The sequence below is a fragment of the Dysidea avara genome, chromosome 6 (genome assembly GCF_963678975.1).
Source record: "Dysidea avara chromosome 6, odDysAvar1.4, whole genome shotgun sequence".
Classification (NCBI taxonomy): domain Eukaryota; kingdom Metazoa; phylum Porifera; class Demospongiae; order Dictyoceratida; family Dysideidae; genus Dysidea; species Dysidea avara.
In genome coordinates, this window is record NC_089277.1 from 27,586,667 (window position 1) to 27,658,755 (window position 72,089).

Below are 72,089 nucleotides of genomic sequence, written 5' to 3' on the forward strand. Positions count from 1 at the left end.
AGGACATTACCACCTCCCACATCATATCCACACCACACACCATTATACACATACATATCTCCTTCCCCCAACATAACTCTTCAATGGAGTTGTGCCACCACAGAGGTTGGCTAACAATACACATAGAGCCAAAAAGAAGGCTGTAACAGTCAGTAAAAGATACAATCCAATATTCTTTGACACCACAAGTCGACTCTCCAGACTGTCCTTGACATAGCCATCCTTGGCATTTTCACTCTTCCAATGCCCATGCCTCTTAAAAATCCGGTCCAGTACTTTTGCGTTGGCCGCAGCAGTGGCACCCCCTGACCTCATGCTGTGCAGGCCAAACTCCTGGGCTGAGAAACCCAGAGCTGCTATCTTCTTGATGAACAGACCACGTAAACAGTTGTAGCTTATATGTCTGGAGTCTCAAAGCTGTTCGCCATTCTTTGTTTTTAAGATTGGTCAAAATAGACATCTTTCATCTGTTGTGGTCATTTCAACTCTACACAAGTAGCATTCCAGCCTAGATACTGGGCAGGTTTTAGATTTGGTTCGAGCAAGCACCACTTCATCACCATTCCTCGATTGGTCATTCTTGCTATGACAGATTCAGATGGTCACCATATCTTCATTGATAGAAAAGTCACACGGCCGAAGCTCCACCAACTCACTGAACCGCAAAAATGCAGCATAGCCCTGCAGGCATGCAGTTGCAAGCCTCATATCAGAAAGCAACCCAGAGTGATCAACATCTAATAACATTGCCTCAATCATGTCTTTTGTTATAGTTGGTACACGTTCACCTGAGCCCCAAATATAGTAATGTCAAAGAGGTGTAGGCGGACACCTTGTATAGGCTTTGCCTTTTGTGTATGCCTTCCTTTTTGGTAAATTGATAATAATTATAATAATAATAGTAGGTGAACATGTGTTCACTCCCAATGGTTTTGTACTGGAACAAGCATGTTTTTGTGTTATAAACATGTTTGTGCACCTGAATCATCCATACTAAATGTATGGGATATTTTTAAAGCCTCATAACTCGTTTGTTCTTGCCCACATCAAAGCACTTTTTTGATTAGCAATTCTGGTGTTTAAAGGCCTTCACAATGCTACTAAATGTTTGGGCAGCTGGCCCATGTAACAAGAGTTATTAACAAGAAACAAGGGCTCGGGTGGAGTGGCTATAGTGGCTCCTTCTTCGCCACAGGTTTTGCTAAGATACGCTGTAAGCCTTCTAACATTGCCTTCACCGATGGATGGGCTGATAGTGAGTCTAAACCAGAAATAGAGTGGGCCCAGGCCAATGCATTGCAGGCCTCCTCGGCTGCCGATTTGGATGTCCTCTCTTCTCCAATATACTATAAGTACAGGACAAAATCTTGTGGTCTGGCTGGGATAGGTTGCAGCTTCTGAGCCAACGCCCAGGTTTTCCATCTTTTAAAGGCACCCATGTATTTCTTAACAGCACTGTCCACTTAACTATGCAGAACTGTATGCGGCAGCCTGCTAGCAAGATATTTTAACTCCGGGTCTTTTATATCATGGAACAATTTCCAGCTCCCATATACTAACATACCTACAAAACAAATTCATGCACGCATTGTGACAAGATCACGTGCTTGTCACAGATTACATACCACCCTTCGCTTATATATTCAAAAGTGATCACTAAGCTATAGCTATATCGGTTTTGATTTGCATGTGGTTTGAACTTAAGTTGTGACCACATATCATTATACATCTGCAGTATTCTGCACTATGACCAACACAACCTGTGACCAACACAGCATTGCAGCCCACTCCATTGTGACCAACACGGTCTGAGTGTGACCAGCACAGCATAACATTGCACTGCCTGTGATCAACACAGTACTGAACTCTGAGCTGTGACCAACACAGCATTACAATATACTGGTATGGGAGAAGTATATAAACTATAGAAGAATTTAACACAAACAAGCACACAGTACTACCCCATATACTCCACATCACTACTGGTAATTAAGGACGTTGTCCATAGCTGGTCTTGATAGCCTGTTGTAATCCTTGATCATCCTCTAGGTCCTAAGCACAGCAACAGAATAAAGCTACACAGACACACCATTAAACCAGCCTACTAGCTAAGACAAAACAATACCTGAGCAAATGCTGAAGTAAAGCCTTAGGGTAGTGTAGTGTTTGTAATGTAGTGTTTGTAATGTAGTGTTTGTAATGTAGTGTTTGTAATGTAGTGTAGTGTGTGCATATGTGTGTAGTGTAGTGCGTGCGTATGTGTAGTGTAGTGCACATGTGTGTAGTGTGTGTGTTTGTCCATGAATTTCCGCTGAAGGGTTAGTAGGAAAGGCACACAACTATTCATGTAATTGAAGTGTTATGCAGATACCCTGGGTTGGTATTTGACCATAAATGTGGTAGCTATTTCACATTGTGTTTGCTGTGCTCATTTTAATTACAGTGTGGCTACAAGGAACTACGAGCATGATATCAGTGATGTGTGATGTGTGATGGTCTGGTGTCACCAGCATGATGCAAACTCTGTAAGGTGGGTGTGTTAGAAATATTGTTGCTATAGTAACCATTGATGATTGTCAAATGTTTATGATGTACATAGCCAGTAACAGCTGTGTGACATATAACCAACCTACGATGACTTCTCCAGGTATGCAAATCTAGCAAATCCAGCAATTGTTCAGTGAGTTGAGTGTTTTGGCTGTGCAGTACATAGCACGTCTACCTGTATGTAAATCAACAGTTTGTTTCTGTTTCCTGTTCTACCAATGTTTGGTTTACATACTTAATAAATACTTAGGTTTAAAGGAAGAGTATTCATCCCTCCTGGAGGAAACTAAGTGTTGCGCTCAACTAGACATTGGGTGGCCTGCAGTTCAAATCCTGGGGTAGGAGGAATTTTTTCCTTTCTTTGGCCCTTCTCTGTTACACGTTATTGTTAGCTAGGTAATCATTTAAAGTCTCCAGTTCCTGTTAGGTTAGGCAATCCAAAGGTTGCAGCACATGTTACTGTCAGACCTTCAGTGCTGGTCACTGTAAAGCTCTAATAACAATAATGTACCTCTACACACATTGCATACTTCTGTGTTTTCAAAAGAAATTGTGCGTAACTAATGGTTTCCTTGCAGTTGAGCTACGTGGTTAGTTGAGACTCAGTCAACACCTGCTCACAGAAATGATTTATTTGTGTAGGTGAGCTGTACTAGTGCAAGACAAATTAAATGCATGGTTTTTCCCCATATAGCTGTTGAGGATTAGCAATGTGACAGACGGTAATAGCTGCTATGAACAACCTATTGTACTTACTTACGCACATATTTTTATTTTTTGCTTGATGTGATATTTACTATATTTTGACTTTTTAATTATGTCAGGTTAACTGGTAATATATAAAAGTCAGTGGTACAGGGGTTGAGTCACTAACAACTGTCACCTGGGAATATATTGTTTATGGCAATTTACATTGTATTTACTGTACATTCAACAAACAGAAATCACACGCACATGACCATTGCAAGTGTCTGAGCTTATTCACTCATATATATGTATCATATAGCATGGGGAAAAATTAATATTGGTAATGTGATATCAGTGTATAAATTGTATATGCACAGAGTGGAGTTTTTGATCTGGCAACAGTGAAATTCACTTAACAATGTTAAAAGGCTATGATGTATACAGAACAATCAGTTAAGAATGAAATATAAAATAAACTATACTTTAATGAGTAGTCATGATCAGTGCATGGTATTGGTAAGCAGAATTGATGGCTACTCTATAATTGTATATGCCTGAACGGTGTAGATCTGATACATTATGCACTAATGTACAAGTGTATGTATTATTAGATAATATTACAGACCTGTGCATTGTGTAGGATTGAAATACGTCATAGCTTGAACTTAGTTTCCCAGAACATGTACATGCTTTATTGATCATGTGATAGTGTTCAAATTTCCATATTGATTATTTAGAAACAGTAAAGCAAACAAATGTAATAACAGTGTAATAGTGTATCAGTTCCTAGTACTTTCTACTGTGACAATTTAGTAGATTCTTACAATTGTTATTATCCTTCAAAACATTTAATCATGGTACATATACTGTCTAGTTATAATTATATATTCAAACAAGCTGACCAAGGTGAATGGATCACATTTGGCCAACAATTATAAGTTGCAAGTATTATAGTTACGAAGACACACTATGTAGATAGAAAATGTATATATAATAGCATAAGGACCATGCATGCATATGATACATGGCTTTTTTTTTTGCTTTTTTTCTTTACATACAAACATAATTATGACATGAAATCTAGGTATATAGCAGTAAGCAGTCATGTGTTGTTTTGTCATGAATCATGATCAATTATCACATTTTTAATTGCATCATGATTTATGGTGGTACATTACAGTAGCTATTACTTGGTCTATACACTTTTGTCCTCCAAAAGGATTAATCCAGCTGGTATGAATACATAACCAGACTGTATGATAACACAATTATTTTGAATAACAATTCTCATATCCATTAAACACCAAAATTGTGCAATGTTGGTGTCAGTATAACAAGTTACTGCAAGCTGCATACAAGCCAGCAGCTATATACTCTAGTTATAGTTATTGACACTTATCCTCTGCTTTGCTTCATATCATTATTATGCAGCCACCACTGCTTGAAGGTTCTTAGTTTACTAATTTGTTAAGATGCCTTACTGTAGTTATACTGATAGTAAAGTGTCAGTAAACTTAAGTATATGGAACATACCTGTAATTATTTTACTAAGTTTTAAACTCTCAGTAAAACATCAGTGAATGCGGGTTTACTGAAAAACTACTAAAATAACAGACAATTAACTGTTCCATATACTGGGGATATACCACTCTAGTAAACTAAGATACTTCAAGCAGTGCACACGCATACGCAGTTGTGAGTATCTCCTAAGTTGTGTGAACAACCTGTATACTATTATATTACCACATAAGCTATATAGTCATGTTAACCTTGTGTTTCAATGCATATCTCTATAATACTATCTAATAATACATACACATGTACATTAGCCTACATATAGCTGCATGAATGTATCACAATTCAGACGTATGCCATTACAAATTAGCCATCAGTCCTTAGTGATACTACGTGCCAACACTATGCACTGATTATAATATGACTCCTCCTTGGAGTATTCAGTTGAACCTGTCTTAATGGCTACCTGTATAGAAAGACCACTGGTATCTTTCTAAAAAGACTAATTAACTTTAAAAATTTCAACTGAAGAAGTTGTACTCCAGGCCAATTAATCCACCTGTTTAAAGCAGCCACCTGCCTAGTGAGGCCAACAATTTTGGCTTGAAATTAGACATGTATATACAGGTTATACAGGTTATACAGGTTACACATTGATTGATTGTTCTGTGTACAAATTGTAAAGTGAAGTCATGTTTCACCATTTCCAAACTCAGATTATTTACAAACTCCACTCTGTGTACATACATATTTATACACTGTATATTATGTGAACATATCAGTTTTGACTGTCAATATCATCACAATCCCCTTCTAATTTCCTAGAAAGAGCCCAGGAATCTAGATGTTATGCATAGGCGTGTATGAGCTCAGACACTTGCCATTATGGTCTGTGTGCGTGCGTGCGTGATTTCCTTTAGTTGAATGTAAGTATAGTGCATAAAAGTAAACTCCCACGATAGATGTGGTGACTTAACCCCTGCACCACTCACTTTACTACCAATTAACCCAACAAAATTATGAAGTCAAAGTATAGTAAATATCAAATCAAACAAAAACACATAATTAGGTAGCAGCTATTACTGTTTGTCACATTGCTAATCCTCAACAGCTATATGGGGAAAAACCATGCATTTAATATGTCTTGCACTAGTACAGCTCACCTACACAAATAAATCATTTCTGTGAGCAGGTGTTGACTGAGTCTCAACTAATCACATAGCTCAACTACAAGGAAAACATTAGTTATGCACAATTTCTTTTGACAACACAGAAGTATGCAATGTGTGCAGAGGTACGTTATTGTTATTAGAGCTTTACAGTGACCAGCACTGAAGGTCTGACAGTAACATGTGCTGCAACCTTTGGATTGCCTAACCTAACAGGAACTGGAGACTTTAAATGATTACCTAGCTAACAATAACGTGTAACAGAAAAGGGCCAAAGAAAGGAAAAAATTCCTCCTACCCCAGGATTTGAACTGCAGGCCACCCAATGTCTAGTCGAGCACAACACTGAATCTCCTCCAGGAGGGATAATTTAAACCTAAGTATTTATTAAATATGTAAGCCAAACATTGGTAGAACAGGAAACAGAAACAAACTGTTGATTTACACACAGGTAGATGTGCTATGTACTGCACAGCCAAAAAACTCAACTCACTGAACAATTGCTGGATTTGCTCCCCTCTTCACTTTTCTTGAAAAACTGTACCTAGGAGTGAATGATATGGTCATTGTAGGCACACCTTTTTGCATGCCTGGAGAAGTTATCGTAGGTTGGTCATATGTCACACAGCTATTACCGGCTATGTAAATCATAAACATTTGACAATCATCAATGGTTACTATAGCAACAATACTTCTAACACACCCACCTTACAAAGTTTACATCATGCTGGTGACACCAGGCCATCACACATCACTGATATCATGCTCGTAGTTCCTTATAGCCACACTGTGATAAAAATGAGCACAGCAAACACAACGTGAAATAGCTACCATATTAATGGTCAAATACCAACCCAGGGTATCTGCATAACACTTCAATTACATGAACAGTTGTGTGCCTTTCCTACTAACCCTTCAATGAATATGCAGAAATTCACACACACACACACACACACTACACACACACACTACACACATGCACGCACACTGAACACTACACACATACACACACACGCTGCACAATACACATATACACTGCACAATACACATATACACTGCACAATACACACACAGTGCACACCACACACACATACACACGCAAACACACACACACACACACACACACTACACCACATTATGCACATTGCGCACTACACTACTCACACACACGCACTACACTGCACACATACGCACTACACTACATTACACACACTACACTACACTACACACATACACTGTATTACAATACACACACACACACGCACTACACTACACACACATACACAATCCTTGCTAATATGCAAGGACAAACACTAATTTTGGCCGGAAAATGTCAGATGTCCTACAAGCACTACATACATACTACACGCATACACTACACACACTGCGCACACCTACACACACACACACACACACACACATACACACACAACACACACACAACACACTACACACGCACTACACACACACACGTACAATGAACACCACACACACACACACCACACACACACACTACACACACATGCTGCACAATACTCACACATACACACTACACAATACACACACAGTGCACACTACACACACACACGCACACGCATGCATGCACATACATACATACATACATACACACACACACACACACATACTACACACTACACCACATTATGCACACTACACTACATTAGGCACACTACACACACGCGCACTACACTACTCACATGTGCGCACTACACTACTCACACGTGTGCACTACACTACACTACACCACACTACACTACACTACACACACATGCACTATAGTACAACACACACACACACGCACTGCACTATACTACGCACATACACTACATTACAATACACACACATACTACACTACAATCCTTGCTAATATGCTCAGACAAACACCAATTTTGGCCAAATGTCCTACAAGCATTGCATACATACTACACACATACACTAAGCACACACAACACACACAAACACACACAGCACACAAACGCACACACACACACACACACACCTACACAGTGCTGGTTCACTAGGTAGGCTCGAATATCCCAGTAGCTATGCACTAGTAACCCACAGGAGGCTGCACCATGTCACACAGGTGAAGGTGTGGGCACCTAAAGTCCCACCTGGACTATCACCTGCAATGGGAGATAAGGACAGACATAGATACACAACACACGCACACACATACGCATGTTACACACGTATGCAGTACACACGCATGCAGTACACATGCATGGATCTATTGTATGCAATACGTATTCACTAGTACTAGTATTCACATGCCTGTGTTTTTTCACACCTATAATTAATAATTACTGTAGCAAGTGAGAAAATTGTAGTGCAGTGTGAATGTTGAAATAAAATTAGAATGCATCACATAAATTACGACTAGCCCATTTTTAGTTGATGGCTTGTGACAAAATTATGTTCACACATCAGTATTTATAGGATTACTGTCCCTAACTGTATATAGACAAAAGTCTATGCAAACTGGCTGGCAGTACAGTACCCAATATAATTCGGATGGAAAATTTTACCAGCTTATTATGTTAGCAGCATGAGATATTGGTTGAAAATCAAGTGTAGCAACACGCGGTATCTTTGGTAGATTGTAAATGTAATTTTTTTAACAGGGGATCCACTCAGTAACCGAATACTGATTTTCAGTGCAGCCCTGTAAACATTAAAAGATTACTGTAGTATAGTTGAAAATTTTTGAGAAAGTGAAACGTCATCACAAAGGATTAAAGCATGAAGATAGACTCACCAAAGCTGCACAAAAAAAAACAGCACAAAGTAAAAGTACTAAGCCATAGGCAGGAGGATAGTTCAATCATAGCTCCTACGTTAGGACAGCTTTGGACTTAACAGGCCTGTGTGGGGGTAGGGGTAAGTGGTAGGGGGCTGAACATTCGTTGGTGCAAATTAAAACATGTAGAAACGCTCCAGCACCACTGATGCTGGTGGGAAATAATACCAAATAAGTACATAAATGGCACAGTGTAGTCCCAGCTTGATACTAGCATAGATCCTTTATACCCCATATGATACTAGTCAGTGACTGGAGGGACAGAAGGCAAAGTCTGTACTACATTTTAAGAACTTCACTTATAAAGGCAGAAATAAGCACAAAGTGTATAAAACTGAAATTATTACTTTCCCCTACCAATCAGTAATCCCATAATCAATCACATTGTGAAACATTTTGTATGCATGTTTCATATGTGCGTTAATCCTCAAACTGAGGCTGCACATTTCTTGGAAAATAATTTTTTCAAAAAAAACTAAACACGTACCTGCACAAGCATCGTCAATCGACTCCGAGGTGGACTCACTCGCTGAGTATTCAGCACAGAACACTGTGGCACGATTGATTGTGGGAAGCCTAAAGCAGCGTAGCTAGTATACTGCTAATCACCCCGTATTCCAATACCGTACACTACTCTAGTGCTCGTATGGACCGATAGTCCAAACTAACGCACCATGTACCTTTGGACTATTTATACATATACTTTAAGATAATGGCATAGTGAGACTAGTTGGCTGGCAAGGGCGCGCTTCGTATAGCACTAATCACGAGACATCAGCGCTTCGTTCGCCAGTGATTTAACCAAAGTTTTGACAAACTGAAACCTTCTAGACGTGAATATCAACAGCAGTAGCCCAGAAGTCTGATGGAGTTAGTTCTTTCCAGCGCTATAATCAGGTTTGAAACGGTTTACAGTTTTCCGGGTTTGTTCGCGCATGACCACCAACATCCTGTTCAATTAACCTTGTAAGGCTTCACATAATTACTTCAACGCGGGGCACCGCTGATGTGTCGCTAAGTTATGGAACTGTCAAGGGAAATTTGTCCAGAATACAACGCTTTATTGGATGTGCATAAGGAATTGTGTAGAGCACTACCGATCAATGATTTGTTCCCTAGTTTGATTACTCTTCGAGTAATTAATATCGATGACAAGGAGAGATTGTGCCTTGGCAAGATAGAACGAGACAGAACTGAAGAGTTTATCGAAAAGCATCTTTTACGTCAGCTAGCAGTGGGAGAAACTGAGAAATTCTATAATTTTATGACCGCTCTGGAAGAATCAGAAAAGGGCAAATTTCTGATTCCAAGAGTGCGAGAAAGAATTGCCCATCATCAGAATAAAGTCACAGGTATGGTAGCTAGGCCAGGATAAGTTGTTAAATACTCACTGGTTGCATGATTCAAGGCTACCTGGAATTTGGCTCGGCTCAGCTAGAGTACCAATTGTTTTCGGTGGAACTACTTATAGTACAAGGACACCAGTATATTTTGCTAACATACCTATGTTCCACTTATGCTGTACTCAACGTTTTTTTCGTCATTACTATCATCTGTGACTGACTGCCAATTCTCCATTTTATGAGTACGTGGATGTCCTTAAGTGGCACTGTGACTCACTCCTTTGATAACATTAATATGATTGTAACTATATGTATGTTTTTTGTTTGTGTGTGTGTGTGTGTGTGTGTGTGTGTGTGTGTGTGTGTGTGTGTGTGTGTGTGTGTGTGTGTGTGTGTGTGTGTGTGTGTGTGTGTGTGTGTGTGTGTGTGTGTGTGTGTGTGTGTGTGTGTGTGTGTGTGTGTGTGTGTGTTGTAAGTTGTTTTCCTTGGTTGTCTTTGTATCGGTTATACCTTGCTTTGTTTAGTTTTGTGTGTATTATTTATGTATTTATTAATGCTTTATAGTACACACATACAAGCATGAGCTTAGGTACACACACAGATACAAGAATTGACAATACACATGGTGTACTAAAGGTCTGTAGGCTTGTTCCTACAGCCAAAAGTAGTAATTATAAAATAATAATAAAAGAACACATGACAAATTGTCTAAAACAGTGTGTAGTTAATCGAGAAATGATCAGTAACCCACCGACAACAGGGACAGTGGTAGTGCAGTGTATGAGGGTTGAGGGGGTCAAAGTTATGAATGAAATGATTCCAGAAGTGGGACTTGACTCTGTTCCTGATAGTGTCAATAGACAGATTAACGTCAATTAATGGAAGCGCATTCCATAAGCGACAGATCCTTACAAAGTAAAAGTGTCGTTGCTTGTTTTGTAATGTGTCCCTCCGGGCAAGGAAGAACGGCTGTAGCCGATTGCTCAGAGATTAAATATTAAATATATAAATCAAATCAGTACCAGGGGGATGGGGATGGGAGGCTCTTGTCCCAAAAAGTTTTAGCATACCAAGATCAAGGTACTCAAATAGAGCAGTCATAAGTTATCAATCCCACTGTGCTCTAATAAAGCAGTCACAGTATTCAGGGCAGTGTGTAGTGATCATGAGTTATGTAAGGATATTTTTATATACTTCATCAGTGATAAATGCATAGTTGGTGGGGTAGGCAGCTATTGCAAGCATGCAGGCTGTACCTTTTTTCTTTTTTTTTGTCTCACCTTACCAAACCAGACAGTATAGTGCCTTCACCCCCCCCCCCCTCCCTCCCCCACTTTCCACAAGTCTAGATCTGCCCCTGTGGCTATCCAAGTACATAAAGCAAAACTCCTGAAATGTTTGTGTAAAACCACAAATAAACACCTCTGTCATTTATTTATTTATGTTTTACAGCACGTAAGTACTGAAAGCCATTGGCAAGTCCTGCCAAGGGTTAAATTACACTAATATGAAATTAAATTAATTATAGAACTGCCGGATTGGTTACTACTTTCCTCTTATTCTGAATCCCAAATTTTACTGCAATGTCACGGTACTGTTTCTACCTTTTCTCTCACTATACTTGTGTATCTATACCTTCATTATCCTACTGTATCTGTTTCAAAATGCCAAAATTTTCTCTTTGTAGTTCAGTGTTTTGTATTTAAAATCATAAAGTGTATTGTAGTAGCTTGCTGTACTGAAGCTTTAAGGACACTGATGACAATAGATACCCTGTACAGCTGTAGAGCAATACAGCTCAGCTCCAAGGTAGCATTTGCCTGCACCATAGACATGTTTTCTCTTCCTTTTGCCTGCATTCTGTGTGTGTCTCATGCATCAATATAATATAGCTACGTAGAGTTCAAGTACATGTTGCAATACATGCTTGGTCACAGTATGAATTGTCAGAGGACACAACTTAATTACCCTTGATATGCAAGTGTCTTGTCCACGTCACGTTTTTCCCACATTTCAATTGCATTTTAGACATGGGCAATTGGGCAAATGTTACCTTGGAGTTGAGGTGTACCATAGTATAGGGAATGTGTAGGTACACTTTGCTTTAGTAAATTAACTGTATATAGCCTAACATTAGTGCTGTACATTACTTTAATTATGATAGTAGAAAACCTTAATTATACCCTCTACTTAACTTTTTACTTAGTTAAGCATGTGCGTGTGTGTATATATATTCTGTATACTGAAATATTTCAATTGTGCAACTGTGTAATAATGCAGTAAAATCTTCCAAAACACTCAGCCCTTGTAAACTGCTGTCAGTGTACCTTAAATAGCATGCAATTTCTATAAACTGTCCCACATGCAAGATATACAGGGATTTATATACTGTGAACAGGTGCATATATGGGTAGTGTGATAAAGTTATTTACGTGTATTTAGTTACAGTTGTCATTGTCAAATCCAGGATTGGTGCATTGATAACAATGTCCTTGTTGCTGTACATTTTAAAAATTAGCTGAGCCTTAGTGCCAGTATATACAGCATATATTGTGTGAAGATTATTGTTTGCAATGTTCACTGTATAGATGAAGATAGATGCACAGTGTATTCTGATGGCAGTACTCAAAAATCTTGTGTGAATAAGAGATCTACTAAAGAAAATAATTATGCTGCAATGATAGTTTGTTTTTCATTTCTCTCTACTTTTGTGTGTATTGCATTTACTATAATTTGGTGTCATCCACTGGTGAAAGAAAATGAACAATTACGCAATCAAGTGATAATGTTGCAGAGTCATATCAGCAGCAATTTTACACAACAAATTTTGTATCCCACACCACCAGCGTATGATATTAAAGATCATGATCATTTGTTACCCGGTACAGCACAATACAACAATACAGAGATACTATTACAAAATTATTCGGTAGCACCAGCACTCATAGTCATGTTTGACTTAACTGAAAAGATAGCCAATGAAGAAAAATGGAAGAGTGAACCTTTCTTTGCTTTCGAGAAAGGCTATCTAATGTACCTATCAGTTTATCCTGGTGGTCATGATGATGGCAAAGGTAGTCATGTGTCTGTCTACCTACATCTCATGAAGGGTCCATATGATGATGAACTGGAACAGTCTGGTTACTGGCCAATGAGGGGAACATTCAGTATAGGTCTCCTTGATGTTGATAATCATGGTTATTATTTTACGATCAATTATTTTGTCTGCGAACTTTGTACTTTTAGAGTGAAAGAAGGCAGTGAGGCTCCTTCTGGATTGGGCTTTCCAGAATACATATCCCATAAATCCTTGCCAATATATAACAAGTATGATTCTTTGGGTTTCCTGATTTCCTACAGGAATCGCCCTGAGGAAGCTATTACTAGTATGATACCAATCTTTCAGAACAGGCTGCGTTTACTGATCGATAATTTTATCAAATGCTTGTCTCACCTCTGGCCTGTAATTGTAATACCTGTTGCTATGGATCTCCTCTTCAAGTATGATGTTGTTTACTGTCTACAGACCATAATATTTCCTTTGGTAAAGGATCAAATAATGACTGTAATGGCAATGGAAATATTACTGGGTGCTGATTTAATGCTTGCAATGCTCGCAAAATATACCAATGTTGATGACAGTGTGTATGCTCCACTGCATTGTGTATTTGTGCGACTAGTAATAATTTCTGCTGGTACTTATTTGGCTAGCATTATTAATTTTGTTGTATCATTGCTTTTGCTTCTGTCTGAATACCTCTAATTTTTTTTCTTTCTGTAGCTTTAGTTGTTTCAATGATAATGTAGTGTTTTGCATTTTATGTACTGTGTTATATATATTATATGCATGTTTGTAATATTTTATCACAAACTGTGAGCCAGGTATAACAACTGTTGATTGTATGCAAGGACATTTTCACTGTAACAAAAGAAGCGTATTAATAATGTGGTTTCAGCAAACTATCTTATAGCTAATTGAATTGCTCTTTTGTGGTTCTGTATGTTTTAATAAAAGGTGATTGTTCATAATTATTTCCCCAAAAGTATGCATTAATTTTGCTCACGGTTTTAAAGTTAAAACTTCTAAATTCACATTTGTGACCGGATTTGCGAAAAGGGGTCTTCCACACACGTCCAATTCTATGAACTCGGAAGACCATAACTACAAAACATATTACCCTGAAACTTTCTCCATCCACTAAGCTATGTTGGTGTTCAATACGGACCAAATTTCAAATCAATAGCCGTTTCTAATCTGAAGTTATGAGTTGTCAAAGTTGGTAAATTGGATGTGTGTGGAAGACCCCTTTTTGCAAATCCAGTCACATTTTAATATTGCAGGCAGTGTAACATTATAATTAATAGTGTTCATTGTACTGATATGTTTTCACACGTGATAGTATTTTAGTAGTGGTACACCTGTATAATATATAGCACACTGGTTCAGAGTGTCATGATTCAATACAATGGTCTTGTTAATAGTTACCAGCTATACGTGCAGTATATTGTTTCACCATCAATAATAGCTAAATGGCAACAGGCAGTATGTTGAGTAAAACTTCACCTGTCTGCAGTCTTCACAAGATGCATAACATCCCAAAGAGGTGTAATATATACTTAAATGCTATATGGTAGGCTGAGTATTGTAATAAGCATAGGAGTACACAATACAATGTATGCAATAAAGATTTGTTTTGCAAAATTGACATGCAGTGGTTCTAACTGTGCCAGCTATGTCAATGAGCTTATTGGTGGTGTACCAACCTATGACCATAGGGGTGTCTATTATCTATGGGCCAACCATGCATTTTAGAAATTAAATTAGCTTGGTCTTTATCTGGAAGTGGTGTTTGTGTGTACGTGATCACTAGGTGAAATTATCTATTACAGCGTTGAAACCGGGTCGGGTCATCCGGGTCACATTTTCTCCGGGTCATCCGGGTCACATTTTCTCCGGGTCACATTTTCTCCGGGTCATCTGGGTCACATTTTCTCCGGGTTTACAATTTATCCGGGTCTGACCCGGATTGGATCACGTGAGAAACGAAATTGTTCGTTTGAAGACGTGGAACTTATAAACGCTATCGAGTAGCTCTTTCGTGAGCCACGCCCACTTATCGCATTACCAACATATGCTCAGCCACGCCCATTTGTTAGTAAGTGCAGTATGTAGCACGAAACTGAGGGTATCTATGGTGAGGGGTAGCTATTGTCAGTAGGTGAAGACCTTTTTTTTTTTGGTCTTCAACCTACAGCTAGGCTGAAGTTGCAATATTTACTCAACACGAATCGAACGCTCAAAATGTAGACTCGTTCGCTCGCTCGAGACTAGCCGAAACACGTCTCGGCTTTAATTAATCCGGGTCACATCCGGATTGCTATCCGGGTCAGTGGGTCATGCGGGTCAGCAGTAGTGACTCGGTTTCAACGTTGTTCCATTATTTAAGTCCATTCCACTGAATCAAGATGCCCCAATGGGACAATTTGTGTGGCTCAAGTGATCCAGATCCCAAACGTCAGTTTGCAATGGTAGAAAGAGGTTACGGTTATTATTCAACCAGTATTATATGTATGTACGTATATGTAGCTATGTTATTGTATTATATAACATATTATTCAGGTAACAGGTCTTCTCCTAGTTCAGTGTCATGAAACTCATCCTCATCAGCTGGTTTCTGTCTAGCAGCAGTTTTGGGTCTCTCTGGTAATTCCCCCAGTGGATCAACATAGGAGTGGTCTAATATAAACAGTGAGAGAGGATCATATAACAAACTCTATGACACAAGAAGCGTGCGCATGTACACACAGAGGAAATCAGGTGCATGTATACTCTATGATGTAGAATATTTCAATATCACAAATTCATTACATACCTGCTTCACGTTTTCTTGCTATTCCAGCAGAATCAGAGGATTGTGCAGCATCTAACACAACACAATTATTGACAAACAACACATACACACTACCTACCACTATCAGCACTTGTTATCCTCTCCCTGGCTGACAAGTGACTACCACTGTCAATACGATGTGCAGCAGATGAGGAGGCAGCACTGCTACGTCGTGACCCACTATCACTGGTAGCCTTACCACTATGTCGACGTCCTCCACTGAGTTCTCTCTGAAAATAACATTTCATAGCAATGTTGCTGTATGTATAGCTGTTCGGTACCTGTTGTTTAGTCTCACGTGCCTTCTCTGCCTTTTTCAACTTCTGAATGTACTCCTGAGCATCCTTCAGTCCCAGATCAGTACACAGTCGTACCAGAAACTTTAAACCTGCATGTAAAAATTAACTAGTGGGTAGGAAATTTTAGTGCAAGAATATCACAACATGAAATGTGTCGAGAACTAATAAAATACATACTAATAGACCCACAATCCTGTCTAACCTGGTCACCACAGAACCATTTTTTTTCTGGGCCTTAATGGACTTTATCCGAAATTATGTCACAGACATAAAAATGGCTGCTGTAGTGTGGGGACATTCATAAAATTTGTATGGGAGATTATGGGAAGAAAATTTTTGAACAGCAATATCTCAGCCAAGAAGGAAGATATCAAGCTCTAACCAGCAGGTATGTTATAAATTAGCTGAAAGAATAGGAATCTAACATTGTTTTGAAAATCAACCGAAAATTGCTTTTACGTACTTATTGTAACGGCTTATATAGCCATACCTGCTAGTTAGAGTTCGATATCTTTCTTCTTGGCTGAGATATTGCCGTTCAAAAATTTTCTCCCCATAGTCACCCATACAAAATTTACGAACGTCCCCACACTATAGTGACCATTTTTATGTCTGTGACGTAATTTCAGATAAGGCTCATAAACTAGGTATTGCATTAGACTGGTGACCACTTAGCAGAGACGTGCCTTTCTAAACAAGTGTGTTGCAGGCTGGCTGTAGGCACACTTCCGGTTTCCAGAATTATTTTGGGAGGTCGTATATAAGTCTGTCACCTATAGACAAATTTTAAACCATAGCAAATGAACACTTCATGAGAAGAACCAAGACTACATATACATAATTATGTGTAGCGTTCTTGTCAGAGGTTTCATCCTACTTGACCACTATTCATTGTATATTATCATTGTTTACTCACATTCAATGTTGTCAGGAAATATTTGATGTGCCTGTTTGTATGTCTGAAAGGCTTGAGGGTAGTTACCTAAGAAGTGAACAATATAACACATACATTCAGTAAATAAGTACACTAGTTAACAGTCTTACCAGTCTTCCTATAACAACTAGCTATCATTAACCTCCAACTGATCTCCTTTGGTCTACAATACAATACTACACTACAGTACACTAATGGGGCTAGACACACTCACTGTATTAATGATGCTCTTTCAAAGAATTGTATAGCCTTATCAGCATATTGTGAGTCCATGTAGTAGGCCCCCAACCATGAGATCACCTCAATATTGGATGGACAGTATCTATAGGACTGAGATATACAGATAGTAACTAACTGGATGGGTAGGTAGATTAGTGGGTATACCTCAAGGTAGTATTGAAAGGATTGTGACTTGTCAGAATCCTCATACATGTCTCCTAGTCTCTGTAGAACATTAGGATCAGTGGGGACCAGTGATAATAACTGCATGAACCTGTTGAAATATGCAGCAGTAGACAATATACAAGAGTATGTACACTGTAGGTACTATTGTACAGTGGCAATTTGGGACAAAAAAAATTGTCTCAAAAATGAGGTGGCCTCCTGAGGAACAATTTGTTTTATCCCTAACTATATTAAACGATTGAAACTTTTGCCCATTATAAATATCTACTCATGCACAACCATCAATCACATGACATTGCAACCTACCAGTCAGATGATTGGTCATAATCTTCAAGTTTATCATATCTGAACCAATAGCTAAGGATGTCATGTTTGGTGATAAATAACTTTTGAGGACTTCAATTGATTATCCAAAAGGTGAGTGACTGCTGTGTAATAGTTTGACACCTTTCCACAAGCTTACCACCAGACTATACCATAATAGATTATGAAGATTTACTATCATCTAGATACAAAATTTCATTGCCAGTCATACAAGTACAGAGGGTTCTCCATTATTCAAACACCTGTGTGTCAGTTCAATTATGAAGCGAATCTCATTCATTCATGCAGTTCTTAACTACTCTAATAGAACATACAGTTAATGTCAAAATACTCTAATAGAACATTCATTAATACTGTTCAGATAGTTTCAGTCATGCATTTTTTCTCCTTTCTCCATCTTTTCAAACACACTTTCTGTAACAACTTTCAACAGACTGTAGGACCAGGTGTCCTACAGACCTTTAGCACTTGTGCTGTAAAGCCTTAATAAATAAAAAGTTGAGTCCAGATATTCAAGTGTTGGATAATCGAGTACCTACATAACTGTAAGTATCATGACAATTATTTTATCTAACTCATCTCTTAACCTTAATGCACGCATGGGCTACATTGATCCAAACAAATTTACATATCTGAGCAATGTTGTGATTAACTGACACACCTAACGGAGTGTACTATGTGCAAGATAACAGATCAGACATCATGAAGCCAGCATTATTATAGGGGAACTCTCAGTGATATAATTGCAACTATAAAGCTCTATCAAAGAATGAAATTTGCACATAAACTGCTGCTTCCAACTTCACACGTGTTGTCTGAGAAGAGAACCTCAACACTATACTCATGTATTCTTCCCAAAAGAATCTATTTAAAATAGACTTATATACTATACAAATTATAGTAGGAGGATACATGTCAGCAATTTGGTAGATGACATGTGGAGAGTTTCTGATGATGGAGTGTAGCTTAGTGAAGTGATCAAGTGCCTCTGGTAACTGGTTCATCCTCTTGTGACACAAGGCCAAGTTGTGTAGTGCCTCAGAACACGTAGCCTCTATACTGTATGTGTAGTAATAATGGTGATATACTCTAATAGAACAGTCACAATACCTCAAGGCCTCCTGGTAGCACTCACTAGCCTTCTCATATTGACCACTAGTGAATAAACAGTTACCCTTGTTGACCAGTGCTGTAATAAAAGGATAACAGGTTGGTATATATACATAACAATATTGAAAGATAGTGGGAAGAATACATGTAGGTAGTATGAACATTAAAATGTAATTCACTAAAAGTTTTTCAGTTAAATATAAGAAACAAGTTGGCATTGTACTACTTCTAAAAACCAGGCTCCATGCAGCTAGCTAACTCATCTGGAATTAACCAATATGTTTTTGGTTGTGCAATAATACATAATCAATTTATTGTAATCCTCAGATTTCATAATTCATGAAATTTTCTTAATTCTTAAATTACGTTGCTATGCAATGCTAAGGAAGCGCTTGTTAAAAGAACCGCTTTTAACAACATATTACGTACAGAAGTATCTTCTAAACTGTTTAGTAGTTTGACTATTGTGTTTTTTCCCACAATTTCTCTCAACAAAGCCTCAGAGCTGCTCTTCATTTTCGTTTATGTACATAGGGGAAACGCCCCTTTCCCAACTCAAAGGGATAGGCTATTCCTGGTAGTCTACGAGGCTAGCACTGTTATTTGTCAATTGTTAAATGCCTGTAAAACCAGAAGGGAAGGTAATTCACAAAGTCTGAGGAGACTTGCTACACCCGTATTTCAGAACACCAAAAAGAAACCACCTCAGAGCAAAGTTTACCTGTGCGAAAGGTGAATACAACCTTCATTTTCGCTTTTATTTCTTATGCAAAAGCTGCTTTACCATTTAACGATTTGCTCACGTGGGTGCATACGGACAAACATAGGTAGATAGATAGATAGGTACACACACACACACACACACACACACACACACACACACACACACACACACACACACACACACACACACACACACACACACACACACACACACACACACACACACACACACACACACACTTTTACAAAAACTATGTCAGTAAATCAGGCACGTGCCCACAGCCGGCTATGGGCGTGCACCTGGTTTAAAAAGTAAGAATTTTAAACCACAGTAGGAACAATGTAACATCGCTGCAATAACAAATACTGAAATTGGAGTGGCACGTAATGTCCATATACTGTAAAACAATAAGAAGCCAATAAGAAGTGAATATCCTCACTCTGCTTATACTTGTTTGTGGACTTTCTTGTTAATTCATGACCACTATTAAAAAGCTAGTTGCCATCACATGTGTAATGCAATTCTAGTTTTAATTGACAATAGCACATGTGTTGTACGGTTATCAATATGCAAAAGGTTTCTTCTTAAGAGAATCCGAAGCATTTCTGTGGTTGTAGCTGTAACCACTGTTCTACTATGCTTGACTGAACACATCAGGCAGGCAGTAGAAAATTCCATTGAATAATTTTAAAAATGTAATTCTGTAGCAACTTGACGAAAATGTTTCCAGTCAATGCACTAACCAACACTGTCATGTTGTCATGAGGAGAAATTGAGGCAGGTTTTTGGGTGATATTTTATCACAGACCATGCCCACACATTCGTTGTCCCTACTATACAGTATCTAATCAAAAACAGCCAAGCTGTAAAAAAAGGTGCGGCCCCCAAAAAGGCCATGGTGAAAAAAGATGTGAAATCCAAGGTGGCGGCCAAGAAATGGCTGTGATGGTAGGTTAATGGTTACATTTTAATAACAACAATTCAGGTGAATTTGGTGCCAAGACCAAGCTGCACAAAATTCACCTGAATTGTCATTATTAAAATGTAACCATTAACCTACCATCACAGCCATTTCTTGGCCGCCACCTTGGATTTCACATCTTTTTTCACCATGGCCTTTTTGGGGGCCGCAGCTTTTTTTACAGCTTGGCTGTTTTTGATTAGATATCACTTCTTTTTGTATTTGTATACTGCAAAGCCGGCCTATGGCTGGCTTTGGGGCTTTTTTAACCCATGTGTTTTTTTCTTTACTACAGGAAGAAGAAAAGAACTTAAAGAAGAATTTTAGTACTTCAATTATTTTTGATTTTATTAGTAATTATACAAAATATATGCATATATTTATTACATGCCCATTATTCCCCACAGGATATTTTTTTGCAGCTGATCTCTCTACTGGGTGACTTGAAATGTAGCTGAACTATATACAGGATGGTTTCTTTGTAGCTGAACTCTCTACAAGGTAACCTCTTCTAGCTGGTCTCTCTACAGGGTATTTTGTTTCTAGCTGAACTCTCTACAGGTGATTTGTTTGCAGCTAAACTCTCTACATGGTGGTGTCTTTGTAGCCGAACTCTCTACATGATGGTTTCTTTGTAGCTGAACTCTCTATAAGGTGACTTCGTCTAGCTGAACTCTCTACAGGGTGATTTGTTTCTAGCTGAACTCTCTGCAGGGTGATTTGTTTGCAGCTGAACTCTCTACATGATGGTTTCTTTGTAGCTGAACTCTCTACAAGGTGACTTCGTCCAGCTGATCTCTCTACGGGGTGATTTGTTTCTAGCTGAACTCTCTACAGGTGATTTGTTTGCAGCTAAACTCTCTACATGGTGGTTTCTTTGTAGCTGAACTCCCTACATGATGGTTTCTGTGTAGCTGAACTCTCTACAAGGTAACTTCTTCTCTACAGGGTGATTGGTTGTAGTTGAATTCTCTACAAGGTGATTTGTATGAGGCTGAACTCTCTACATGGCGGCTTCTTTGTAGCTGAACTCTCTACAGAGTGATTTGTTTGCAGCTGAACTCTGTACATGATGGTTTCTTTGTAACTGAACACTCTACAAGGTGACTTCTTCTAGCTGATCTTTCTACAGGGTGAATTGTTGTAGCTGAACTATCTACAAGGTAACTTCTTCTAGCTGATCTCTATACCGGGTGATTTGTTCGTAATTGAATTCTGTACAGGTGGTTTCTTTGTAGCTGAACTCTGTACACGATGGTTTCTTTGTAGCTGAACTCTTTACAAGGTGACTTCTTCTAGCTGAACTCTCTACGGGGTAATTTCTTTGTAGCTGAACTCTCTATATGATGGTTTCTTTGTAACTGAACTCTCTACAAGGTAACTTCTTCTAGCTGATCTTTCTACTGGGTGATTTGTTTGCAGCTGAACTCTCTACATGGTGGTTTCTTTATTGCTGAACTCTCTACAAGGTGAATTCTTCTACCTGATCTCTCTACAGGGTAATTTGTTTGTAACTGAACTCTGTACAAATGCGTTTTGTGGGTGATCTCACTGCAGGTTGATTTGTTTGTAGCTGAACTCACTAAAGGGTGATTTTGCTTGTAGCTAAACTCCTTGCATTGTATCTAGTTTCTAGCTGATCTCTCTACAGGGTGATTTGTTTGTAGCTGATCTCTCTACAAGTTAATTTGTGTGTAGCTGATCTCTCTGCAGGTTGATTAATTTGCAGCCGATCTCTCTACAAGGTAATTTGTTTGTAGCTGAACTGTCTATAATGTGATTTATTTGTAGCTGATCTCTCTGCAGGTTGATTTGTTTTAGCTGAACTCTCTACAGGGTGATTTACTTGTAGCTGAACTCCTTAAATTGTGTCTAGTTTCTAGCTGATCTCTCTACAGGGTGATTTGTTTGTAGCTGATCTCTCTACAAGTTGATTTGTATGTAGCTGATCTTTCTACAGGTTGATTTGTTTGTAGCCGATCTCTCTACAGGGTAATTTGTTTGTAGCTGAACTCTGTACAAGGTGCTTTTTTGTAGGTGATCTCACTGCAGGTTGATTTGTTTGTAGCTGAACTCACTAAAGGGTGATTTGCTTGTAGCTGAACTCCTTACACTGTGTCTAGTTTCTAGCTGATCTCTCTACAGGGTGATTTGTTTGTAGCTGAACTCTCTATAAGGTGATTTGTTTGCAGCTGAACTCTCTACATGGTGGTTTCTTTGTTGCTGAATTCTGTACAGGGTGTTTTGCTTGTAGCTGAACTCTCTACAGGGTGATTTGTTTCTAGCTTATCTCTCTACAGGTTGATTTGTGTGTAACTGATCTCTCTACAAGCTGATTTGTTGTAGCTGAATTCTCTGCAAAGTGTTTTGTTTGTAGCTGACCTCTCTTCAGGGTGATTTGTTTCTAGCTGATCTCTCTACAGGGTGATTTTTTTGTAGCTGACCTCTCTTCAGGGTGATTTGTTTCTAGCTGATCTCTCTACAGGGTGATTTTTTGTAGCTGACCTCTCTTCAGGGTGATTTGTTTCTAGCTGATTGCTCTGCAGGTTGATTTGCTTGTAGATGAACTCTCTACAGGGTAACTTGCTTGTAGCTGAACTCCTTACTTTATGTCTAGTTTGTAGCTGATCTCTCTACAGGGTGATTTGTTTGTAGCTGAACTCCTTACATTGTGTGTAGTTTCTAGCTGATCTCTCTACAGGGTGTTTTTTTGTAGCTGATCTCTATACAAGTTGAGTAGCTGATCTCTCTGCAGGGTGATTTGTTTGTAGCCGATCTCTCTACAAGGTGATTTGTATGTAGCTAATCTCTCTGCTGATTGATTTGTTTTAGCTGAACTCTGATTTGTTTTTAGCTTATCTCTGTACAGGTTGATTTGTGTGTAACTGATCTCTCTACAAGCTGATTTGTTTGTAGCTGATCACTCTGCAGGTTGATTTGTTTCTAGATGATCTCTCTACAGGTTGATTTGTTTGTTGCTGATCGCTCTAAAGGTTGATTTGTTTGTAGCTGAACTCTCTGCAAAATGTTTTGTTTGTAGTTGATCTCTCTACAAGGTGATTTTTTGTAGCTGACCTCTCTTCAGGGTGATTTGTTTCTAGCTGATATCTCTACAGAGTGATTTTTTGTAGCTGACCTCTCTTCAGGGTGATTTGTTTCTAGTTGATTGCTCTACAGGTTGGTTTGTTTGTAGCTGAACTCTCTACACGGTGATTTGCTTGTAGCTGAACTCCTTACATTGTGTCTAGTTTCTAGCTGATCTCTCTACAGGGTGATTTGTTTGTAGCTGATCTCTCTACAAGTTGAATTGTGTGTAGCTGATCTCTCTACAAGGTAATTTGTTTGTAGCTGAACTGTCTAAAAGGTGATTTGTTTGTAGCTGATCTCTCTGCAGGTTGATTTGTTTTAGCTGAACTCTCTACAGGGTGATTTATTTGTAGCTGAACTCCTTACATTGTGTGTAGTTTCTAGCTGATCTCTCTACAGGGTGATTTGTTTGTAGCTGATCTCTCTACAAGTTGATTTGTGTGTAGCTGATCTCTCTGCAGGTTGATTTGTTTGTAGCCGATCTCTCTACAGGTAATCTGTTTGTAGCTGAACTCTCTATAAGGTGATTTGTTTGTAGCTGATCTCTCTGCAGGTTGATTTGTTTTAGCTGAACTCCCTACAGGGTGATTGCTTGTAGCTGAACTCCTTACATTGTGTCTAGTTTCTAGCTGATGTCTCTACAGGGTGATTTTTTTGTAGCTGAACTCTCTACAGGGTGATTTGTTTCTAGCTTATCTCTCTACAGGTAGATTTGTGTTGATTTGTTCATTGCTAATCGCTCTAAAGGTTGATTTGTTGCAGCTGAACACCCTGCAAAGTGTTTTGTTTGTAGCTGATCACTTTAAAGGGTAATTTGTTTGTAGCTGAACTCTCTCCACAGTGACTTGTGTGTAGCTGAATTCTGTGTAACTGAATTCTCTAGAGAGTGACTTAATTGTAGCTGAATTCTCTACACAGTGCATGACTTGTTTATAGCTGAACTTTCTTCAGTGTGACTTGTAATGTTCTGAATCTCTATAGTGATATATTTGCTTAACTCTCCACATGGTGACTGTCTTCTTGCTGAACTGTCTATAAGATTAACTGTTTGCAGCTGAACTCCCTACAGAATAACTTGTGATGTAATAAAATTCTATAATGGAATAAATAAATTAGCCGAATGCTCTATTAGGGTGACTGTTCTATTAGAGTATCTCGATCTCGCATTTGCTACACGGAGTTGGCTTTCGAATCATAACTCAGTGGTTTGTAATCCGATTCTTCTGTAGGACTTTCTATGAAGATTATTCCAGCTATACACCGATTTTCAGCTCATTGCTCTAAGCGGTTTGCCTAGTAGGCGTGAAAACTAATACTTTTTTATTCATAAAAATCGATCGCGTAATTGTGACACAGGTTGGGTTTTGTGTCATATCTCCGTAGTCTTTATCTCGATTCCTTTCAAACAAGCAAAAGGCACTCCTACGATGGTTACTCCATCTACATAGCAATTTTCAACTCATTCCATGAAGCGGTTTACCCTGTAGGCATGACAACAAATCGATCTTGTTTTATGCGAATAATCGGTCATAACTCCTGAACCATTCATTGGATTTGTACCAAATTTGATGCTAGGATTCGCCGTTGGACTCCCATTCTGTGTGCCAAATTTCAAGGCGATCGGAGTACGCGTTTGCTTGTTATAGCAATTTTTGCAAGTGTGCGAAAAGACGAAGAAGAAGGAAAAAAAAAACGAAGAAAAAAAAACGAAACTTTGGCAGCTCGTATCTCGGAAATGGCTTGAGCGATTTCCTTCCAATTTGGAATGTAGACTCCCTTGGCTGGCGGGCAACTGTATAGCAAATTTGGGTCCAATCAGATAAGTGATCACCGAGATACAAAGGTGTGAAAATGACGTTTTCGTTCTTCCTGTCAATATACTCACGGGTGTGGCGCGCCGGCTTCTTGGGCCGCACGACACACTACCGTGTGTCTTGATATGTATCCCTGGCAAGTAAATCATCATGTGAACATGCAGTATGACAGTAGCACATGTACATACCACAAGGATTGTATCTATCAGTAGACATTGCCAAGTCAGCATATTTCTCTGCCTGTTTCAAGTCTCCTTCCTGTAAGATGCAAGATGTGTGTGAGATGATGTTATTGATACAGTGGAAGTGAACATATAAATGTCATCTCAAACAGTATCCATTTTAACATGCAGTAAGTACAAAGGACTGGCTAGGGAAGTCTTTCCTTTATGCACACGGGTACAATGACTAAACCCTCTATCGAATGAACACAACATGATTATTCTATTAGAGTATGTAATACTTAGTACATAGCTTTAAATTTTTAAAGGTTGGCACTAAGGTTCTGGTGTACACTGTTAATCACTGAATCCAAAGGTGATTTCCTACAACCACCCTGGGTATTCCCCTCTGATAGAGAATGACTGACCAGATAGTACAAGAAGGAGAGATTGGTGGAAGCTGTGGCAGCCATCTTGCTATCCTTCTTCTCAAATCCCTTGAGGGTGTCCACAGCCTTGGCAAAGTCTCTCTGCTTCAAGTAGGTCAGTGCTTTAGCCATCTCCAGCTCTGAGGCCAGTTCTGTATATGGTGAGCTCTTCACACACTCTATACACCTGAGGGTTGAACAAGTGTATCAGATTGAGTTTATACACTAGTAACACTACATGCAAATAAAGTGAAAATCTCATTAGTATTCACCTCTTATAAGATCACCATGTGCTAGGCCCCATACATAGTTAAGGTGCACTTCATGACCTCATTAATAAGACCGCCCCATTATAGTGACCATGTCAAGTAGCTAGGTCTCAAGGTATAATTCATGACTTCGTCAAACAGTATAGTAGTACTGTATATTAGGATCATGCAGCTTTGGGCTTTCTTGCCCGAAAATATCACCCTAAAACCAGTCTCAAATTTCCTTCACAACAGCCTGGCAGTATTGGTTAGGCATATCCAAGCCCAAAAATACCTTCAGAGTGACCACAAACCCTTCCAACAAACTTCTATGGAATTTTAAAAATTTCCTATTCAACAGGGTTTTGTTCTGACTAACTAACTAACTGATGACTTCAGCCAAACATAACTCAAAAATGGATAAGGCTACGGGCTTGATTTTTTCATTGTTTGACGTCACTTTGTCCCGAGACGTGCCTTATTGCCAACCGCAGTATGAACAATGTACGTATCACAGACTTACCTTTGTCCTCCTTTGCGTTCCATTTCTTTTCACTGACTACGCAAGGTGCTGATTTGCGATAGTGCAATACAGCTTCACTCTGGCTGTGTCACACTTTTCACTCTGGCTGTGTCATTCATTGCAGGAAAATTTCTTGTTCGTTTGTAACGCTGTGTAACGAGCAGAGCATACCTACAAATGAAGTGTAATGGCCACCTCACTCTTCAGTGCATAATTGATTATTGGGGCGCGCATTCGGATGCACAATTATTTTATGGAATGCCTGGTGCTATTCTTTCTTTTAATTTAGTACACATGGAATCAGTAGTCATAATTGTGTTATTAAAAATTTAAACAAACAAATAGAAGGAAAATTCCTAATTTCTCCTTCTACTTGTTTATAAGACATCTCATTATAGCGAACATGTCAAGTAGGTCCCAAGAATGGCTAAGGTGTACTTCATGACCTCATTAACAATACCACATTATTAGTGGTAGTGTTGCACCCGTAACAGCTAAATTGCAATTATTGATATAAGATACCTAGCAGAAATGACTACCCAATTAACTGAAACCCACAATTAATGAATAAAAACGGTAATAAACATGTAATAGTAAAGGAAGTGGTCAACGCAGCAGTCAGTGGTAAAACATTTGTTTGTTGTAACTATTTTATAACTTGTTTGTATGGTTGTAAGGGCAAAGCAGGCTGTGCACGAACAGTATATTTATCACCCGTCCATATCACTGTCGATCACCCTTCGCAAAGGGTCTGGAATCCAACTAAAATCACTGCTTGAGAAGCTAGCTGGCTAATTTGTTTTATATCTACGTACTTGACTTTTACTTTTCCATGAAAGGGGTTAGTTCCAAAGCTGTAGCAGACTTTGTACTCAGCCGCTGACGCTATCAATTACATTATCATTACAAATACAATGTACACACAAACTTTAGATGATTTTCTACTCCTCCTGTTCTGAAGAATATCAGTTAATATCGGCATATTGGTTACAGGAATGAGCAAATAATTGGTATTGGTAAATGTGAAAATATGCATATCAGTGCAACACTATCCATTATTGTATCAGTCCCATAAATTGGCCTTATTAATAACAATCACCTTAATAAAGCTTAAAAAACTACATGCATATTTCTGTGGTAAGATAAAGGGGACAAATTTGACGGATATGGGAACAAGCAATCCACAACAGAACAAATTTCTCTGTTACATGTACACACACTATACACATACCAGTCAAATCCAGCAGCAAAAGAACTTTCTATTACAGGAGAAATCAGTTTAGCTGATGTTAGTATGAAGTACTCAGTTCTCTGCCTCCTACAAAACAAAAAGACAAGAGATGATAAACAACAATAAATTGACAGCTGAATCATAGTTTAACAACAGATTGTACCTTTCTGTTTCAATCTTCCTCAGTTCATCATCCTTGATCACTTCAATCAACAACCTCTGTTGTTGATCATCATCCTACAATAACAAACAAACAGGTCTTGTGAACATGCCATTATACATGATATTATTTTAGGAGGGAGCAAAGTAGGAACTGAACTTGACTTAAAATTCTCAGTGAGAGTTTCCACTCAAGAGTGAGGTTTCTAGGTTTAAGAGAACTACTTACATACATACATACTCCTGCTGAACATTCTAAGCCCTTGGGAACGGCATTAATAATATTAGTTGGAGGCATACAAAACATACAGTGTAGTGGGAAAATCGTTGTAATAGTTTGTATTCCTTTGAGAAGCATATACCTGTACCCCCACACAACTACTAAAAGCCTACACAATTCAACCTCCCTGTTCAATGGCCACTCTCAATAGCCTGCTCACCAATACACCTACAGTAAGTACACGGGTGATACATACGTGCACACTGCAAGACAATCACATCACAAGTATATACATACCACAGTTGGGTAATAACGGTCCTCATCATCTTCTCCATTTTGTTGTACCTTCAACAGTCGCTGGAATCCTCTCTTCAACTTCTCCTGGTCCCCAATAGCATGATAACACAAGATCAAGTTGAAGGCTGTACAGGAACATGTACTGCTTATACATAGCATACACACAAGAAGTACAAAATTGTAAGAAGAGTAATGAAGCTGGTCCGACTGGTATTATATGTACGTATGACATATACACAAATAGTGTCTGTCTCTGTGATACCTCAACCAACTTGAGATCAGCTTTATATTTATAGTCCAACAATAAAGTGATTCATACAATGCTATAATCAATACATAGGACCACGAAGACCAACATTTAACTGTTATCATCAGAACGATAGCCATTAACATGTCAACTAATCATAAAAGCACTCAGGTGAGCAAATTTGTTTGGCTCATTCAGTTATATTACTCAGACTAACTCTAATAGAGCACACACACGTTGGCTAAATACTCTTCTAATGTATTCACCAAGTTAGCAAGATGTTCTGACCTACATTGTAGATATTTTGTACACAAAACAATGGCAAGTGACACATACTGTACACACAGGATAGACAACTACAGTAAGATATCTGTGCAGTGTACAGGACACATGCACACAGGGATGGGCAGTATTGCATTTTTGAAGAACAGTACAGTATTAGGAAAATACCTCAGTATTACTAAATACCTTTTATATTTTACACTCTTTAAACATGGGCAAGCTATGATATACCTGTGTGCACATTGTGCTAGTAGTAGTAAATAACTTTTTAAAAGGAACAAATGAAATGTCAATTGTACAGTTTCCGAAAGTAAAACTGGACCATTATGAATACTTCAACACACATACCATATGTTTGTGCTTGTCTGCAGCCTAAACATGGTTGTATGGGGTTTGACTTCATGCAAGGCCACTACTAAACCACCAAAATTTAATTACTACATTAAATTCAGCATTCAGTATTTTTTTAGAAAACCACATCAGTATCTGAAAAATACCTTCATTACATATATACGTACCTCCCAACCCTACATGCACACACACGCACGCACACGCACGCACGCACGCACACGCACGCACACACACACACACACGTACACAAAGTTACATAACAACACTTACCAGCCTTCACACTGGGTTTCTCACTCATGATGTGTTCATATGATGTCATAGCATCAGAGTACTGACCCATCCTGACAAACACTGCACCAATATTCTGTAGGATCTTTAACCTGAAGTGGATCAGTGTGAAGTGAATCTGTATAACACACTGTCACATATACAGGGTAGGTCCCTCACAAAAACAGCTAAGGTGTACTTATTGTAATAATACTTTAGCTGTATTTTATTTGGTCAGTGACCCTATCATTTATACATACGTACATACGTACATACCATATGTATTTGTGTATGGTATTTTAGCATTATAATATGTATATTGACAGATCATACAATGGTTACTGGCTCTACCTGACATCTTTGTGTACATTCTGTATCTGATCCAGAGCCATACGATACATCTTGACTGCTTGAGGATATTTCTTCTGCTCAAAATATATGTTGCCCATGTTGACCCTCAGCCGACCTGTGAAGTATACAAAGAGCATCACATGTGTACAGTACACACACAGATGCACTGTGCCAGTACAAACCACATGCACACACATTCCAATGCATACAAACATACAGTGGATCCCCACTACCAAGCATCTTTGTATTATGATGACTATCCTGGTAAGAGAGGGTTATGGCTTCAAGATTCTAAATAAATATGCACTAGACCATGGAGAAGTTAACTAATTGTCATGTCACTATACATTTCAACGTGTCCTATTTAACTTTTAAACCGGCATAATCCAGAAAACTGGATTTAAACTTAAACACGTATGCCTTCCAAAAAGTGTTGTAGTTTTCGAAGCATCCATCCTATGGCTACGCAATTTTCGTCATTCTACTTGTGGTGTAACAAGGATTAAAATGATACCTATGGTTTTACCCTAACATTAAATGGTAAGGCCAAAACTAGCCATGAAAATAACCTTTCAGTAAGGAAACACGCAAACCCTTAACATACCTTGATAAATAGTCTATAACTCGATGGCGGTTGATCCTATCACCTTGCAAAAACTTCCATTTGATTTGCTGTTAAATTTTCCATCAGGCCACATATTACGTACATGAGTAAACCCACAATCAAAATTAAACATGTGGCAATAATTTTGAAGCACTGAGACATGATTGCTGCTGTTTATTGCTTCATAACAGGTAAGCCACAGTAGTTACAGTGTTCATTAACTTTCTCAAGTAGCCCAGTGAGCAGACTTTCAGTAGACATAAGAATTAAGTTACCCCAACTATAGTGTCGCAATTAGGGTTGGGACGAATATTGAAATTTACCTTCAAACATTTGCTAATAAAATGTTTGAACATTGGAAGCTTCAGTATTACAGGTTTTCTTGTACGTACGTATTTATTAGCATCCTTCTTAAGTTTTATCATATTCAATAAGTTTGTAAGCAATTGGAAAGTGCATAACAGCAGTACTGAATGACATGATTGATCAATTGCAAATTGGTGTACTTCAAAGGATACTTTTAAAGTTTACTTAACCTTCGAACCCACGAAACATTCAAAGCTTCGTCCCAGCCCTAGCCGCAATGAGTGCCCATATTGTGTAAATCTGCATTCCACAAAAGTTCTCTGCTGGTTTAAGAGTTAAGGATACACACTCTACACCGATAGACAGACAGACACATACACACACGTATGCACACACACACACACACACACACACACACACACACACACACACACACACACACACACACACACACACACACACACATGCACCTCCATTAGTGAACATTTTATTCTTTACTATCAACAAGTAAGTGTTGAGTGCCTCAGAGTACATCTTATTAGCATGATACTGATTGGCCAGGTTGAACAATACCTGTAGTAGAACAATGATAACGTAAGTAACGCACTTGTATGCATCATACAGTACATAATTGAGAACACTTGCACTACAATATACATACGTATATCTTGGCATACACCCTAGTATCACATTTATTAAATTCACATTAATTGATTGTATATGAATTAGAAGAGAAAACCTCCCCTTGGATAAGGAGCTTTGCCCTCCTAGAATCCCAACTTGCCAATACATCACACAAAAGGGACATATATACACAACCCCCTAGAACTATGTAACATGTTACATGTGACTACACACTTACAGAATATGTGAGGTCAAGATTGATTTGTTCATTAAGAGAAGCTTGATCACGTTGTTTACACAACAACCTCTCCTTACGACCTGCCTCCTTTGCTCTATCAAGTGCCTACAAGTAATAGTACAAGAGTGTCATTACCACAAAGATTAACCAGCTACTTACCAGTTGGTATTTCCTCTCACAGTTAGCTACAGCACTCTCCTCTAGTAGTTGGTTGACCTTCTTCTCCAACTGTTTGATCACCTCCTCCACTCCATCTTCTTGTTTGGTTTCTAGTATGGCTCCACTACCAGTTGCCCCCCCTGTCTTGTCTGAACTACCTCCTGATGTCTGGTTGAGTGGATCAAACAACTCTGTGATGGAAGGGGATAGCAGTAAGTGGTGATAACACAGAGGACAAAGAGGAAGGACATATACTATACGACTTGATGAACACTTGTATGACATAATGTTATGACAAGTGTAAAGGATTATATCATCTAATTAGCATAATAATTTAGGGAGGGAGACACAACTACAGATGAGATCACCATATTTTATGTTAGGCTAAATCAGGCAGAAAGACCATGATTGCTTCTAATATGTAGGTCTCAGACAGAGCTTAAGAAAATTCATACGGTACTGCCCAAGCGCAACGTCACAATCGCTCGCACACACAACTTTGCTCAAGATTTTAAAAATCACTAATTGAGGGGTGTGGCAACTGTTTCGCTTGCGAAACAACGTGGCAGCTGTTTCATTCATGAAAATCGCAAGCAAAACAGTTGAAACACCCCTTAATTAGCGATTTTTAAAATCACGAGCAAAGTTGCGTGTGCGAGCAAGTACGATGTTGCGCTTGGGTAGTACCGTACCTTCAGCTAGAAGTCTATGAGTTAAAATTTAAGCAGATGGAGTTCCAAATCCTAGTGCATGCATGTTGCTGGGGGATCAAGTCATCACTGTATCTCTAATATCATTCTGCATTCAACAGCGTACTAGTGTCAGCTTAGGTCCCTAGTGAGATGGAAAGTAATTCCAAAACCCTCACAATAGTCAGTATGTTCACACAGTAAGTGTCCCAGTACATAGACTATGGTTAGAGGAGTAATTTCATCTATGGTAACACTCACTTCTACCAGCTGAGGTATAACCAGCTCCCTTGACTGAAGTCATCGGACGATTATGGCCACTTTCCTGTAACATGTGTGTACAGTATAATGTAATCACATCACTCTACAGTATAATACTACTGTACAGTGGCATATAGTTAGCAGGTATTTGGTAGTGGTGCTAACGAAACCTCTTAATAACAAGGACAAGCATGCAATATCGCCCAAGCACATCATTTCTCGCAAGTGTGTGTGATTAAAAAAACTCACCAATTAAAGGGTGTGGTAGCCATTTCGCTAGCGAGTAGAGGGATAACAACTCCCTAACAAAATGGCTGCCACGCCCTTAAATTAGTTTTTTTTTTTTTTTTGATTATACGCACTCACAAGAAATGATGTTGCACTTCATAGTTAGCAATGACAAAACCTTTACTGAAATGTTCAGGGTACCTTGAAAACTATGATCAGTGTATGGTGACACTGTATGTATATATTACTTTTAGCAGGAGAAATTCAAAAGAGTAGTATTAACTTGGGGTCCTAATGTGTTCAGACATTCAAATTATAAGTACCATATGAAACTACACATGAAATGCATAAGAATATTTACAGAACATGAACTACTCACAGTAACAAATCCTGTCATTAGTCGTCCAGTACCCATACGAAACTGTGAATGGTACAATACAAATACTACATGAATAGCATGTGTTGCTAATAGACGTATACACGACAGCACATTTAAGGAAAGCAAAGACTGTAATAGTTGACCTGAGGAATTGGGATACATGAGAATTAGTCAGGTTCCAAGGAGCCAACCCTACCCCATGCAATGGCGGATCCAGGATGGGGCATTTGGGGCAAATCCCCCCCCCCCCCCACCACCTTGTGGAGGAGCCAGCCATACTTCTGATTAAAACAGCTAGTAAATTTTATGCCAGGCCAACCGAGATCAGTTTAAAACTTATGAAAATAAGCACATTTTACTAGCATTTATTACAAATTCACCTGAGACCAAAGCGAACCGAAGTCAAACTAACTGTAAAATAGTCACCCAGCACCTTCATACGTACTAAGCGCCTCTAAAAATAATTATCGTGTTGCTGTTATTTAAGACATTCAGAGCCTTTTAAACAGTTTCCACAACCATCTGAAAAGGCCAAAATGGCAAATATCGACAGTGAGACACCACTAAGAGGTGATCATTTGCTGCTTTAAAAAAGCAGCACTGAACTATAGAGAATATGGTTCTCCCCATGCATGCAACCACCTACAACTTACCCTGTTTGTGCCCCTCCCCTAGCCAGCTCCTGGATCCGCCCCTGCCATGGGTATTATATAAGCTGAAATGTAGGTATCTACATAGCACACTTACTATACAATTAGACATTTGCCTCACAGTTAACAACAGATCCTCAATAATATGGCAAGACAGACTGGAACACAAAGTTTTCAACAGAACAAAAAGCATGACATACAGCATCAAACTTGGAACCTCAGGCTAATACTCCACCCGCCTGATTGTGTCTGATGCTGCTATACACACAACCGCATGAAAATTATAATTTGTTTTTTGAGCTTTACATATTATTCACAATTACACACTACTCACCCCAGTACCAGGTGGACCAGCAGCAGCTGCCATCTGAGATTTAGAAAAAAAAACAATAATAAGTTAGAACAGGACTACACCTTACAAACTACAGAACTGAACTCTACAATACATTACCGGTATTGATGGGCGTTGTCCATAGCTTGTCTTGATGGCTTGTTGTAATCCCTGATCATCCTCTAGGTCCTGAAGAGACAATGGTAATGCAATGAAATCATACAAACATACGTGTATGACCACTGTGAATAGTGAAAATAAGTGGGCCAGATGATGTACTACTTTTAGCAAGAGGAAAACCACGAACAATAGGAGCTCTCCTGTCAACTTTAGCCTCAATGTTCTTCACTAAGCCATTTCCAAAAAAGCTTAATGCTATTCATAAAGAAAAATAATTTCAGTGGTGCGCGCTTAATAGAAATACCGCAGTGCAGTTACTATTGTACACAACAGACAGGTTACTCACATCCAACAAGTTATCCTGATAGTCATAACCAGAGTAGAGATCGTCCTCGTCATTATCAGGAGCTAAACGAAGGTTTTCCATCTTTGTTTATATGGTCACCTCGGTAACTATAGAAACATGAAAATAATAGTCACGTGACTTTTTAGATAAGTTACGTGGGGGACACAGCCCCCAGCTTACAAGTGGGGGCTCTGAAACGCAAGTGGCAAAATTATGCTTTTTTACGCGTATTTAATTGCACGGCTTTTCCCGCGAAGGAGCCAGCGGTAATTGTAGTAAAACACCATCTCTTTTCATACGCTTGTAACTTCCTGCTGTGACGCTACACATAATTATTCAATGGAACACGAAATAATACGTCAGCTTCCTTTCTCACAGTAACCAAACCAGGCAGCTGGAATATGCTAGCAACGAAATAGAGACCGCAGAATGAACCAGGTGAGTATTAACACAGTGGTTTTGCATGTAGTACAAATTTGTTTCAAGCCATACTAGTGTTGTTAATCCATTTAGTTAGAGAAACAAAGGCTTATGCTTGAAAATAAAGCTTTAAAATGTTGTGCACTTTAGTTGTTGTAGCCAGATTAGTTAATTATTTACAAGACTATTTTAACACATGTTTTTAATCAACAATTTTAAATTTAGTCATCAGGTGGAGACTCCTTGTGCCAGAATTCTGCTATCACTGCTCCTGAGTCAGCTGAAGAGGAGACCTCACAGTGCTGTGTCCTGTGTGGAAACAGAGTTAGTCAAAAATTAAGGTATATCAATGTAGGGGCTACAGAAAAAGAGTTTTTTAGTAAACACCTTGGTAAACACCTACCCGAAGATAGCAATATTTGTAAAAAACATTGGATAGAAGCAAAACGCTACATTGACATTCCCCACTATATCCCGAAATGGAAAAATAGTATACAGACATCTTCTAAATCCTGTATACACCCTGCATGCACCAACAAGTTAAGTGATAAACTCATCAAGCCTGCTTTTGCTAACATAAGTGAACTTGAGGAAATGCCTGGGGTACAGTCATCATCAAGTACTCCATTCCTCCTGTGCCCAAGCTGCTATAGTAAAGTTTATCGTGAGCTAAATCATCCACAAAACTGCTCCTCTTGTGAAGCTACACCTAAACCTGGTCAGAAGCTTTATCGTCACAGTCCCAACCCTGTAGTAGTTTCAAAATACATTACAGATACAACTGGAACTGACACTGTTATATCACCAGATGACTATATTTGCACTAGCTGTTATAACACACACTGCACTATTGCTAAGTCCACAGATTATAAACCAAATTGTAAACCAAATGGGTCAGATGAAATGTTACAAAAATCTATCAAGGAATGGGAAGCTACAAAGGAAGACAGCAAAACTGATCATCTTACCAAAGCCATAGTTTCATCTGTGATATATGTAGCCCAGCACTTATTGGTCCAGAAGGCCCTTTTACTTCCATGGGTATGTCAAGTGTTTCTTAATGTTTATGGTATTCAGCCCTCTGAGGACACCAATACTGTTCAAGTTACCCTAGACGTGGGAGATAGCAGTGTGAAATTTACTTCTCGTTGGCTACTACACCAACTAATCACTCACCTTGATGGTTACATGATGTACTAGTGTGTTCACAAGAAACTTGGGACTGTATTGTATCGTCAAGGGGGAGATGTCATAGTTGCATTGTCTTGGGCACTCAGTGCATCACAACCCCCAAATCAGTACTTACTGAAATCCAATGTCAAATACCAGACGTAGACACAACACTAAAGGAAGCAAGCATCATTGTCAATAATTTATTACATGAAGAAATAAAGAAGTCATCTCATTCACAACCATCTCCCAGCTATGCGTTACTTAACATTAACGAAGAGTTAAATAGTATCAATCCTCTATTACTTCAATTTTTAACATCTATAACAACTACAGTTAAAGATAGAGAGACCACCAATGTTACAGAACACATTAAAAAAATTCGATTATATTAGAGATATGGCTGTAGAAAGAGACAACGAAGCTGTGGACCAGGATGTTTGTGCCAGGGATGCACCAATTTGAATATCCCCAAACCACCACCAGATGATGGTACTGAATCAGAAGAATCTGAAGATGAGCCACAATGTGAAGGTGATGAGTGTGAGCTATATGAAGAGGAGGTTATAACAGAGGATTTATTTTTAGATAGATATTATTGTATAACAGAAACAACTAATCACATACACTGTGTGTATAATTATTAGCATGACTACCATGTGTGGGATAAGGAATTTAATGCTAACCCCACTTTTGATAAATGTCTGCTTTTGTTGCAAGAACAAACATACAGCTATGGGGATGGCTACAGTGGAACCACTCTATAAATAACGGACAATTTGGGAGGCAGAATTCCAGGCCTAAATATGCTGCAATAGGTGTTTTTCTCCTTCAGCGGCAAAACATGTATTGACTGGACCAATATCTTTATATTGTCTCCTTTGTTAAGGGAGGTTCCACTGTATTGCAACACCAGCTGCAATAAGTGAATACAAATTTGTTTCATAGCAGTAAACGCCTTCATACAGCTTCTAAACATACTACATACAAACCTTTTCACTTTCATAGACTTGGATTTTGTGCACTCTTCTTACTTTATCCACAGCAAAGCGAAATCGGGAGCAGTTAAATTCCTGTTCAATTCTACCAAGGAAACATTTCCAACCTGCACAATTCATGATTAAAAAAACTGCATAGTTATCTTCATAAATCATCTCTTGAAGTGTTTTTGTTTGAAAACAAGCCAGAAGCTCAGTGGTTGAAAGGCATTTTTCTCATCCGCGTGGCACGTCTCGAACGCCATTTTAGACTTCTCGTAAATTGCGCGTGCAATTAAAAACTTCCGTTTTTTGACGGTTGCGTCCCGACTGTTATGGGCTTATGACAGACTTATATGGAAAAGTTGAATCAAGCGCAAAACAACAGAATCAGTTGAGAATCCGAATGTCCGAATCAAGTCGACCTTCTTGGCCTCTAGATCTAGTGAAGTCACACGAGTGAAGTTCACGGAATCCGAATTGTTTAACATTCATGACTTTGAAGTGATGACTTCTAGTGAAGCAGTCGAGGAAGCAGTGGCTGCATACGATGCGCTTCGCCATCGGTCGTCGACCTCTCGGCACTGTCCCGAATACAATGCTTTGATAGATGTGCATCAAGACCTGTGTAACGCTTTACCTATAAATGATTTATTTCCTGGTTTGATTAGTCGTCGAGTGATCAGTGTTGTTGATAAGGAGAAGCTGTGCCTGGGAAGGATAGAACAAGAAAGGGCTGAGCTATTTTTAGAGAAATATCTTCATCCCCAGTTGTTAGCTGGAGAAACTGAAAAGTTCAATGGCTTCATCGCCACTATGAAGGAGTCACCCAAGTGTAGTTTCTTAGTAAAGAGAATTTTGGAACGTATTATTGTCCACCAGAATGAGACCAGCATGACTTGTACTCCAGGTATGCAAGTTATTATTTTTTTAGCAACTTCAACTAAGGCCAGACAAACTTAATTGTTTCTCATCCACTTCACCCCCACCTCAAATTTTATTATTGCTGCTATCAATCACTTGTATACACGTATTTTGATGTTAAAAGGCTGGGTACAACAAATGTCTCTTGCAGATAGTAAAACGTACGTGAGTATTAGCTTTAAAAGCCTTTAGCTAACCTTTATAGAGCAGTTTCAATCAACTTTATAGGGTGCGGCATTAAACTGAAACGTGTGGCATTTGTACAGATTGAGTGCGTATTTCATTATTCTGCTGCTGTAGAAACACGGACAGCCAAACAACTACAGTCAAGTAATCACTTACTAATTGGTATTAGTACTAGATGGATGGCGGCATAGCTTGTTCATTTTCTGATATCGCAATCCAATGCTCCATCTACTTGCCTACGCATTTTCGAAATTTGCATACCTATTGAATGGGACATTCTATGAAGATATCAAAAAACAGTCTAACTACGTTGTCGTCCTTTTAGTATGTTAATGCCCAATGATAAATTATTGTTTTACTGTGGTAAGGTTGCTTTCCGTGATTCTTTCGTGGCAGAGGATCACAAAACTAAACTATTTTGTATTGTGGTATTGGGCATGTTTATTAAGTGTGTAAAAAGGTGAAACCGCTCTATAGTAACAACAGCCTGATTTTGAGCATACTGTAGTAAAAAATGACCTGCTGCCTGCATGGAAATCCAGTGGATTTCCATGCAGGCAGCAGGAAAAGATTGCATGACATCTTTTGCCTACAAGTAATCAAGTTTAAGTTTGCCTGGCCTAAAAATGGTTAATGTCTGTACCATATAAAGAGAAACTTTTACCAGATAGCAACTTAGAATCAAGAAAAATAACACTGTTGGCAAAATCATAGATTAAACCACTCCAACAGAGACTGTACGTAGTTTCTCATCCTGATGTTTTGATATAGGTGGGAAGTGTATTGCCAGAAGGCCGTAAAGTTGCTGCTCGGACTCGTTTTTGCAAATTAAGAAATAAAAGATTGCATGACATCTAGAAATTAAGTTATAGTTAGACAGCACATTCCAGCCTCTTCGAGGTATAAATGCTGAGTAGGAGGTGTTAGAATGACGCAACATAGAAACCTCGGCTCCGCCGAGGTTTCTATTGCGCCATTTTAACACCTCCTACGAAGCATTTATACCTCGAAGAGGCTGGAGTGTGTGCTGTCTAACTGTTTTAGAAAATGGAACATCACACCAGTGGAAAGGATGCTGTTGTAAGCCCGTCCTTGCTTCGTAGATTTCGCGACAATTTTAGAAAGGCCGGTATCTCGCCAGTTGAAATGGAGTTTGAAGATTTTGTGGAGCCCACCCAGGTTGTGGAAAAGCCTCTGGAAGATACAACATTGAAGCCTAAAAGTGCCACACGTTATACTCGCTACGAACTCAACGAGAAGGATGATGCTCTATTTATAGCTGCATCGCAAACGTTTGAACAGCAAGCTTTGTTTGCCGGCGATCCATTGTCTGTGAGGGGTGACACTATGTACGGACTCAGTGACGATATTAGTGATGAGTTGCTTGTAAAAGCATCACAGGAATTTGAGATTAAGTTTGGGGAAGAACTACGACGCTCGAGTAATTGCAAGCTACAGCCTTTTGTTACAGTGTGCAATCAAACGGTGACGTCCGTCTTGACGACAGCCTCAACGACGACAGCAAGTGACACTCGATTTTGTTCACCCTTTTCATCATCTCAAATAGATCGAGTAAAAGAAGCTCGGATCCCGCCTAAAACTAAAGCTAACACTGCTTGGTCTATTAACATTAGACGAGATTGGGCAACGTACCGCAAGGAGTATATAACACCAGAAGAAACCAGGGTAGGGTATCGTCTCGACATCGACCTTCTCACAATGGAAACTAACTCTATTGGGTATTGGCTACAACGGTTTGTCGTGGAGGTGAGGAAAGCGAACAAGCAATGTTATTGTCCCGATAGTTTGTATCAACTTTGCTGTGGATTGCAAAGAGCGTTAAGAGCTGCAGATCGAGATGTAAACTTTTTTGAACAATTTGAATTTTCTCATTTTCGAGCTGTTCCTGATGGAGAACTGAAACAACTAAATTCCACAGGAAAATACGTTTGTAAAAGGAAAGTTGATCTTATTACTGAAGAGATGGAGGATGTCCTATGGGAAAAGGGTCTTCTTGGTGACCAGTCACCACAAGTGTTGAGTGACACTATGGTTTACTTAACAGGCCTCTTTTTTGCTCTCAGAAGTGGTGAAGAGCACAGACGTTTACGATATAACCCATGTCAAATTCATCTAGTGGAAACACCAGGAAGTGTAGCGTATCTTTGGTACAAAGAAGATAAATCTAAAACAAATCAAGCAGGGTTATACCATAAGAACAAAGTTCCAAAGGAAGTTATTCACCATGCAAATGAAGCTAACCCTAATAGATGCCTGGTACGATTGTAAGTTGTATAACTCACTTTGTCCATCTGACCGCCCTGATAATGTGTTTTATCTTGCTCCACTCCCATATCCTCAAGAAGATTGTTGGTTTAAAAAAGTACCACTGGGTCACTGTAAATTAGCAGGAGTAGTACCTCGTCTCATGAAGAATGCCTGTATACCAGGATACTTTATTAACCATTCTCTTCGTGCTACTGCTACAACTCGACTCTACGATGGACAAGTAGATGAGGCCAGCATAATGGAGAGAACAGGACACAGGTCTGTCGAAGGTGTTAGGGAATATAAGCGATCAAGTGATAAGTTGAAACAATTGTCATCTAATGTGCTAAACCGTGGAGGCTGTAAGAAAGCAAAAGTAGAAAGCAGCATTGTTGGCACAAATGTGTGTGCTGGTGAAGAGAGCAGCAAGCCTGTTAATGTGTGTGCCAGTGAAGATGAAAATAGCAAGCCTGTACCATCTCTTCCAAAAATAGACTTTAGCAATGCAGTGAACTGCACAGTCAACTTCACCTTTACTCACTTGAAGAACAGTGACTAGATCTTTTTGACTTTGTACCCTTTTTGTGTTTATTACAGTTTGGTAAAAACAGTTTCTGGTTAATAATAAATTCTTGTGTGCATAGTGATAACTAATTAACTAGCGTGTGGTTAGCCATGAGTCTCTTAATGAATAAGAGACTCATGTTGGAGTCTCTTCATTATATAGAGACTGCTATTTTAATGGAACTTCAAAGCATTGCCATTTCTAATTTGTAATAGAGGATATGCACAGTTATTTGAATCAATATAACATGAATGGCACTTGGCCATAAATTTCTTGGCAATGAAAGACTATTGTAAGTAGCAAATGCAGCTTACTAGACTATAACTCGACACTAGAGCTATTGGCAGGGCTTCTCACTCATACGCTGCTTTCCATGTAGAGGAATTTGTTGCACTGGAAGAAACACTTGTAACTGGTCTACTGTCCATGGAAAGCAATTCACTCTATAAACCACAATACATTCGTTCTATAGCCAATCCAGATATCTCCAAACAAGGTTGGAACAAATGTTATACGGCATTCATTGGCTAGTTGCGTAGTATATCAAAAATATATCACGGTTGCTTATCGGGTGTTTTGTACAGAGATTGATATTGATACATACATATATATATATCTAATCCAAAACAGCCAAGCTGTGAAAAAAGTGTGCGGCCCTCAGAAAGGCTATGGTGAAAAAAGATGTGAAATCCAAGGTGGCGGCCAAGGAATGGCTGTGATGGTAGGTTAATGGTAAAAATTTTAATAACGACAATTCAGGTGAATTTTTGTGCCGCTTCACAAAATTTACCTGAATAGTCATTATTAAAATTTTTACCATTAACCTACCATCACAGCCATTCCTTGGCCGCCACCTTGGATTTCACATCTTTTTTCACCATAGCCTTTCTGAGGGCCGCACACTTTTTTCACAGCTTGGCTGTTTTGGATTAGATTTCATTTCTTTTTGTATTTGTATACCCCAAAGCCGGCCTATGGCCAGCTTTGGGACTTTTTTAACCTATGTTTTTTTCTTTACTACAGGAAGAAGAAAAGATGAAGTAGATGTATTTTAAATATTTTATCCGTAAATGTACAAATTATATATACTGTATAATACATATGTGACCGGATTTGCGAAAAGGGGTCTTCCACACACATCCAATTTGCCAACTTTGACAATTGATAACTTCAGATTGGAAAGAGCTATTGCTTTGAATTTTGGACAGTGGTGAGCACCACTATACCTGAATACGTGGTGAAATTTTCAGATTAATATGTTACTTGAACACTGAGTTATGGTCTCCAACGGTTATGGAATTGGATGTGTGTGGAAGACCCCTTTTCGCAAATCCGGTCACATAATATTATATTGATTACAGAAATCTCCATGGTGGTTTCTTTGTAACTGAACACTCTACAAGGTGACTTCTTCTAATTGCTCTCTCTACAGGGTGAATTGTTTGTAGCTGAACGATCTACAAGGTAACTTCTTCTAGCTGATCTCTCTACAGGGTGATGTGTTTGTAGCTGAATTCTGTATAGGTGATTTGTTTGCAGCTGAGCTCTTTACAGAATGGTTTCTTTGTAGCTGAACTCTCTACAAGGTAACTTCTTCTAGCTGATGTATCTACAGGGTCACTAGTTTGTAGCTGAATTCTCTACATGGTGGTTTCTTTGTAACTGAACTATCTATAAGGTGACATCTTCTAGCTGATCTTTCAACAGGGTGATTTGTTTGTAACTGAACTCTCTACAAGAAAACTTCTTCTAACTGATGTCTGAACAGGGTGAATTGTTTGTAGCTGAACTCTCTACAGGGTGATTTGTTTGTAGCTGATCTCTATACAGGTTACTTATTTCTAACTGATCTCTTGAATTCTGTTCAGGGTGACTGCTCTATTAGGATGACTGCTCTATTAGAGTATCTCGATCTCGCACTTGCTACACCAAGTTGGATTTCGTGTTATAACTCCGTGGCTTTAAGTCTGATTTTTCTACACCATTGAAGAGCCTTTCTAAGATGATAACTCCATCTATACAGCGATTTTCAAAGCATTACCCCAAGTTGTTTATCTGGTAGGCGTGGCAAGCATAATAATAATAATAATAATAATAAAAATCAGCTAATCTCGATTGCGTAATTGTTACACACTGTTGATTTTTTCGCTGTATCTTCCTGGTTTTTAGCTCGATTTCTTTCAATCCACAAAAGGTTTGAGGTTCAATAGTTAACCTATTCACCCACCGATTTTCAGCTTCTTCCCATACGCGGTTTACCCTGTAGGCGTGACAACATATTGGTGTTATTTTTCGTGCATAATCGCTCATAACTCTTTGCCTGTTTATGGTATTCCAGCCAAAGTTGGTACAGAGATGCGCCTTTATACCCCCCTTCTGTGTGCCAAATTTCAAGGCAATCGGATAACGCGTTCGCGTTTTATAGCAGTTTTTGTAAGTGTGCGAAAAGAGGAAGAAAAATAAGAAGAAGAAAAAAAAACCGAAGAAACTAAGCCAATTTTTGAAGTCGCATATCTCAGGAATGCCTAAAGCGATTTCGCTCAAATTTGGAATGTGGAGTACTGAAGTTGGAGGGAATGTACACAGCAAAATTTGTCTTGTTTCATCAAGGCAGCACAGAGCTACAGAGGTGCGAAAATTGCGTTTTCTTTCTTCCTGTCAATATACTCACGGGGTTGCGCGCCGGCTTCTTGGGCCGCACGACACACTACCGTGTGTCTTGATATATATACGTATATATATGTATATATTTAATAGTTATACCACAGCTGCGAGGGATTTTACTGATATATCCACCCAAAGCCCGAGGGCTGCGGGTGTATATGTCAGCAAAATCCCAAGCAGCCGTGGTATAAGTGATATATATATATATCACTTGGGGCACACTCACCTAACAGGTGAAGAACTAACGAGAACTCATCCCGTTTGTTTTATACAGTAGCATCTGAAAATCGATCGTGATTTTAAGAGCGTGGGCTAATAGCCATCAAAACGTTGTCCATACGTTAAAACGTCATTAATACGTTACTATGCTTCAACACTCTATGTTATAAAACTTGCGATTGTGGGATTGAGTTTATATTGTTATCATTTTTGTACTAAGTTAAGCCAACTAACTTCGCTATTGGGACAGTAAGTAAGTTATTGTATTAAGTACTTAGGACTGTAAGTTACTAATTAACCTATTTCAGCGTAGCAGTAGTAGTTTTACTGTTCTGTGGTCTGTTCAAAGGCTGATATGCGGTGGGTAGAAATACGCATCCACGATCGTCCAAACAATTATTTTGTGCCTTCATTATCCTTTACTAACAACCAACTAGTCCATCTTAAAAAATATACTCAGTTTAGCAACCACTACAAAATCAAGTTCCACAATGCAAAGCTCTATGTTGCTCAATATAACAAGTCAAAGTCATTGGCAAACCGCTTTCCCATGATATTGCCCGGCGAATATGCGAGTTAAACACCGAGCGGCGCCTTTGAACGCCCACGCTAAAGTGGTATATATATATAATTAGATTCATGATTGCCATATCCTGCTTAGGGCTGAGTGATTATGAAATTTTGCTACCTTCACAATTGTAGAATGTAACATATCACGATTATGATAGCAATCACGATATTATATTTTTACATGCATCAGTCTATAGTATATGCACAACTTCGTATAAATTACAAAACAAGGTGAAATTGTGTACAACTGATCAGACCAGTTACAGTTCAATACAAACAGTATACTGAATAATAGTGTCCTTAGAGATTCAACGGTTTGTAACAAGTAAGCTTTTTCAGTAGTAAGATTAATTCACACAATGAACGGTCTCAGAAGGCTTGTTTTCCAGATCAAGTTCTTCCACAACAGTATGTGTCACCATTTTGAATTTATTTACATGTGATGTCACAACATCACGATGTTCATATAATACATATCAACATCACGATGTTCAGACACAATGACGATTAATCCCATAATCGATATAATCTCCCAGCCCTAATTCTGCTACAGATGGGATGTTGTACTGCTGTGCATGTACGTACATAGGGCAGGTACTAATGATAGTGCAATTGTAAAACCTACTTTTGAAACTACTCTTTTGTAAAAAAATCAATAAAACCTTTGGTATATTGTTATATAAGTGTATTACTAAGTAAGTAATCCCTGTTATATTTTAGTAACACCACATGAAATTTTGCTGAAAATGTCGTATTCTTCTCCTTGACATACTCGTTAGCATGAGCCTCCCATTTTTCGACACTTATATCTTAGACTGTGTTAGTTCCACAACCTTGGATTTACTGTACTGTCACAAGTTCTTTGGCTAGTTAAGTTTACTCAATACTAATCTTGAACTCCACCTCTCTTGCCAGAGCTACCATAAACGATTTTCTCAAAGTTTGATTCATTTACTTTTGCTCTTCATGGGACGATCTTTGATACGTATGTAATATATGGAGTAGTTTCACTCGATTTAATAATTCTGGTACAAACTAAGCGATAATGGTAGATGACTTGAGTGAAGTGTGGACCAAAATATGGGAGATGACATTGACCTCTTTCAAAGAGTCATGAAACACATGTTTGAAACTTATCAAATATTACCATGTAAAGAGGTAGTCTTTATAAAAGGTGAGCATGAAGTGGCTTTACCTATCTTTAGACTTTGTATAGAAGTGGTCTTTGTACAGGGGTGGTCTTTAAAAGTGACACTAAGTGAGGTTTTACCCTAGGACCGTATGCGCCAAGCTGTTTTGATAAAGTCATGGAATAGATGCTTGGAATCTTAGCTATTATTACAATGTGAGAGGTGGTCTTTGTAAAGAGGGTGGTCTTTCAGCAGACCATGAAATGGTCTTGTAAAGTCAATCTTTTGAGATCTAATTACAATATGTTCTTTGTATGGAGGTGGCCTTTATAAGAAGGTGGTCTTTAAGAGGTGGCCACTAAACAAGGTTTTCACTCAGGGTATGTTTATATGACAATTTGACCATTTCCGGTTTCTGTTTCCAATTACTCATGTTATATATTTGGCTGGGGCTCAGGTAAACGCGTACTGCCTATATCACATTGCAGGCTTCAGTTGTCACAGGTGATAGGCATGATAACATATAAGCACCTAATTAAAATTGTATTCTTAGATGCAAAATTGATCCCGTGATAGCTCTTGCTTACGATACCAGCTGCTAGGCATCCAGGCATTAAGACCAAGTGCTACTTTTGAATGCTGAAGACACTAAGGCGTGTATGTTATAAACGTTATAATATTATAATGTTTGTAGTATTCAGCTGATTTATATTAAATTCAGTTTTGAACATACATAGCCAGGGCCTTTGATGGGGCCCCTTTCAGGCTGAGGCCCATGGCAAAATGCCTCCCCCCCTCCCCCCTTTCTGGGTTGCCCTGATAAACACATATGCAGAAGATAGGCTAGCACACTGCAGAGTGCCATACACCACAATACTGTTGTAATACTGTTGTACACACGCTTTAGAAATCCAGTGCATACTCACAAAGATCCAGTTGGCATGCCAGAATGCCCCAACTTAACCTCTCAGGCCAAACCCTTACTAGGTATAAGTGCTTGCGATTTGTGGTAAAAGTTGAGAGCTCTTTGATCTGGTCTGCAAGAATAAACTAGGGTGCTTCCCCACAGTTACATAACTGCTTTAAATTCCTATAGCATATGTGTACAACAGTACATGGTCTGTAATACTTGTAGCGTGCTAGCCAATCCTCTGCACTTGCAATTATAAATGGATAAGTGCTACGTGAATTTCATGTCTGGGACTGGAAGCGAAACTATACTGTGCATTTAGGTATGTTAAATTAACTACAACTGCTGGGTAGTAGGAAATAGGTGGACACAGACACGGACATTTTCAAAATACACTTTTACATTTATATGACGCTTGTCCTCGGCTTTGCCTTACACAAATGTCAAGATATTCTATACATGTAGTCCTACACTATACAAACATTCTCTGGGCTGTTGCACCACATTTGCAGTCATGTTGTACAGGAGACCTGCAAATTGATTTTTAACAATGATTCTTACATGTATTACTAACCAAGATGCACAATCATTTAGAGTAAGGATATGTGCATTCATCGTAACCGAACGTAACCAGAACATACTAGCTGCTAACCCATAATCAACAATTTTAGGTATACACATATATTACATCCAGTGGCTGTACTTGTATTGATTTGGGTGATTGATTGCCCTGTACAAGCTATCACCTGATAAGTGTCACATATTAGCTGTAACATGGGGCATTTGGGCTTTGCCTGATATGTATGCCCTCTGCCAGGCGTACGTATCAGACAAAGCTCTCATGCCAGTGTTACAACTATTACATATTACGTACCCAAATCAATGCAAAAATTTTCTTTGCATAGTGGCTACAATAAATGGCATAAAGTGGCATCCAGTGACAAAATAAATATCAAAGGATTTTGTGGTACCTATTACTCAACCATAACAAAGACTATTACAAGGCAGTAATTGGAGTCATACAGACTTTATGAGCTACCATTCACCCAAGTTTAAGCATTACTTCTCTTCTTGGAGAGCCACAATGGCTTTAACACCCAACAGTATGGGTGTCATGTGGGTTTGTTTATGATGTGGTAAATGTAAGCAAGATTGCCGTCATTTCTTCAAATAAACTGTCTTCATATCCATTTGCATAATTGACTACAGGGATAACATTATACGTACCTTGGCTGATTTGCTAATCCATGGTGAACATTTTAAGCAAAATTGCATTAATGCAAACAGAAGTTATTGCTGCGAATGTGAGTGCCTGTAGTTTATTTTCAGTATAGTTGCTGTACAAATCAATTACCTAGGCTACAAAAACAAAACAAAGATTTTTGGATTTTCAAACTCTCCATGAGCAGGCAAATAAGATGGTACATAGTTTAATTAATTTGAGTCTTCTGTCTCCAAGTAATGGCCTGATAAAAACTTGCATATTTTTTCTTTGTAGCATATGTAATTTTACGATTTCTTTTTAATTTTGATTTTCTTAATGCTCATGCTTGTGTGAACAAGTCGGGTTGTTGCTGAGATAGTCACAAATAGTACCACAAGTGTATAGGTTAAGAGTATCTGCAAGCCTAAAATTCTGCTTCATAGAAAATCCTTTTGAAAAGTCTACAGAATGCCTTGATATGGTGCTTGTATTATCTGACTGACTTATTTAATACATTAATGGCAGCTAAAATTGACAATGGTAAACTTTACTTATAATACTGCATAGTAAATAGGTACCCATATCTCATAACTGCATGCATAAATGTACAACAAAGATTTTTGTAATCTTGATGGATAGGCAAGTTCGATGGTGTATAGGTTTCAACTTGTTTTTTTGTTTTTTTTTGTATACCGAAGAGATTAATCATGCATATAAATTTTTTATATGGTACATGTAATAGTGAATTGTAACACAGGAATGTGGGCTTTGCCTGATATGTTTGCCCGACTGCCCGAGGGCTGCAGAGGGCATACATATCAGGCAAAACCCGAATGCCCCATGTTACAGCTAATATGTAACACTTATTAGGCTGATAGCCTGTACAGGGCAATCAATCACCCTAGCCAATAGGAGTGCAGCCACTGGATGTATTATATATGCATACCTAAAATTTTTGATTATGAGTTAGCAGCTAGTACATTCTGGTTACATTCGGTTATGATAAACGGACATATCGTAGAGATATCACGGAGAATCTAGGTTACATGAGTTTACTGTTTTAATCAGTGCTATTGAATCGTTTATGAAAAAAATACGGAATTCACTAAAGGCCTAGACAGGTAAGCTTGCTTGTAGAGTGGTTACTCTGTGCAGAGTGGTAGCGTCGTGATGGAGGCGTGTCCATATTCGAAAACGTACAAAAACAATTGATGAATAAGCTATAGTGCTAGTTTTTACCTCAGCCCAATGTTTTTCAACTCGTAGGATGGCGAGGATAACAAACCACTCTCCGTCTGAGTGGTTTTCATGGCGAAATCCAAGTCGTGCATCCTAATCATGTGAGTATTAATCAATCCCCACAATCAGTTTCACCCTCGACTTCTATATAATCAGTGCCCAGTTGTAGCCTGGTCTACATTTCCCGGGCGGCTCCTTTGATCTGAGGTGTGAAAGTGTTACATGTATTTTTACCCTGTTTGTATTTCAATGCAAAATAGCATTTGCAAAAACGACAGGTTATTGTGCAGTCAGTCATACATATTTCATACCTTGATTTTAATAAGGTAATGCTTTCTCACAATTAGAGCAGTTGTTTAGCTCTGGTAAAATCTCTTTTCAAAATTTCTATTATTGTACAGTATAATTATCCCTATACCCCCATTCAACTATCTGGTTGGATGTACTATACGGTACAATTGCTATATGAGTAACTTATTGACTGCACTACTGTAGTTATTTATAATTATTTCTGTACATCTGGCTGTTATTTTCAGTGTTCACTATGAATACTTACATACATGATGTAACATCATATATTTCTTATGTAGCAACATCTACTAGGACTCAACTCAAAGAAAAGGAAATATTTAGGGACCACTATTCCAAGTTGTGTAACACCGTGGTGGATATTGACAACCTGTTACCACACTTTGTTCAAGAAAATATCATCCAAGTGGATGATTTAGATGAGATAAAGGCTAAACCAAGGACAACAGATAAAGTAGTAAAGTTACTACAATATATTTCTGGTCCCTTACAAGCTGGCTGTGTGAAGACCTTTCATATTATGTTGACTATAATGGAGGAACATGGTACACAAGCCACAAGAGAGTTAGCAAGTACAATGAGTAGTCTCGTCAGTGCAATGGAAAATGTTATTGGTACTGATGCAAAAGCAACAGGTTAGTGTTCTAGAACATAATAACCCAGCTGTGACAATAACACTGAATATTTTGTACTATACTGCTCAAATAATATGTAACTTCACACAAGTGCTTGATGCAACAACATATGGTACTAAAGATGACACACGTGTAGTTCTAATATCCACGCGTGTAAATAAAAATGTACAGATACTACATGCATGCATACAAAACTGCAACTGCATGTACGCAAGATTGCAACATGTGCCTACATGGGTGTAGGCTGGCAAGTTGTATAGTTGCAACAGTGATGGGTTGTCCAATCACCGATATGAGTGTATATATTTTTTAAATTAAAGCATGATTGTCTTACTAGAATAATGATCCATATCCATATCTTGAGAAGCGAATTCAAGTATACAATCTCTGGACTGTTAATTGAACACACTGCATTTAAACATTAAACAATTATCTCCACTGCCAGCGGTCAGCATGGTAGTTACCTGATATGGTAATTGATTGTTTATATTCAAACATTTTTAGCACACATTAGATCGTAGACTGTATTTAGGGGGTGTGCCAGAATATATTGAGAATAATAGGTAGTGTGAATATTCCAGAACAATTGGATGAGTTCTAGGATTAAAAGGTATAAAATTAAAGTTTTGCTAGCGGTATATTGGAAAAATCTCACCGGTTACAGACCCAAGGTACTGTATATTCAATATCCTTGGAGAATGACTGTTGAGATTTCAATTTAGATGGTATCTCTGTGATCATGTCGGTAAACTCATCCAGGAGACTGGAGACATACAAGTCCTCATAGTTTCTACTTATGGAAATAAAATATCAAATGTTAGCAGTAAAAATCATGCCAGTAGTGTATACTTACTCTTGTGTAGATTACCTTTATGTCCAATACAAGCAACATTGCTGAGTACGAAAATTAATTTTAGAGGAGTTTATCATGATCGTTACTCTAAAGGCCTTTTCACACTTAATGCGCATTGAATGCGGATCTAGCTGTGGTCAGACTAAGAGTGGATCGAATGCGCATCAATCCATTTCACACTACGTGTGTAGTAACTGAATTCAATTCGCTTTCATAACACGTGATTAATTACCCAATTACGTAACAAAAACTTAAATGGCGTCAGTCATTGTACTACCTTCTTCGTATTCCTTGGAGTCAGAAAAGTATTCGCAGCGAAGTATGTTGCTAGTACAGTTACAAAACGTTGGGTGCCAAGAAGCTGGTTAATTCTTAAGAGGAAACCTGTACCGGGCACGATGATTTCAGAAGAGTACGCTATTCCTTCGACACTCACTCATGGTTACCATATCACTTCCACAAGCCGAGTACAACATTAGGTATGCCGTCGCTTTAGTCTTGGCGCAATAGCCATGCTTTGCGCGAGATATCAGGAGACTGTACGGCGCCTCTTGCTAATTGAGCTAATGCGCATTAAGTCCGGCCAATTCACCTCTCGAAGTGGATTGACATGAAACCGGATTGAATGCGCATTGCGGTCAATCCAGCTCAGGTGTGAAATCGTTTGATCCGGCTTCGATGCGCATTCGACTGTAGTGTGAAAAGGCCTTAAAGTGTTGCTGAGGAGTTGGGTCTGCAGGTAGATAGTTTTGTAACTACTTTATGGATTGCTGATTGGCTAGAAAGGTGATTATATAATAATCTGAATTGTTGGTGGTAGGTAGATTGTTGAGTACTTAAGAGATAACTTGAAATGGCTAGCCAAATTATTAGGGGGGGGGGGGGGGGGGAGGGCAGAGGGGGCAACTTTCTGTATTTTGAAAGTTGGAGGGGCTATGCCCCTTACTTTTTCCAACATGCAGTTATCAAAGTAAAGCAACCATTGTACATATTAGCCAACTTACTTTGCCTTGATTTACTATGATTTGTGCTGAAGGTTATGCGAGAATGGAATACTGTGCTGGTAGTGCAAGAGATCAAGATACTCTAATAGAGCAGTCATCTCACCACTCTAATAGGACATTCAGTAGAATCATGTACGCATGTTGGTTTTGCTATGCCCAACTCGTAAACCCGCAACTGTTTGAAAGACATGGGCACTGAAAATACATTGTCCAGTACACTGGATTTTATGCATACCTTTTACGACAAAATCCCATAACACAAAAACCGTAACTACAAACACCCTTTATTCACGGTTAAATTGTTTAAATAGTCCCATCCTTTGTCACATCCTTTTATTACAGAATTTCACACTATACCTTAAATGTTCAAAAGAAGTTTTCCTTCTTCACACAACAGGCCATAACTTTGTCCTATCAACTTTTTCTTGATGTCATGTTGCTCGGCTATTCAGTTGATACCGTACGCAAGGAAATTTTGATGTCAAAAAAAGTTGACAAATCGTTTTAATGCGTCAAATTTAATTCGTCAAATGTTTATAAGCACCCTTAAAAGTACAGGTTTTGCCTACAATTTCTTGATTTTCGTCAACATTTTATTCATCAAAACTGCTGAAGTCTGAATTCGTCTAATTTTTCTTACGTCAAAATTTCCTTGCGTATGGTATATAGATATCAAGTGATTTATTAAATGGCCGTCAAGCACTGTGACAATACCAAAATGATTCAATGGTGAGTTCCTCGTATCATGTTAAACTTTATATACACCTGTACAGTCCAATAAATTGCTATTAGTAAGAAACTGGATGAATACTTCACAATATATTCCTGCTTGAAACCATGTATTAATTTGGCAAAAAGTATTGTACATTTTTAGCTCTTTTAAAATCAAATCCAGTTTTCTGGACTATGCGGGTGTAAGAGTTCAATCAATGTGTCTTATATCTCTATACACAATCATTAGCATAGATGGATTTATCAAAGCAAAAAACAACCAGCTTGTGAAAAAGGGCGTGGCTCTTCCAATAACACCAGAGATGTTGTGAAATCCAAGTAGACGGCCAAGAAATGGCTGTGATGGTAGATAAATTGCAAAAGTTTTAATAATGACAATCCATTGGTGCCAAGAGCAGGTGGATTGTCATTATTAAAAATTTTCCATGTACTATCACATCCATTTCTTGGCTGTCAACTTGGATTTTGTATCTTTTCTATCTGGTGTTTTTGTAAGGGCCACATCTTTTTTCACAGTTTGGTTGCTTTTTGTTTAGATATCAACTGCTTTTTGTATTTGTATAGTCAACCTATGGCCAACTCTTTTTCTTACTTGAAAGGATGAAAAGATCAAGAGTTGAATTTTGCTTAATGATATTTCCATAATTATCATGTATTTTATACTGTGTAAATTATCAAAAGAACTCCCTCATACAGATTGGTGTGTTTGTAGCTGAACTCTCTTAAGGGTAACTTGTTTGTAGCTGAACCCTCTACAGGGTGACTTGTAGCTTAATCCTCTACAGGGCGACCTGTTTGTGTGAACTGTCTGCAGGGTGACTTGTTCTAGCTGAACAGTCCACAAGGTGACTTACGTATTTGTAGCTGAACTATCTATACAGGGAGATTTCTAATGGAGCTGTACTCTCTACAAGACTGCAGTTGAACTCTCTACAGAGAGACTTCTAATGTAGCTGAACTCTTTACTTGTTTGTATCTAGTGTGACATCTAATGTAGCTGAACTCTCTACAGGGTGTAATGTTTGTACGGTGTAGCTAAACTCTCTACATGGTGACTTGGTTTGTGGCTAAACTCTCTACAGGGTAACTTCTAATGTGCATGGCTGAACTCTCTGCAGGGAGACTTGTCAAGTGACAAAACTCTGTACTACATAGTTGACTCTTAACATAGCTGAACTCTCTACATGGAGACCTGTAATGTTAATGTATAGCTGAATTCTCTGTAGGGAGTCTTTTAATGTGGCTGAAGTGTTTACTGAGTGACTTGTAATGCTCTCTTAGACTACAGGGACTTGTAATGTGCAGTAGCTGATCACTCTACTAAGTAACTTGTAACGTTACTCTATACAAAGTGATTTGTTATGTTCCTGAGTAGAGCTGTACCGATATGGGTTTTTGGCATGTACCGATATCCGATATGGATACCACCAAAAGAAGCCGATAACCGATAGTCGATCCGATATTTGCATTACAAACAAAAGTCATAGATATTCTATGCAAATGTGTACATTTACCTTTCTACAACAACATGTGGATATATTTATTGCTCACTTTATGCCTGTGGTGATAGTGGCTTGGGTTTCTATTGTGCAATCCAGACAATTAGGCACCCACAAACATTTTATGCATACTATACTCTCATGAAGCCTTAAACGGATATTTCTGCATTACTCCGCATTTTATTGGCTTGTGTGAAGACTGGTGCAGTAGGTTTCCTTGGTTATCCTGTGACTGTTCTTTTACATTACAAAGGTACTATATATAATAACTGTTTCATTTAAGACTGATAAGCTTTCCAGCAACAAACACTAGAATTATGCATATTTGTATGGCTTCTCGTAGCGTAGGGCTTGCTGTAGAGTGAGCAATAAGCCACTGCCACTGAACAGCCACATGGATAACGTAGAAAACCAATATTACAATCCGTTTATGTACAAACTATTGCTGTATAAATATCAGTATCGATATCGGTCCACCTACTGTTCTGTACCGATGCCGATATTGGCAAAAAATGCCATATCGGTGGCCGATATTTTGGCCGATCCGATTATCGGTACAGCTCTATTCCTGAGCTATTGTGACTTGACTTAGCTTAACTCCAGCTCTGTTGGGTGATTGTAATGTAGCTGAACTTAATTGGGTTACTTATAATGTAGCTTAACCCTCAAAAGGGAGACTTACCATGTTTTAAACTCTCTACAGGTATACTTGTTACATATGTATAGCTGAACTCTTTATGGAAGACTTTGAATGTAGCTGAACCCCTACTGGATGACTTGTATGTAGCTGAAATCTCAGCTGGATGACTTGTAATGTGCTTTAATTCTCTAAGAGCATACTCCCAAATAACAAAGTAACAGCCTAAGCTGTACAGACATGAAGCAAAAATTTCTTACTTCCCATGAAAAGGCGAATCAGAATGGTGTATACGGGTTATTGATTTGAAAGTCAGTGCATACCGATGCAATTAAAATGTGCATAACTTTTTTATGTGGCACACTTATTTTTTACCCAGTTTATTTCAAAATGTTTTTTTACAACTACATTACAAGTAACATAGCAGAGAGTTCAGTAATTTAATATGTGACCCGCTGAGTAAAAACCAGCTGTTTTTACAAAAGAACAAGTACATGAAAAGATTTGGAATTTTCAACTAGGTAGGGACCATAGCACATTGATAAAAAGTACTGAAACAAGTTGGAGTATTCCATGATATTGAATCACTGTAAAACAATAAGAAGTGTTATATTCCTACTGTGCTCAAGATACCATAACGGAAATGCACAGTAGGGATATAACACTTCTTATTGTTTTACAGTGATTTAATATCCAACTTTTTTCAGTACTTTTTATTGATGTGCTATGGTCCCTACTCTAGTTGAAAATTCCAAATTTTTTCGTGTACTTGTTTGTTAACTTTTTTTGTAAATAAGTTTATTATGACTGGTGAACCCACACATACCACATCTGAAAAGGCACCGCGCACCCCAGCTATATCAATTATCTGAAAAGTGAAGTATCCATTACACTTCACTGTAGGCTATGTTCAACCCATTACACAGCAGTACGAATCAAGAACTGTTTGAAAAGCACCTCTGCAATCAAAATAGCCGATAAAAAATACTAATGATACCGTAGATTCCCTAAAAATTTGGCAGAAATAAATTAATTCAGTTCGCGTCTGGCCGAACAATTAGGAAAAAAATGTACCAGCCCGGTGCCATAGTCAAATTTTTAGGGATCTATCCCTAATGCAGTCTGCACGCTTCATGGCTATTCAATTTGTGATCCATTTACTGCTGACTTTCTGGATTTCTTTCTACAGGACTAATAGGAACGTCTTGAGGTGGAGCAGCATGACGATACTACAACACTCACTTGGCCGCAGCACTATATACTATAACTGCCTACATTATCCAGAAGGGATGGTCAATGTCATTACTACATCACTTTTGAATACAATCACCCAGACGTAATATTAAGGATTTCAACAAGTAATAAAAAATAAAAACCACAATCAATAATATTATTGAACTATCTCGTGATAAATCTTGCTAGCAGATGCTGCATGAAGTGTTCCATGGCTAACAAAGCATTATCTGAGGGTGTATCATGTTAGAAGGAGATGTGGGGCCAGGAGAGATTTTATTCTGTGAACAGAAACGAAGATCGTTTTGCGGAAGTCGTGACGTCACACGATGATATCATTGAGTACGTTCCCTGAACAATTTCACACTTAGTGCTTCATCCAGCGTCGATTGTGTGAGGTCACTGGGAATCCTCAGTACTCAAAAGACCCTCGTCAACTAGTGCTCCAAGTGTCGAAAAAATAGCACGCTTGTAATTAGAAACTTTCCTGCGCTTGCCGAAATTTAGAGCACATTGCATTCAAAGCATGGGGAGTGCCGAATATTTAGAGTTGCCGAAACTTTTAGGGAATCTACGGTATCCATTTCGAAAGGAAGCCATCATGTGCTCACGCCAAATCGACACCTTTCCCTGTCAGCAAAGATGAAATGGGACACAAAGGAGGACACTAGTAAGTCCATGAAGAATGCATTGTACGTACTGCGGTATGCCAAAAGGCACCTGTCTGGCGAAAGCGATGTCAAACAGTGAAAAAATCAAGCCCATAGCCTTAGCCGTTATCAAGTTACGCTTGTCTGAAGGCATCAGTCAGTTACTCAGCCAGTAGAAAATTCTGTTCAATAAAAAAAATTTTAAATTCCTTGTTGAGAGCGTTTCTGGTCGATCTGAAAGCTTGTTAGGCTTAAGGCCTTTTCACACTACAGTTAAATTCACATCGAAGCCGGATCAAACGATTTCACACCTGAGCCGAATTGACCGCAATGCGCATTCAATCCAACTTCATGTCAATCCACTTTGAGAGGTGAATTGGCCGGACTTAATGCGCATTAGCTCAATTAGTGAGAGGTGCCGTACAGTCTCCAGATATCTCGTGCAAAGCATGGCTATTGCGCCAAGACTAAAGCGACGGCATACCTAGTGTTATACTTGGCTTGTGGAAGTGATATGGTAACCATGAGTGAGTGTCGAAGGAATAGCGTACTCTTCTGAAATCATCATGCCCGGTACAGATTTCCTCTTAAGAATTAACCAGCTTCTTGGCACCCAACGTTCTGTAAGTGTACTAGCAACATACTTCGCAGTGAATACTTTTCTGACTCCAAGGAATACGAAGAAGGTAGTACAGTGATCCATGCCATATACGTTTTCATTACGTAACTGAGTAATTAATGACGTGTTATGAAAGCGAATTGAATTCAGTTACTGCACATGTAGTGTGAAATGGATTGATGCGAATTTGATCCACTCTCAGTTTGACCACAGCTGGATCCGCATTCAATGCGCATTAAGTGTGAAAGGCCTTTAGTTTTACCTCACCAATACTGCCTCATCGTCATATTAAGGGAAAATTGAGGCTGGTTTTTGGGTGATATTATTTTGTGGGCCACTCCCACTCCTTTGTGGTCCCTACTATACAGTTACTATCATACTGTATGATAATCAATTAACCTATAGTTTTAGCTCATTCTTATGAGCAGTCAGCCTGGCATGGCAACTAAATGTTTTTGAATCAGTTTGGCCAAAACTCTGGCCAAAAGCAATTTTATCTGCATGTCTGCATGTCTACATGTGTCTGTCCAAGACCCATGTGAGCAAACAGGTTTTGAGCTACAGAAAATAAACCTTCATTGAACAAATAAAGGTCGTTTACGTACTGTGTTAAAGATTAAGTTTCTGTTTTCGTTGGTGTGTGGCTGGTAACTGAAACCAGGTGAAACAGTTTGGTAGGGGCTAGCTATGTGCTGTAACAGGTGTAAAACAGCTGAAAAATAATGCAACAGGTCTTGTAAGCTACCAGTTGAAAGAGGGTGTATCCCTTTGTACACGAACAAATATTAAGAGTAGCCATGAGGCTTGTGTATGCACAGTACAGTATATTTGTACATGAAAATACAACAATACAAAACAGTAAAGAAGGTACATACGTACTTCTTTGCGTAATTTATGGTTTCAAGTGGTTTGCTCAAGTTACGCTTCCTTAGCGATGCATAGCAATGTAATTGATATATTACAAATAATTAATGAATTATGAAATATTTTTAAATTTACATGTATTATTGCACAATGTGGGAAATAAATATTAATGGAATGCTGTGTGTTAATTTGTAAAGAATAAATCATTGGATCAAGACACACGGTAGTGTGTTGTGCGGCCCAAGAAGCCAGCACACAGCACCCGTGAGTATATTGACAGGAAGAAAGAAAATGCAATATTCACACCTCCGTAGCTCTGTGCTGCCTTGATGGAACAAAACGATTTTGCTGTGGACATTCCCTCCAACTTCAGCACGCCACATTCCAAATTTGAGCGAAATCGCTTCAAGCGTTCCCGAGATATGCGACTTCAAAAATTGGCTTAGTTTCTTCGGTTTTTTTTCTTCTTATTTTTCTTCCTCTTTTTGCACACTTACAAAAATTGCTATAAAACCCGAATGCCATATCCGATTGCCATGAAATTTGGTACACAGAAAGGGGGTATAAAGGCGCATCTTGATACCAACTTTGGCAGGAATAAGATAAACAGGCAAAGAGTAATGAGCGATTATTCACGAAAAATAACACCAATATGTTGTCACGCCTACAGGGTAAACCGCATATGGGAAGAAGCTGAAAATCGGTGGGTGAATAAGTTAACTATTGAACCTCAAACCTTTTGTGGTTTGAAAGAAATCGAGCTAAAAACCAACGAAAAAACCAACAGTGTGTAACAATTATGCAATCGAGATTAGCTAATAAAAAACGACTGCTTGCCACGCCTACCAGATAAACCGCTTGGGGTAATGCTTTGAAAATCGCTGTATAGATGGAGTAATCATCTTAGAAAGGCTCTTCAATGGTGTAGAAGAATCAGACATAAAGCCACGGAGTTATTACATGAAATCCAACTTGGTGTAGCAAGTGCGAGATCGAGATACTCTAATAGAGCAGTCATCCTAATAGAGCAGTCACCCTGAAGAGAATTCAAGAGATCAGCTAGAAACAAGTAACCTGTATAGAGATCAGCTACAAAGAAACCACCATGTAGAGAGTTCAGCTACAAAAAAACCATCATGCAGAGAGTTCAGCTACAAACAAATCCCCCTGTAGAGAGATCAGCTAGAAGAAGTTACCTTGTAGAGAGTTCAGCTACAAAGAAACCACCATGTAGAGAGTTCAGCTACAAACTAGTGACCTAGTAGAGACAGCAGCTAGAAGAAGTTACCTTGTAGAGAGTTCAGCCACAAAGAAACCATCCTGTAAAAAGCTCAGCTGCAAACAAACCACCTGTACAGAATTCAGCTACAAACAAATCACCCTTTAGAAAGATCAGCTAGAAAGTGTTACCTTGTAGAGAGTTCAGTTACAAAGAAACCACCATGTAGAGAATTCAGCTACAAACCAGTGACCCTATAGAGACATCAGCTTGAAGAAGTTACCTTGTAAAGAGTTCAGCTACAAAGAAACCATTCTGTAAAGAGCTCAGCTGCAAACAAATCACCAATGTACAGAATTGAGCTACAAACAAATCACCCTGTAGAGAGATCAGCTAGAAGAAGAGAGTTCAGCTACAAACAATTCACCCTGTAGAGAGATCAGCTAGAAGATGTTACCTTGTAGATAGTTCAGCTACAAACAAATCACCCTGTAGAAAGATCAGCTAGAAGAAGTCACCTTGTAGAGAGTTCAGCTACAAACAAACCACCATGTAGAGAGATCAGCTAGATGAAATTACCTTGTAGAGAGTTCAGCTACAAAGAAACCACCATGTAGAGAGTTCAGCTGCAAAGAAATCACCTTGTAAAAAATTCAGCCACAAACAAATTGCCCTGTAGAAAGATCAGTTAGAAGAAGTTACCTTGTAGATAGTTCAGCTACAAAGAAACCATTCTGTAAAGAGCTCAGCTGCAAACAAATCACCTGTACAGAATTCAGCTACAAACAAATTACCCTGTAGAGAGATCAGCTAGAAGAAATTACCTTGTAGATAGTTCAGATACAAACAAATCACCCTGTAGAGAGATCTGCTAGAAGAAGTTACCTTGTAGATCGTTCAACTACAAACAATTCACCCTGTAGAGAGAGAAGCTAGAAGAAGTCACTTTGTAGAGTGTTCAGTTACAAAGAAACCACCATGGAGAGTTCTGTGATGAATATATGTATTATTTATATATATATAATTTGTACATTTACTGATAAAATCAGAAATATTTAAAGTACATCTGCTTCATCTTTTCTTCTTCCTGTGGTAAAGAAAAAAATATATGTTAAAAAAAGTCCCAAAGCTGGCCATACAAATAGAAAAAGAAGTGAAATCTAATCCAAAACAGCCAAGCTGTAATAAAAGAGTGCGGCCCTCAAAAAAGCTATGGTGAAAAAAGATGTGAAATCCAAGGTGGTGGCCAAGAAATGGCTGTGATGGTAGGTTAATGGTAAAATTTATAACGACAATTCAGGTGAATTTTGTGCCAATTGACCAAGCGGCACCAAAATTCACCTGAATTGTCATTATTAAAATTTTTAACATTAACCTACCATCACAGCCATTTCTTGGCCGCCACCTTGGATTTCACATCTTTTTTCACCATAGCCTTTTTGAGGGCAGCACTCTTTTTTTGCAGCTTGGCTGTTTTGGATTAGATAGTATTTACCTGGAACCTGGTTTTTAGAAGTAGCATAGCATCAACTTATTTATTAACCCTCTCACTGCCATAACTGTCATATGGTGGTTTCGATACATCAACGACCGTAGCATCACATTCTAAATTCTCTGAACTTAAGTCAAGCATTTTAGTAGCTCCTGCAGTTATCCTGTAGTGGGCACACCCTTAAGTGAACAGGAACAGGGATAACTGGTATCTCGCGCTCTATTGCGTGGTTAGATGATGCAATTGCGTACTTTCGGAATGTCAATAACAAGCATTGTAGACGATTCTTCAAAGTGATAATGGCATTACTAATAAAAGAGAAACAGTAAGAAGAGAGATTATATAGGTTGGAGTGGCGTGTTGCTACTTTTGTACACCTAGAAACAGTGACCTCGTGCCTGTATGTGCATGCGCATGCGCTAAAATACTGGAAAACCAGTCTTAGAGATAATTACTTCAACTGTAAATAGGTTAGCGATTCTTATTGTATTATTATAAACAGTACTAGCCTGTAAAGTTGTGAAATTTTACGCTTGGTTTCACTTACATCGAATTTTGCACTTTAAAGTTATACAGTATAATGGCTTTTTGGTTGCTCTTGTGTAAACAGCAACTCAATAATTGAATTCCTTGTTCTATAGTAAGTAAAATGATATATAGTTTTAGAGGATTACATAGTACATATGCTGTGTAAGTTACAGCAGTTTAGAAATGGGAGATTGGAACCTCTATGAATTTGGCGGTGAGGGGGTTAACAAAACTTGATTGCATGATTGTTGCACACTGTTGATTTTGTATTGTGTCTTTGTGGTCTTATTCTTTTCTTTCAGATCACCAAAAGGCACTGTACATAACTTGCTGTAACAAAAGTTACATACGTACATACAGATGAACTGTAATAATTGTTCTATCTCTAATGCGGTTCTACGTGACTATGCACTGTATTCAACAACTATTCTGTGTTACAATGCCACCAGATATACAATAATCCCATATGTTAGTGCAAGCCAAATTTTTTAAAATAGAATATATAAAATGCAACGAGAAAAAATATTTATGAAACATAAAAATCCATAATTTTAAAGCTCTCAAGAAAGGTGCTAAAGGAAAAAACCTTGGTAGCACTGTGTTCCCTAAGGTAAAATGAGTTTGAAAATCTTTGTTGTGTGTCTGTACTCCCAAAGATGTTGGCTTTTATCTGTCTCACATTGGACGAGTGGTTCTCTGACAATTTTCCTAACGTTTTTCCTTCACCCTGGTCGCAGGAAGGACCTGGGCAAAAGAACTTACCCAGCAATGAATTTGCCTGTTCATGGAAAATTTGATGATATAAGTTGCACTTCTGTAGAAGACTGCATTCATATATGATCGTTTAATCAATCGCCTATAGTTTATGTTCTGTATTTTCATTGTGCAAATCGATCTTTCTATTGTTACCACTTTGTAGCTCTAACTTTGAAAGTTCTTGGCTTCTAGAGCTGAAAGTTTGGCTTACCATTCCTTTGACTATCTGGGTAAAGAAAATGTATGTAACAAACTGAATTTGAAAAATGCGCTAACATATGGGGTTCTTGCAGATCCGGTCACAATTGCTCAAATATTTATTGTTTTTTTTCAGCTGGTCCAAATATTCAAGCTGCCACTGATCATTTATGCAAGTACTACAAAGGGAACGGATACAATGGAGACTTTGACGACTGGCCACCCTACCATCCAAAACACTACACACCATTAACAATTATCCATCATGAAGGAAGGCGAACTGAATCAGAAATTATTGCTGTTGCAAAGGAATGGAGTTCTAATAGAATCCTAGATAACAAAGAAACTCACATTGATTACAGCAGAACCATTAAAAATATCAATGAATTGTTTACTCCATGTGAAGGTGATACTTCTCTTCCTTACAGAATTCTCATTGAAGGAGCACCTGGAGTAGGAAAAACTATTTTGAGCAAGGAGATAGTTTTCCAATGGGCTAACCACACTCTTTTAAACAGTAAAATGTTGTTGTTTTTATTATTCATGCGTGATCCTCAAGTAAAATTCATTAATGGTATAAAATCCCTCGTTGGTTATTTTTATCAAAGTGACAGGCTAGCTTGTGCAGTAACTGACTGGCTTGTTGAAACTGAAGGCAAATATCTTGCTATTATACTTGATGGATATGATGAAGTGTCTGAAGATAACAGAAGTTATTTTATAAAGGATATTATCAACCGTAAATGGTTGAAGAAATGCGATCTGATTATTACATCTCGTCCTTCAGCTTCATCACATCTCCACCATATTGTGGACTGCAGAGCTGAGGTGTTGGGTTTTACTGAGGAAGATCGAAAAGACTTCATCAAAAATGCGTTTCAAGACCAAATGAACAAAATTGAAGAAATTGAGAGATTTCTACGATCTAATCCATTCCTCAATGCATTGTGTTATATTCCATTGATAATGAGCATACTATTATGCCTCACTGAAGATAGTATCAGTACATTACCAAAAACCCAAACAAAATTGTTTGAAAAATTTATTCTAATGACAGTTATTCATTTTCTTAAGAAAAAGGATGAAAAGTTACTTACAGCTACTATAGCCAGTATCAATGATTTACCTGATCCATATGATCAAGTGGTAAAAGAGCTGTCACTATTTGCTTTCCTTGCTTTGCAGAAAAATCAATTAGTATTCACTCTGGTTGAGGTTAAAGCAATGTGTCCTAATGTCACTCCTGCTAACTGGTATGGACTTGGCTTGTTAAAACCTGCTCAGTATTTTAAACCACAAGATGGTTCTGATCATGAATCATTTCATTTCCTTCATTTTTCCATTCAAGAATACATGGCAGCCAATCACATTGCATCACTGCCAGACCAGATACAGCTTAAAATACTCAATGACACATTTTGGAATATTCGGTACTACAACACTTGGGTAATGTATGTTGGTATAACAGGCGGTGACAGATTTGTTTTCAAACACTTCCTTACTGGCAATTATTTTCAACTGTCCAGCTGGGTGTTTGGAAGTTATTATATTTCCACTACAATATTAAATGATAAAATTAAGTGCCTTCACTTGTTACATTGTTTGGCAGAAGCTGATCATGAAATGTTATCATCTGTTGAGAACATATTCCAGGGAGGAATAATTGACCTCAGTCACCAATCCTTGTCACCTAATGATGTACGTATACTAGCAGTTCTACTATTAAGATCACCCAATAAGCAGTGGGAAATGATTAACTTTTCACACTGTAACATTGATGACAAGAGCTGTGATGTCTTGTATGAAATGTTTCATTCTGAAAGTTTAGCATTAAACATAAAAACTGTTGACATTTCATGTAATAATTTTCAATGGGAATCTCTCAGAAAATTATGTGTCGTATTGAGGATTTGGAATACTTCGGAAATTATTTTGTCTATTAGTGCTTTGTACGACAATGAAGCTATTAAGCTACTTGATGATTTTACTAATGCACTGAAAGAAAATATACAACAAGAATATCGGCGTGGAGTAATGCGTGGATTGCTATTGGTGACTTATGCGCCTGAAAACAATACAGTAATCATTGTATCTTCACACCCAAGCACTATACAATGTCATCAGTTTATTGATTGCCAGTTTAGTGAGAAAAACGTGATGGATTACATAAGAAAACAGATTATTACTACACCGTTTGACATTGCCTTAAGTTATTCTGTCCCCAGCACTAGAAAAAATGTCTTGCTTAATGATTTCCAACTTGTTACAATGTGTGGGGTCAATTTACATTCGAAATCTGTTTATTTACAAAGCCAAGATCCAAGAATTGAATACTCCCACAATATCACTTCCCCACATCAATATGTAGCTGATTATTTAACAGCTGTTACCTTTCATAATCGGTCAAACAAATTTTATTTGGGAATATTGTCAATACAACAGGCTGAAGCAGTCAAGACTAGTATAGGGCATCTTACAAGTCTTAGAACATTCAATATTTCAAGCAATAATATTGGTAGTAAAGCAGCAGATGACATTGCAGCTGTTTTATCTCATAATACATATTTACAAAAGTTAATTGTATGGGGTAATAATTTTGAAACATCTGGTGCCATAAAGATTGCAAGGGCTTTACAAAATACTTCAACTCTGATGGAAATTAACTTTTCAGACAACAATATTGGTAGTGAAGCAGCTGATGGTATAGCAGCTGTTTTGTCTCATAATATTAAACTACAAAAGTTCTATATTTGGAGAAATAATTTAGAAACATCAGGTATAATGAAGATTTCAGGAGCTTTGCAAAGTACTTCATCTCTGACAGAATTTAATGTTTCAATAAACAATATTGGTCATGAAGCAGCAGACAGTATTGCAGCTGTTTTATCACATAACAATAAGCTACAAATGTTCCACATACACGATAACAATTTTAAAACACCAGGTATAATTAAAATTTCAAGAGCATTAAGAAGTATGTCTTCTTTGAATAATTTCAGTATTTCAAACAATAACATTGATAGTGAAGCAGCAGATGACATTGCAGCTGTTTTATCACATAATACTAAACTACAAAAATTCTATGCTTCAGGAAATAAATTTGAAACATCAGGTGGAATAAAGATTGCTAGAGCTTTACGAAATACTAAATCTCTAACAGAAATTGATATTGCAAGTACCAATATTGGTGTCGAAGCAGCAGATGACATTGCAACTGTTTTATCTCATAATAGTAAACTTCAAATCCTCAGGATAAATAATAATAATTTAAAAACAGAAGGTGCGATTAAGATGGCAAGAGGTTTACAAAATACTTTAACTCTGACAGAACTTGGTATTTCAAACAACAATATTGGTAGTGAAGCAGCAGATGACATTGCAGCTGTTTTAACTCGTAATACTAGACTACAGAAGCTCTACATACAGGGTAATAGTTTAGAAACATCAGGTGCAATTAAGACTGCAACAGGTTTACAAAATACTTCATCTCTTACAGAATTTAATATTTCAAGTAACAATATTGGTCATGAAGCAGCAGATGACATTGCAACTGTTTTATCTCATAATAGTAAACTTCAAATCCTCAGGATAAATAATAATAATTTAAAAACAGAAGGTGCGATTAAGATGGCAAGAGGTTTACAAAATACTTTAACTCTGACAGAACTTGGTATTTCAAACAACAATATTGGTAGTGAAGCAGCAGATGACATTGCAGCTGTTTTAACTCGTAATACTAGACTACAGAAGCTCTACATACAGGGTAATAGTTTAGAAACATCAGGTGCAATTAAGACTGCAAGAGGTTTACAAAATACTTCATCTCTTACAGAATTTAATATTTCAAGTAACAATATTGGTCATGAAGCAGCAGATGACATTGCAACTGTTTTATCTCATAATAGTAAACTTCAAATCCTCAGGATAAACAATAATAATTTAAAAACAGAAGGTGCGATTAAGATGGCAAGAGGTTTACAAAATACTTTAACTCTGACAGAACTTGGTATTTCAAACAACAATATTGGTAGTGAAGCAGCAGATGACATTGCAGCTGTTTTAACTCGTAATACTAGACTACAGAAGCTCTACATACAGGGTAATAGTTTAGAAACATCAGGTGCAATTAAGACTGCAAGAGGTTTACAAAATACTTCATCTCTTACAGAATTTAATATTTCAAGTAACAATATTGGTCATGAAGCAGCAGACAGTATTGCAGCTGTTTTATGTCATAATACTAAGCTGCAAAAATTAAATGTTGCAGGAAATACTTTTGAAACATCAGGTGCAATTAAGATTGCAAGAGGATTACACAATACTTCATCTCTGACAGTAGTTAACTTTTCAAACAACAATATTGGTAGTGAAGCAGCTGATGACATTGCAGCTGCTTTGTCTCATAATACTAAACTACAAAAGTTCTATATTTGGAGAAATAATTTAGAAACATCAGGTATAATGAAGATTTCAGGAGCTTTACAAAGTACTTCATCTCTGACAGAATTTAATGTTTCAATAAACAATATTGGTCATGAAGCAGCAGACAGTATTGCAGCTGTTTTATCACATAACAATAAGCTACAAATGTTCGACATACATGATAACAATTTTAAAACACCAGGTATAATTAAAATTTCAAGAGTATTAAGAAGTATTTCGTCTTTGAATGATTTCAGTATTTCAAACAACAACATTGATAGCGAAGCAGCAGATGACATTGCAGCTGTTTTATCACATAATACTAAACTACAAAAATTCTATGCTTCAGGAAATAAATTTGAAACATCAGGTGGAATAAAGATAGCTAGAGCTTTACAAAATACTAAATCCCTAACAGAAATTGATATTGCAAGTACCAATATTGGCATCGAAGTAGCAGATGACATTGCAACTGTTTTATCTCATAATAGTAAACTTCAAATCCTCAGGATAAATAATAATAATTTAAAAACAGAAGGTGCGATTAAGATGGCAAGAGGTTTACAAAAAGCTTCATCTCTGACAGAACTTGGTATTTCAAGTAACAATATTGGTAGTGAAGCAGCAGATGACATTGCAGCTGTTTTATTGCATAATATTAAACTACAGAAGCTCAACATACAGGATAATAATTTAGAAACATCAGGTGCAATGAAGACTGCAAGAGGTTTACAAAATACTTCATCTCTTGCAGAATTTAATATGTCAAGCAATCATATTGGCTGTGAAGCAGCAGATGACATTGCAGCTGTTTTATCTCGTAATACAAGACTACAGAAGCTCTACATACAGGGTAATAATTTAGAAACATCAGGTGTAATTAAGATTGCAAGAGGTTTACAAAATACTTCAACTCTGACAGAACTTGGTATTTCAAGCAACAATATTGGTAGTGAAGCAGCAGATGACATTGCAATTGTTTTATCTCATAATACTAGACTACAGAAGTTCTACATACAGGGTAATAATTTAGAAACATCAGGTGCAATTAAGATTGCAAGAGGATTACACAATACTTCATCTCTGACAGTAGTTAACTTTTCAAACAACAATATTGGTAGTGAAGCGGCTCATGACATAGCAGCTGCTTTGTCTCATAATACTAAACTACAAAAGTTCTATATTTGGAGAAATAATTTAGAAGCATCAGGTACAATGAAGATTTCAGAAGCTTTACAAAGTACTTCATCTCTGACAGAATTTAATGTTTCAATAAACAATATTGGTCATGAAGCAGCAGACAGTATTGCAGCTGTTTTATCACATAACAATAAGCTACAAATGTTCCACATACATGATAACAATTTTAAAACACCAGGTATAATTAAAATTTCAAGAGCATTAAGAAACATTTCGTCTTTGAATAATTTCAGTATTTCAAACAACAACATTGATAGCGAAGCAGCAGATGACATTGCAGCTGTTTTATCACATAATACTAAACTACAAAAATTCTATGCTTCAGGAAATAAATTTGAAACATCAGGTGGAATAAAGATTGCTAGAGCTTTACAAAATAATAAATCTCTAACAGAAATTGATATTGCAAATACTAATATTGGTGTCGAAGCAGCAAATGACATTGCAGTTGTTTTATCTCATAATACTAGACTACAGAAGCTCTACATACAGGGTAATAATTTAGAAACATCAGGTGCAATTAAGATTGCAAGAGGTTTACAAAATACTTCATCTCTTACAGAATTTAATATTTCAAGCAATCATATTGGCAGTGAAGCAGCAGATGACATTGCAGCTGTTTTATTGCATAATATTAAACTACAGAAGCTCTACATACAGGGTAATGATTTAGAAACATCAGGTACAATTAAGATTGCACAATGTTTGCAAAGTACTTCATCTCTGATAGAATTTAATATTTCAAGCAACAATATTGGTAGCGAAGCAGCAGATGACATTGCAGCTGCATTATATTGCAATACTGGAATTAAACAATTTGTGGTTGATAACAATAACTTTATTCCAACTAGTGCTATAAAAATTATGAGAGCTCTACATGATGCTAAATTTCTAACATATTTTGCTATTTCAGTTACAATCGCTGACGTAACTTTAAGAGTTTCCTTACATGATAATTTATTATCTATTCAACCTATCAGGATTGGAGCTTTACATTGCATGTCTCAGAAGATTTCATATTACAGTATTGATAGTGAAGCACTAACAACTGTTTTGGGTAAGGTTGAAATATGTCATTTGAATTGTATTTATTTGCAAGACACAGTTGTGCTTAATTTTGTAAGAATATTAATGCTCAATGTTTTCTCACTGACAGAAATTTTTATTTCACATAGCATTATTGGTAGTGAAGCAGCTGATAACATTGCAGTGACTTTGTCTAATAATGCCAATCTACAGACACTGAAAATAGATGGAAATAGAATAGAAACTCCAAACATGATTAAGATTGTTAAAGGCTTACAGAATATCGTATCTCTGACAGAATTTGATATTTCAAGCAACAATATTGGTAATGAAGCAGCAGATGATATTGCTGTTGTTTTATCACATAATACTAAACTACAAAAATTCTATGCTTCAGGAAATAAATTTGAAACATCAGGTGGAATAAAGATTGCTAGAGCTTTACATAGTACTAAATCTCTTACAGAAATTGATATTGCAAGTACTGATATTGGTGTTGAAGCAGCAGATGACATTGCAACTGTTTTATCTCATAATAGTAAACTTCAAATCCTGAAGATAAAGAATAACAATTTTAAAACTGAAGGTGCAATTAAGATTGCAAGAGGTTTACGAAAAACTTCATATCTGACAGAACTTGATATTTCAAGCAATAATATTGGCAGTGAAGCAGCAGATGACATTGCAGCTGTTTTATCTCATAATACTAGACTACAGAAGCTCTACATACAAGATAATAATTTAGAAACATCAGGTGCAATTAAGATTGCAAAATGTTTGCAGAGTACTTCATCTTTGATAGAACTTAATATTTCAAGCAACAATATTGGTAGTGAAGCAGCAGATGACATAGCAGCTGCATTATATTGCAATACTGGAATTAAACAATTTGTGGTTGATAACAATAACTTTATTCCAACTAGTGCTATAAAAATTATGAGAGCTCTACACGATGCTAAATTTCTAACATATTTTGCTATTTCTGTTACAATCGATGAAATAACATTAAGAGTTTCCTTACGTGGTAATTTATTATCTATTCAAGGTAACAAGATTGCTAAAGCAAGAGCTTTACATTGCATGTCTCAGAAGATTTCATATTACAGTATTGAGAGTGAAGCACTAGTAACTGTTTTGGGTAAAGTTAAAATATGTCACTTGGATAGCATCCATTTGCAAAACACAATTGTGCTGAATTTTGTAGGTATATTAATGCTGAATGTTTTCTCACTGACAAAAATTTTAATTTCACATAGCAATATTGCTAATGAAGCAGCTGATAACATTGCAATGACTTTGTCTAACAATGCCAATCTACAGGAACTGAAAATGGATGGAAATATAATAGAAACTCCAAATATGATTAAGATTGTCAAAGGTTTACAGAATATCATATCTCTGACAGAATTTGATATTTTAAACAGCAATATTGGTAGCGAAGCAGCAGATGATATTGCAGCTGTTTTGTCTTGTAATCCTAAATTACAAACACTGCAAATTTATGCAAACAATTTAGGAACATCAGGTGCTATTAAGATTGCTAAAGCTTTGCAAAATGTTTCTTCTCTGACAGAGTTTAATATTTCTTACAACAATATTGGTAGTGAAGCAGCAGATGACATTGCAGCTGCTATATCACATAATAACCAAATACAACTGTTCTGTATTCATGATAACAATTTAGGAACATCAGGTGCTATTAAGATTGCAAGAGCATTACAAAATATTTCATCTCTGACAGTGTGCGATATTGCAAGCAACAATATTGGCAATAAAGCAGCAGACAAAATTGCAGCTATTTTATACTGCAATACTGGACTTGAATGTTTTCTGGTTGGTGGCAATTACTTTAGTGCAACAAGTGCTATAAAAATTACAAGAGCTTTGTTTGGTACGAAGGTTGTGTATTTTTCTATTTCTGTTTTAATGATTGGGGGACAAATAAGTATTTTGTTATACAACACTGCGTTGTTCATTCGTGGAGACAATTCAAATAAAGCAACAGCTCCTCAAAGCACTTCAAATTACAATATTGATAGTAATGAAACAGATGATGTAGCAGTTGTTTTAGCTAAAGTAGAAGCTTGCAGGTTGGATAGAATTTGTTTGGAAGACACAGCTGTACGTAATTTTGTAAGATTATTCATATGTAATACTTCATCTCTGACACAATTTAGTATTACGCAGAGCAATATTGGTAGTGAAGCAGCAGATGATATTGCAGCTGTTTTATCTTGTAACGTCAAACTACAGGAGCTCAGTATATATGTAAACATGATTGAAATATCAAACATAATCAAGATCACCAAATCTCTGCAAGGTATTTCATCTCTAACAAGATTTGATGCTTCAAACAACAATATTAGTAGTGAAGCAGCAGATGACATTGCAGCTGCTTTATCTCACAATTTTAAGTTACAAATACTGCACATTTAT

The 72,089-nt window shown here is 37.8% G+C and overlaps 3 protein-coding genes and 2 long non-coding RNA genes across 6 annotated transcripts; 3 read left to right on the top strand and 2 right to left on the bottom strand.

The window, feature by feature from the left end:
* The first annotated feature begins 991 nt into the window (after positions 1-991).
* On the top strand, positions 992-3,360 carry LOC136258591 (uncharacterized). Its single transcript, XR_010702867.1, has 4 exons — positions 992-2,530; positions 2,600-2,680; positions 3,126-3,185; positions 3,242-3,360. It is a non-coding gene; the product is annotated as an uncharacterized lncRNA (long non-coding RNA).
* A 2,392-nt stretch (positions 3,361-5,752) lies between these two features.
* On the bottom strand, positions 5,753-9,454 carry LOC136258490 (uncharacterized). Its single transcript, XR_010702797.1, has 6 exons — positions 9,227-9,454; positions 7,939-8,065; positions 6,626-6,705; positions 6,412-6,462; positions 5,917-5,976; positions 5,753-5,860 (listed from the first exon to the last, which is right to left on the bottom strand). It is a non-coding gene; the product is annotated as an uncharacterized lncRNA (long non-coding RNA).
* Positions 9,455-9,752: 298 nt separating this feature from the next.
* LOC136258564 (uncharacterized) lies at positions 9,753-13,906 on the top strand. Its single transcript, XM_066051888.1, has 2 exons — positions 9,753-10,091; positions 12,671-13,906. Exons 1-2 carry the CDS (start codon positions 9,761-9,763, stop codon positions 13,843-13,845), a joined length of 1,506 nt encoding a protein of 501 aa, XP_065907960.1. The 5' UTR covers positions 9,753-9,760; the 3' UTR covers positions 13,846-13,906.
* A 1,706-nt stretch (positions 13,907-15,612) lies between these two features.
* Positions 15,613-38,184, bottom strand: LOC136257261 (intraflagellar transport protein 88 homolog). Of its 2 annotated transcripts, none has more exons than XM_066050351.1 (29): positions 37,914-38,184; positions 36,928-37,094; positions 36,720-36,861; positions 35,332-36,060; positions 34,986-35,054; positions 34,869-34,901; positions 33,885-33,926; positions 33,278-33,341; positions 32,328-32,518; positions 32,169-32,273; positions 31,777-31,879; positions 30,397-30,511; positions 30,049-30,158; positions 28,899-29,023; positions 28,386-28,459; positions 28,223-28,309; positions 26,221-26,407; positions 25,820-25,889; positions 19,046-19,124; positions 18,848-18,994; positions 17,918-17,956; positions 17,591-17,699; positions 17,421-17,536; positions 17,317-17,369; positions 17,189-17,254; positions 16,255-16,361; positions 16,053-16,203; positions 15,956-16,006; positions 15,613-15,819 (listed from the first exon to the last, which is right to left on the bottom strand). In XM_066050351.1, the coding sequence occupies exons 4-29, from the start codon at positions 35,410-35,412 to the stop codon at positions 15,695-15,697; spliced, it is 2,499 nt and encodes an 832-aa protein (XP_065906423.1). In that variant the 5' UTR covers positions 35,413-36,060; positions 36,720-36,861; positions 36,928-37,094; positions 37,914-38,184; the 3' UTR covers positions 15,613-15,694. The 2 variants fall into 2 exon arrangements, with proteins under 2 accessions (XP_065906423.1, XP_065906422.1); XM_066050350.1 differs by having other exon boundaries at positions 36,928-37,469.
* A 36-nt stretch (positions 38,185-38,220) lies between these two features.
* Positions 38,221-50,848, top strand: LOC136257262 (uncharacterized). Its single transcript, XM_066050353.1, has 2 exons — positions 38,221-38,808; positions 50,368-50,848. Exons 1-2 carry the CDS (start codon positions 38,406-38,408, stop codon positions 50,724-50,726), a joined length of 762 nt encoding a protein of 253 aa, XP_065906425.1. The 5' UTR covers positions 38,221-38,405; the 3' UTR covers positions 50,727-50,848.
* The last annotated feature ends 21,241 nt before the right edge of the window (positions 50,849-72,089 follow it).

Bases quoted from the DNA above. Each gene is read 5' to 3' on its own strand.
- LOC136257262 (XM_066050353.1), top strand. From the start codon at position 38,406: ATGACTTCTAGTGAAGCAGTCGAGGAAGCAGTGGCTGCATACGATGCG. The intron at 38,809-50,367 runs GTATGCAAGTTA...TTTCTTATGTAG, and splicing joins CAGCATGACTTGTACTCCAG to CAACATCTACTAGGACTCAA.
- LOC136258564 (XM_066051888.1), top strand. From the start codon at position 9,761: ATGGAACTGTCAAGGGAAATTTGTCCAGAATACAACGCTTTATTGGAT. The intron at 10,092-12,670 runs GTATGGTAGCTA...TTCACTGTATAG, and splicing joins TCATCAGAATAAAGTCACAG to ATGAAGATAGATGCACAGTG.
- LOC136257261 (XM_066050351.1), bottom strand. From the start codon at position 35,412: ATGGAAAACCTTCGTTTAGCTCCTGATAATGACGAGGACGATCTCTAC. The intron at 30,512-31,776 runs GTGCATGTGTGT...TATACTTCACAG, and splicing joins TAAAATGTTCACTAATGGAG to GTCGGCTGAGGGTCAACATG. The intron at 16,007-16,052 runs GTAGGTAGTGTG...GTGTTGTGTTAG, and splicing joins GATAACAAGTGCTGATAGTG to ATGCTGCACAATCCTCTGAT.